At 46.1% G+C, this 70,926-nt stretch overlaps 3 protein-coding genes and 1 long non-coding RNA gene across 7 annotated transcripts in view; 2 read left to right on the top strand and 2 right to left on the bottom strand.

Moving 5' to 3' along the window:
• Window positions 1–4,774, top strand: part of LOC144159537 (uncharacterized) — a 9,360-nt gene extending 4,586 nt beyond the window's left edge. Inside the window, exons 2-3 of the mRNA XM_077691102.1 lie at window positions 471–930; window positions 3,804–4,774. Coding sequence (XP_077547228.1) covers window positions 526–930; window positions 3,804–4,136 — 738 coding nt within the window. The 5' untranslated portion in view covers window positions 471–525 and the 3' untranslated portion in view covers window positions 4,137–4,774. The remainder of the gene's footprint in view (window positions 1–470; window positions 931–3,803) is intronic.
• A 1-nt stretch (window position 4,775) lies between these two features.
• On the bottom strand, window positions 4,776–10,529 carry LOC144159538 (uncharacterized). The gene is made up of 5 exons (XR_013320324.1): window positions 10,358–10,529; window positions 8,855–9,023; window positions 8,514–8,659; window positions 8,299–8,421; window positions 4,776–7,249 (listed from the first exon to the last, which is right to left on the bottom strand). It is a non-coding gene; the product is annotated as an uncharacterized LOC144159538 (long non-coding RNA).
• Window positions 10,530–17,452: 6,923 nt separating this feature from the next.
• Window positions 17,453–27,523, bottom strand: LOC144159536 (uncharacterized). The gene is made up of 3 exons (XM_077691100.1): window positions 27,388–27,523; window positions 21,887–27,019; window positions 17,453–19,815 (listed from the first exon to the last, which is right to left on the bottom strand). The coding sequence occupies exons 2-3, from the start codon at window positions 27,009–27,011 to the stop codon at window positions 19,724–19,726; spliced, it is 5,217 nt and encodes a 1,738-aa protein (XP_077547226.1). The 5' UTR covers window positions 27,012–27,019; window positions 27,388–27,523; the 3' UTR covers window positions 17,453–19,723.
• Window positions 27,524–27,725: 202 nt separating this feature from the next.
• LOC144159534 (CYFIP-related Rac1 interactor B) lies at window positions 27,726–69,267 on the top strand. Of its 4 annotated transcripts, none has more exons than XM_077691098.1 (10): window positions 27,726–27,865; window positions 31,840–31,916; window positions 34,185–34,306; window positions 36,988–37,093; window positions 38,969–39,105; window positions 46,718–46,792; window positions 47,536–47,738; window positions 56,974–57,100; window positions 57,994–58,064; window positions 62,913–69,267. In XM_077691098.1, exons 2-10 carry the CDS (start codon window positions 31,847–31,849, stop codon window positions 62,974–62,976), a joined length of 975 nt encoding a protein of 324 aa, XP_077547224.1. In that variant the 5' UTR covers window positions 27,726–27,865; window positions 31,840–31,846; the 3' UTR covers window positions 62,977–69,267. The 4 variants fall into 4 exon arrangements, with proteins under 4 accessions (XP_077547224.1, XP_077547223.1, XP_077547225.1 ...); XM_077691097.1 differs by lacking the exon at window positions 27,726–27,865 and adding an exon at window positions 28,404–29,062; XM_077691099.1 differs by lacking the exon at window positions 27,726–27,865 and adding an exon at window positions 29,099–29,300.
• Window positions 69,268–70,926: the final 1,659 nt, after the last annotated feature.

Genomic DNA, 70,926 nt, shown 5'->3' with positions numbered 1-70,926 from the left:
GACCTGTTTTTATCCATCACTTTAGTTCCCTACTTTCACTTGACCAAAGCTTTTTGCTTCCCACGCGTACTTGTACTCTTTGTGCGCATTCCCTCGGCGTTGTTTTGATAAAATTCAACTACCACTCAGGGGTCCTAACTCCAGGCGCTAAACTCGAAACAATACATTTGGTTCGTCACAATCACCAACATGTAGTCCACTTTTCGTCGTCATAATTGCATCCAGACAAACCTATCTGGCTGTTATACTCACCACTGTCAAACTGAAATTTCCGCTTAAGACGGCAGAACTCTAATGAAAGAAGGCAGTTTGCCCAGTAGCCGGCGAGTTCATGATAACGTAAATGGGCTGCACTGTAATACCGTCACTGTGCGAAACAATTTGGTGGAGTTCAAGTCGCAGTTCTCTGTATGCGCCGTTCTGTATAGTAAATCCCCTCGACTTTAGCAGTGTCACGGTTCTTCATGCAGGTCTCAAAGGGCGTTCTCGGCCCCAACACTATACCTTCTTTGTCCACATCGAACCATGGCGAGAAGGCGCCGTCTCCCTCACGATGCCTCCTCTTCCAACGTGCGAAGACGAAACGGAGGGTTCATCGCTGGATCGGGCCACACCGACTCGGAGTCCCGCCAAGAAGATGGCACGGTGGGGAGACTCAAGCCTCGACCGCTGCAGAGGAACGCGGCCAACGCGCGCGAGCGTGCGCGCATGCGCGTCCTGAGCCGGGCCTTCACGCGCCTCAAGACCTCGCTGCCCTGGGTGCCCGAGGACACCAAACTGTCCAAGCTGGACACCCTGAGGCTCGCAGCGGGCTACATCGGCCACCTGCGGCAGGTGCTGCTGGCCGATGACGAGTCTTCGACGGCCACGTCTCCCTCGGGCACGGACGGAGAGTGCAGTCCGCCCCGATCCCTGCACCCGCTAACGCTCGTGAGTGATTTGTTCATTTCTCGCTAAATGTATATTTTGAGTGCATGTTCTTGATATTCGTGGTTGACTTCTCATTTTCCATCGTATGCGCTCCGGTTATCATCAGGATCTTAGAAACGGCAAGACTGACCTGTAACCGCGTATGGAAGTGCTTCGGCGCAGCAACCACAATACTCTCCCCTTATCCTCCAACACTGTCACCCATTTCCATAACTTTCCATACTTATTTTTTTCTCAATATTCCAGTTCATGCGACTTACGGCCGCATTAAGTTAGCGATGTTACGTGTTTAAACAGGCAAGGATAATTTTATTCCTCGCGATAAACTTTTGTGCCATCGTTTAGTCGAGCTGCCAATTTGTGCACAGTCACGCTCTCGTCAGTGAGGTCTGATCCCTCAAAAGCGCGGGAGCAACTTCCTTTTTTTAACTTACTTTTGCTGGTTATTATTCCGTGTGTGTCCATATTCATACACGTGCAAACGGGGCCATGTTGTCTAACCCGTCAGCTCTTCGATATTTGGCTATTTCAAAGTATACGGTGTGCTTCTGAAAATTGTAATGGGACAAAAATTGCTTTCAAAACACAAAGAGGAGAAAATGGGGTCAACATTTTGCCAAAAAACGGCTGTTTTTCCATCCCGACGCATCCAAAATGTTTCAAGCTTGTACGCGGCACCGCCGGAAATAACAGCCTCAAGAGCAGCGTTCCGATAGAACGGCTTTCGATACGAAAATTTCGGTATTTCGGCTTTCGATACGAAAATTTCGAAAGGTCGCACCCCTGCGAAGAGCTTTGCACGTCTCAACACCGAATGATAGAACGTTTAAAGGGACTCTGCCAGACTCTTTCCTTCGCGCCTGGAAGCATTGACAATGCTATAGTCATCAACAGCACGGAGTGGCACTGCGTCATTTGCTCACCCGCCGCTGTGGCTCAGTGGCTAAGGCATTGCGCTGCTGAGCACGAGGTCGCGGGTTCGATTCCCGGCCGCGGCGGTCGCTTTTCCGATGGAGGCGAAAAGCAGAAACGCCCGTGTGTACGAGATTTGGGCGCACGATAAAGATCGCCAGGTGGTCAAAATTTAATCCGGAGCCCTCCACTACGGCGCGCCTCATCGCCTCCGTTGCGTCGGCGCGATAAACCCTACAATCAATCAATCAATCAATCAAATCAAGCGTCATTTGTTCGTCGCAGCAGAACTATCCGCCTTCCGTTTCTGCTTTGCTTTATGGCTTTTTGCTAAAGTGGCTATCGAATGTGTTATTGCTGCAACAGAAAGAAAAGGCCAATAGCCGCTACATTGCTGTAATGACATAATTCGTACTGTCAAAGAACGCCAAGACTCGGGTAAGAGAGAAAGATCTTTTGAGCAGGTTTTCAAGTTGTCCGATGGGTCTAGAGCAGTAATTTTTGGCAGAGGTACTTTGTGACCCCCATTCTAAGTACTGGATGTGTTTGTGGACTACGTTCTGAAAGCATTTAAGGTTTACAACGAAGTTGAAAAAAGTGTTGCAGGGTCTCTTAAACGTCACCGCTGACGTTTTTGAGTCCTATTTGGCGTGTTTCCACAAAACGTTTTTTTTTTTTTCATTACGGATTATCTTAGGCGTACGCGTAATGTATACTTCCTAGCTTTCTTCTAGTACGGGCACTTCGCTCCACTCTTTTTTTTTTCCTACCAGTGCAGAAATCCTGCTCGTAACACTGTATACCGCCTCCAAGCTTCTTCTGCATCCTCCTACCAAGGCGACCGGGCTGTTATGATGCCTAAGACCCTACCCATTGATGGGACGAAATGCAGGCTTCGTTAGACACTATCCTAGCTGTTCTTCACTTTCTGAGACCCAAGGTCCATCCAAGGTCTGTGGAAAATCCGATAGTGGTTTCGAGTTCGTGCGTGCTGAGCTCTTCGACGTCCTTCGTTACTTTTTTCTGCTCCCAGGGCAAGAAAAAGTAACAAAAAGCTTTACCATTCCTTCCCAAAGAAAGTTTAGAGAAGCGCGAACGCTTTCTGGCATCAAAACTACGTCAAAATTGCATCAAAACCTTCGCTGAAATGGCCTCCAATCGATCATTAAACCATCAAAGACTAAAATCGCAAACGAAGAGCGAGCCCGTGCGACGATTTTTGGCGCACTAAGTAAACGCATCTACGAACAATCTAACTGTATAGCAATAAGATAAAGACAACCGCTCCTTTTTTGCGATTTTCAAGTAGCCGTTTTGACACAAAGGAAGTCTAGTTTCACGCACTCACAGTGTGTGTAGAGATCATAGAGCTTTTCGGTCGATAAACCGGTCTATGGGAAAATGCATCAGTTTTTTTGACAGGACGCATCGGTACTACTAAGGAGGCTTTCGCGTTAAAAAACGTCGCTACCACTTCCTCGCCCCCCTCCCGCATGAATAGGGGGGCCAACAACACTTAATTTATCTGGTTGTACTCGATGCCTTGTATAGCTTTGCTATGTGATCTTGCCTCGCGGTGTATGAAGGAACATATAAAGAAAAAAACGAGAAGAGGTCAGAAAAGAAAGGAGATGAAAGAGAAGGTGACGAAAATTAGAGATACTAAGGAAAGCAAGCAGAGTTCTATAGTTCCGTAAGTTGAAGCTACTTGAAGATAGATAAGCGTATTGTCAAGCCTGCTATTCACAAGCAGTCGTTTAACAAAAAAAATAATATTATTTTGAAGCCGATTCTTGTTAGTTCTCATACAGCTCGGATATAAGGACAAGCGGGACATTTGCTTCAGAAGATCGTTCAACAGGTGCACCACCCGATTTATACAGCACTTAAGGTTAAAGCTCGCAGCACATGTAATGGCGCCTGTTACGAAAGGGCTGAATGTGTTCTGTCTTCTCTTTCAGACCTGGCCTTTCTCATTCCACCAGCGGCTGACCAGTCCTCCCGGAAACGATGCAGAAAGCAAAGGACGGCTCCTCAACACTTCATGCCGAATAGCGGGCGGAGTCGCTTCGTCGACGCCACATCGGTCGCCAGAGCCGCATCAACATCCGCATCAGCCGCAGCACGCACCGCCATCGTCCTGCCCCGCCAATCACCGCTGTGCATCGGGGGTGGCGGACGATGGCTTCGACTCCTTCCTCGACTACCTCAGCAGTCCTTCAGGACCTTCACACCACTCGCAGTCAGGCCGGTTCCTGCCGTTCAATCATCACAGGCCCATATGTTCGTCGTAGCCACGCGACGCTGTAAATCTTTAAACGCCAACAGAGAGCGGAGCGTGGCTAGATGGGTGACGCCTCTTACAATCTATGATGAAATTGGACATGTATATCGAATCCTCGTTATATCTGAGTTGTTATTACAGGAAACTGAATTCGTTATAAGCGGTAATTCGTCAAACCCGAGGATTATTCGCTCTCTTCCCCCTGCTGTGGGGTCTGTGAAAAATGTCAAGAGAAGCACGAATTCGAATAAAGCGATTTCGTCACAACTGGAACGTTCCGTATATACGGGAATACGGAGTAGGTACTTTCCTAGAATGGCACACAGCCGCCACAAAACAAGGAATATTTTTTTATAAACACACGAAAATAACATGCTGCATACTTTTCGAAAAATTTGACACCGGTTTTATATCTGTAAGCTTATTAGAACTGCCAAATTATTGTCCGTATGAAATCCGTATATATGGAGCATACGGAAAACATGCGGAACTAGATTTTTCTTAATATTGAAGATAAAAACACGAAAACTGTGCCAAACGTTCTTCTTCTCGAACAGATATAATTCCCGGTTTATTAAACTAATATCTACTTTAGCTGCGCTTGAGGGCGTCATACTCCGTATGAACTCCGTATTCCCATAATTCCGTATATACACTCTTAATCTGGTTCCACGTAAGATCCACTTAGTAACTGGAACTTTTTTGCAAAAAAGTTCCAGTTATATAATTGGAACCGTGTTCCACATATCCTGAAAATTAAGTGGAACAGTGCACCACATATTTTTGCAACTAAATTATGTGGATCGGTGTTCCAAATAAAAGTATGCGGATCACTGTTCCAAATAAAAGGGTAGTTTAAGTTACTGGAACATTGATCCATGTAAAATGATTATGGAATTTATCCGGTGCACCGTTCCAGGTACCTTCAGACCAGCTGTTTATATAAAACGGTGTTCCTATAGGCATTCGGAAGCTGTCTATGGGACTCCACTTTTCCAATATTTCTGCTTTCCTGTCGGTATACACCGAGGTCATATGCCAGGCTGGCGGATGCATTGGTATCAGCAGGAAACCGCAAGCACCATTTTAACACAGCCTTGATATATGACCAGCAGTGATACCAACAATTGGAAAGCAGAAACCATCGCAGCAGTGTGGTCCCTGACAGTTCCCAACAGTTGCCTATCGGAGCACAGTTCTATATAAAAGTTGGTCTGAGGCACCTAGAGCGGCACACAGTCTTTGGCTTCACCCGCAGAATCCTGTTCTGGGTTTCAGCTGCATGTAAAAGAAACAATATACTTGCATTAAAATCCGCACGAAACAAACTATTATGACTCATACACTGCTTTTCAACATACTATACAACTTTATTGGATGTTAGTATTCATACATTTCAGATTTGAATAGCTGTCTATTTTAAATTGCGCAGAAAATGACCAACGTACAAGCAATCAATACCATAACGATAACACTAGGCTCCAAGTGGAATTTTCACATATTCACTTGTACTCAAAAACATGGTTAATAAAGACGGTATTAAGGTCAACTGCTTTACAAATAAATAGACGTGTGCGTCTACCGCGGCACTGACACCGACATTATACAACAGTGAGCATCAAATATGCTTTCTTATCAGATAAACCAAGGTAATTCAAAGGCGGAATTACTCATTGTGCTTGTCATACTATGTTTACGCATAACTGTTTGGGAAAATGCAGTTTGCTATTAAATTGTAGGGAAATGCCTAAAAACAAGCCATACACGGTTGTATTATCACAAACCTACAACAATGCACTGCAAGAGTTTAGGAAAACAACGCTCGAGCCAACATCAACGATAAAACATTTCGACACGAGTGGTCACATGCGGCAGTATGCCACAAATTAAAACATGAATATTAAAGATAGTACAGTTTCCTGACACCAGACGTAAGTGTAACATTAAGTTATTTGTAGCCAAAACAGAATTTATGAGCGTCCTAAAAAGGCCTTTGACTTAAGGCACGTTACTTGCCCAAACAATTTGTAGTTAACATAATTCATCCAAAGAAATCTCATAAAAGCCAGCGTGAATCTTATATAATTTGCAAACCAGCAGCTGGGAGCATTTTACACATATTAAAATTTAACACGTAGACTAATTTTATACACGTAATGAATTCAAGCGGGACCAAGTCAGACATCCTTAAGAAGCAAACAAGCCAGCGTTGAATCATACAGGGGACCAGTTTTACAAAGCAGACTTGAAAGCATTTTTTCCAGCTTCAACGTTTTACCTTAGGTAAAATTCACAGTTGCGTGCTATAAAAACCCTCCCGTCTTGCTGTCAGTGTAACTGTGACCAAAGCCCTGCTTCTGCCAAGCAAGAAATGCAACTTTGTTCAAAGGAGAAGACTTGTTCAAGCCAAATACGCACATTTTAAATTCTTCTACGGCATGGGTGTCAGCTCACTTACAGTACTAAAATTTATCAATGAAGCCGGAAGCCATCTCCGTAAATAAGCACTGTCACTTTTGCATCACCAGCAGCATTGCCACGAAAAAAAATCTCATGAGCTACACTTGAATAATAGGACGTTACAATGCGGTGCCATGAACTACATTAACACCCACTATAGATTCAAAGACAGCCTGCGCATTGTGCCAATGATGAAAAATAAGGCACGACTTCAGTGTTCAGTTGACATGAAACTTGCATGTTCCAGTAACTTAAACCTCTTCATCTGATTTCACCCCCTTCATGCCTTTCACCTGACCTCCTTCATGCCTTTCAAGAGATACTTTAACCTCTACCAATTATTTAAAATCCCAAGTAGAGCTGAACACTTCAAGTATTTCAACAGAGACTCCAACTTAAATGACACCAGGCCACTGTCAAATTTCTCATGCTTTCCAAGAACTCCTTGCAAAAGTCCCAAGAACTCTTCAAAGGCACACAACCATAAGAACATGATGACACGATGAAAAAGATGACATATGCGGCGAAGAGGATGACCACATCCTGAAGTGACTATGCAGGCGGCGAATCCGTGATGTGTTTCTTGCGAGCAATATTGATGGCGCCAGTCCCTTCTCTCAGAATAACCGGGCCTCGAGAAGACTTACTGCTCACCCCATGTACCTTCAAGGAAACAAGAATATTTTGTTACATGGTTGCTTTAAATGAGTGAGTTGCTTGGGCCCTTTTATAACACAGCAATTGATTTAAAATCAGTGATTTCTTGGGTTTTTTCTGGAAGTGCTGCTAAAGGTGAAAGTGCGCTAAACAATATCACTACAGACAATCAATGAAATTGCCCTGATTCTGGAAAGTATACCACCTTGCTGCCTCGGTATTCTGAATATAAGGTTTTTTATCCTTGAGAGATTTCGTTTATTAATCAAATAATAATTACTATAATCACCTTTTGGCATTATATTTTACACACCTTCTCTCTGCAAAAAATGTTCTCTGTACTGTATAATGTGCTCCCTAGAATGCTGTAGTGAGGCTGGCTTAATATAACTTAAAGCTAAACGATGTGTCTACCGCAAAGAAATAAATGGCCAGTCACAGGAAATCATAAATATCGCACTGTGGCAGAAATTTTTGGGGGAATTAATTCTACCTAAAATATTTGCCTCTCGATATGTATTACCTCCATGGTTCGTAGTGGTATGAGGCAGAAGTTGAGCTGACTAATGCTGAAATAGGCTGTTGCACAATTTTCTTATAAATCACAACTATAGCACATTTTCTTGCAGACGACACTTTCTGTGCTCTAAACAATTCCCTTAAAAAACAATTACCCCTTATTTAACCACCTGTCAAAATCCAATGCAAGCATTACTCATGCTACGGCTGTATTTGGGAGTATTATTGGTGCTACGGGCGTATTAAAAGCGGGAAATTTAAATCGTCAGTTGCCACCATATTGTTGTAGCAGCAACCACGTTGGGCGTGTCCGTGGTGCTAGCAAATCACAGCAACAACTCTCAAGGCGTAAAAGCTGAATATTTACAAAACTTAAATACAAAATAGTTTTATTTTGGCCAGTGTTGGAGCGTCCGTAATAGGCATGTGAACACAATGGCCAATATTGGCGTTCACGATAACTTGTTAACAGTGAGATTATATTAGGATGAACAGCCCCAGAAATTGAGTCCCGCAAAAACAAAATACCAGCTTACCCAACCAAAATTAAGACCCGGGTGTTTCTGCCAGGGACGTCTCAAAGTGCACTTGCAGGAAAGTTTCGCTAAAGTGTTCCGAAAAGCTCCTACTGTCACCTTGAGCCACAGGCCAAGCTGTCACTGAAAAGAAGTTCAATTTTCAAACCATTACTTACAAAGAAAGTACCTAAAAACGCGCCATGAAAGACCAAAAAATGGGAGTGCGTACTTACTTGTAGAATGAAATGATTTCATCCCGTGCAAGAGCTTTAATGTGTTGCCTTCTGATGATACACTTCCAAGAAGGGGTCCAAATACAATTAAAATGGCCATATGCATTCCTTGTACAGCTGTTTTAGGTCTATCTTCGCCCTATTGCCTAGAAAATAAACAGTACAAAAATATCAGAGAATAAATTTATACCTTGCTTTACCCAGGGAGCACGAGATAATATTGAACAATGTCTGATTCGTTCCACGAAAGTAGAATGTCTTTTTTACAGCGGAAGCCCTGGTAATCTTTTCTTGCTAAACAATTTGAGATATAAAAATATTTGAACATACTTTGAGCTCACCTGTCCTTGGTCTATGCGAACTGGTGAATATCTGCACAATATGCACGACTCAAAAGGTTCTCTTTTGTGGCTTATGATCTCCACAGGGCATTCATAATCCGCCACTCTCTCCCCGACAACCCTTCAGCATGCCGAAGATGTCTTCAGCCAGTAAATGCCACAGCCATGACTTCGCAGGAGCATGTAAAGAATGGAAATAATTTGTTTTCATTTTTTTTGCAGAGGAACAAAAACATTTGTCACAACCTATCAGTGGAGGGCCAAATGTCTCCACAGTCAGCCACAGACTCTTTCTGAACAGGTCATAGAGTATGAATACAGAATGTAGCAATCTGCTTTTTCAGTATAATTTCTACGTTCAAAGGAGAACAAAAATGGATTAATGTTTGGTGCACATCATGATTCAACAACTTTGCACCTGAGCGTTTCGAAAATTATTCCAACTCTCTAGCTGCCACTGACATTGATAGCATAAAATGGCAGGAATGAATTATTTTTAAACTTACTTTGTGACGTTAAAACTTCTAATAGTCCACACGTGAGCTTTATGGATAATTATTCTCAGGTCTCAGGTTACCACTGACATTGACACCATAGAAACGGCACCACACTTTCTGCGTGTTCCCACTTGCCTTCCCCTCCACAAAAGGAACGTTTTGTCACTACGCTACTGCTCAGACAACCACTTTCCCTTGCATTTCACTACACGTCAGGGAGCCAACTAAAGTTGACTAGTGTAAATAGAACATCTGAATTCATCGAAGGCATTGGAAGAAACCGGGAACAACTACACACAGCACAGATAACGTAAGCAGTGCTGCCGCTAACGCCTTGAACGCATATTAGAGAGTTTTAGCAGTCCGTCCGTTCCGTTCGTTACGTTGCTACCGGGTTTACCGCGCCAAGTCTGCGCTTGCGCGCGCGGACGGGCGAAGAGGAAAGGCGAGGAGGCGTGGAAATGGCGAAGGCCAGCCAGCGGAACCTGGCGGAACTAGTAATCCCGCTACCGTGACGAATGCCCAAGTGCTCAGACGGGTCCCGGTCAACACGCTAGCTACGTACGCGACGGAACGTACGGACTGCTAAATCTCTCTATTAACATTAGGCGGAGTAGCGCGATTAGCACAATAAATTTATGGCTCTCAGAAGACCAACACAACGCAATTAACACGAAAGTTTGAATATGCCGATAAGTCTAAAGACAGACGCTACAAGTTGTTCAGAGCGTGCGCGCGAGACAATAGCGAGCAACCGTCAATATACAACTAAGCAACACCACACCGTAAGGGGACATGCAGACTCGAGAAATGCGCACAGCAGCAACTTTCTAAATAGCACTAGCCAACGTACGCAGTCAATAATGCAAGCCGACTCGGACCCACAAACACGCAGCAAACGTTTCTTGAACACGAATAGACAGCGGAGCGGCATGTTTATCGGACGCAGTGATGAACAAGTCAATGAACAACAACCGTTACCAGAACATAAATAAGCAGCACTGACCTTTTTTGAGCCTCCTGGCAAAACTACATTTCGTCGAACAGTAAATACAGCCCGAGGATATGAAGAAGTCCGCAGTTTCACGCCACAACCAAACTGCCATAACGGTTCCCGCCACTGTGATTGCAATGCCTCTAGTACATCAGGCGCATAACGCGAGCGATCGAGAAAACCGCTGTAGAACGCCACTTGTGGCGCTGCATGCATAAGAACGTAAAACTGGCGCAGTAAAGGCTGAGAGAGAGGGGCGCTGCTGTCGTTTAAATGGTTGACGCAGTCCTGTTTTTCACTCATCGTCGTTGTACCCGTTGCCTTCCCACTATACCATGCATCAACGCAAACGGCGTGGTGGCGTGGCCTTGCGGCTGCCGACGCATGCGCACGGCATGCCGCACTGAAGTGGCGGTCGTTTCGTAATGGTTTCGGCCAACTTTTCCTTCCTCCATGGCTTGGGCGATGCACGCCGTGGCCAGTGACCAGTACGCGGAAGAGATCACAAACTCGGCACCCTTGCTCGCTTTTATTTGCTTAGGAAAATGGGAGTAGGCCTCTAAGCGGACGTCTACGCGGCTCTGAGGCTGGAACAAAGAGCTCAGATATTAGCCAATTTAACAGGTTAGTTGGGCTGAAGTTGTTTCTCGCCGCGGGCCGTGAGTGCGTGCGGTATGTGGGCATAAACTTTGATGACAGCATTACTTCGTTGTTTGCAGTGAAAACAAAACGACGCTTCTTTATTGACTGCGTTCTCCTGACAACAAGCATTTCCAATACCAATAATATATACTGCGACGCTCTTTGTACCCACGTTATAGAAAACTACTTCCGTATAGTGAATTCAGTGTGACATAGCTAATTAGCGAGTAATAATACATCTGCCCGTTTTCCAGCAGTTTTTCTTCATGAACACCAATAGTGCAGGAAAACAGAAACGGGGGGACCAGCAGGAGACGGCAGGTCATTTGGTGAACTTGAATTACTGTGGCAAGTAACAACATTAGGGTAACACTGCGGATTTCCCGATACTGCAATGAATAATTTGAAATAAGAATGCCATTTAAGTATAAATATATAGAATGTAAGGCAGATGCCGCGGGGTAGATTTAGTTCTCCAGGTTTTGAGTCGTTCTCCTTCTGCAAAGAGGCTTTCGTTTTTGCTTGTGAAAATTAACAGCTGAGACGAGACAAAATACAAAAACGAACTTCTAAGCATATAACTGCATGCGTAGCATGATGTGTGCGGTGTAAAATGTAACGCAGTCGGTTACCATTATGTATGCACCCCATCACAACATAAGTAACGTGGACTGAGTACCATTGAGCGCGTACTACACCACAGCGATATTATGACTGAGCGTTGAACAAAAACTGCCGTTTCTGCGAAGCTTTGTAAACCAGATGCATAACATGTAATAGCCTGAACAAGTATTTCGTTATAAAGGTGCTCACAAAAGCACCACGAATTCTTCAGCGCTATAGCAGCTATGGCTTTGCCCGAACGGCAGACGGGGAAAGGGAAGACGTTTAGTCCTTCTCAAATTGAAGTCACTGGTGATTTTGTACTTGACGCCTCAAATTAGAAAGATACGATGTTCACGAAAGCGGTTTGGGTGCCGCAGAACATCTGGAAATGGGTTCCTGCAATTTCTTCTTTTGCCTAAGATATCCTCCTCTCGACATTTTTAATGCTTTGTACGGCGTTGACTAAAAAGTGGGATTTCGTTTTCTGTCGAAGGACATCACTAAAACTACAGCTTAGCCGTATTATGAAAGTTAACTGCTGCAAGGCAGTTTCATAGATGTCGGTGAAGTTCATTAAATTTTATGTGCGATGTGCGCGTGTATATTAAACGCACGCGCACGTGTATCTTGGGTCAAGAAGCACCTAATATATATGCGGGTCATTGTTCTAGTTGATGCATGAAAGAGTGCATACTTCACTGCCATGCACGAGTTATGTGGAACAAGACACGAGCAAAAAATACACAAACGCACTCTCTCCAACCGTTTACTGGGACATAAGTGGAACAGTAACCGGAACCGCCGACATCGCATGACCCCATTTCTTCGGTTCCAGATAAAAACCGCGAACATAAAGAAAACAAGCTGACGGTTCCAGATAAGATCCACCTATATGCTTCGTTCCAGTTATTCTTTCGTTTGGATCCACATAAAATATATGGATCACCCTTTTTAACTGGAACTTATATGGAACCAGATTAAGAGTGTACGGAACGTTTCAGAAAGGGTGGTCTACTCTATACGGACACTAATAAAGTATAGCTGCGCCCAGTGTCATTCATGATGGTAGGTATAGCTGCGCCCAGTGTCATTCACCATGAATTTAGTGAGCAACGAAGGCCCTAATTAGCACCAAGCAGTAAATTCGTGTAACGACCGGCCCGCGGGGGGAAAAATGATACAACAGAGTTTTTTTTTTTTTTTTTTCCATTTCTAGCCCTTTAGAAGTTAGGGAATCGTTCAAGCTTGTATCCGGCGAGATTATATGTCGGCTGTAAAAAATTAAAATGATACGTCTACCACTTTCGAATGCGTTGTACGCGCTCCCCTTATGACCTTTCTGTAGCTCTTTCCTGGGCTCCCAGCTGAAAATATGTGTCACCTCCTCCCCAACCATGGGTCTCCTTCGCGTGGTCTTAAAGGGAAAATAGGGTATGGGGTGCTGACTCTGTTCCGGAGAAATGGAAACTATAATCTTTAAATCTATGGGCGATAACATTTGACGATCATTTATTTACGCAAAATCTGTTCATAGTTCTGTTAAGTATTTTATTGTGTTCATATCCAATGGACTCCTCGCTCTATGCTAAATGTCAGTTTTCTGCAATGATTTTACTATGTTGCAGAGCGGTCTATTTAGAACGAGAAAGCTGGCGGCAGTGAAACAGCGGAGAGTTACTAAGACAGTGCCAAGCAGCAGACCACTGTCATTCAGCTTTCCGTTAGTGTCAGAATTCGTGTTTTTCGTTATACCAATTCCTGTTGCAATATTTCATACCCTGTACTGAATGTTAAAATCTACAGCTTTTTCAGTTTACTGTCAATATGTATTTATTTCAATGATAATGCTGGACGAGTGCAATAAATGTCATTATTTATTACGTCTTCTTGTTAGCTGTCATTTATAAATCACGAGAGGTCGTAGTACCTTTATTTGCTCTCTTTCGCCTGCCGGTGACGCTGGTCCGATGAAAATTTTCGACTTGGAGGGATAGGGAATTGAACAAAAAAAAATAGCTACGCCTATCATCGAGTGAAGAGTACTGATGACAATCTTTCTCCCTGTCACCCCCTTCCTTCTACCAGTTTGGGCTCAAATAAAGTTCCTTCTCTCTCTTTACTAACTACACACTAACCTTCCGCGGCTTCCGTGTCTGCGCTCGCACTGACATCCATACATTTTCTTTCCAGTGCCACTGAAAAAAAACGAAAATGAATGAAACAAGCAGATGGTCGCATAGTGAACCCTCACGGTGTCTCTAATTTTATTTTAATTTTTAATTCATTCCTCGTTTAAACTTTTCCTGTTTCCGTCAATTTTTGTTCTTCCGCCTTATGTCCTCCTAACTTTCTTTCGCGGTCCACCCTTTTCGAAATGAAATCCTGCGTACGCCACTCTGATGGCTTACTTTTTTACATAATTAAATCGGTATGGTGAACATATTTGCTTTACAAGACAAGAGATACAAAAACTAACTGCACCCGGGAAGCAGGAGAATTTTTTTCTGTCTGTCTGTCTGTCTGTCTGTCTGTCTGTCTGTCTGTCTGTCTGTCTGTCTGTCTGTCTGTCTGTCTGTCTGTCTGTCTGTCTGTCTGTCGTAAGGCACCCGCCACGTCATCATGTTTTTCTTCCACAACTTTCTGTGCACTGGTTACGCTACGTGATTCCGCATCTCAGCCAAGCATTACAAATTCGTGTTTTATTTTCGCCTCCTAAAGTAAGGAATGATGGTTATTCTTCTCCTTTCTTTCTCTCTTTTCTTTTCTTATTTGTAAAACTAGAACAGAATTTTTTTTAAGTTCGGCTTCACCCTTTGCATTACTGTACTAAGACAGAACCAACTTGCGCTAACACGTTACATTATTTTTGTTTATTTGTATCCAGGGGCGCTTTTATGTCACTAAGGTTACGCTAAATCGTTTTGTACGTAAATGAAGCCTTGCTTGACAACTAGCTTGTACAATAAAAGAAACGGAGAAATCAAACCGCTTCGTCTAATGACAACGATGGTTGAAACGCGAAGCTTTATTCCGCCGCAAACCGAGTCGAATCAAAGTTCAGTCTCGTGAGGGGTTAGTTCAGTTGTGTTTGCACTTTAATGATGATGATGCCATTGAGGTGTTTGGCCCGTACCGACTCAGGTTGATTGGCCCGGAATAAAGTGCTGACAGTGCTCCTGCGCTTGACATGCCATCGTGGAAACCCATTGTGTGAGTTAGCTTTCCTGCAGAGCATTTCGGCCGTAACAATTTGGACTTGGGACTTTCATTGTGGACTTTGGCTTTTCGACCAGACAATTCTTCGCGTTTCACCCATCTTTCCCTTCACCCACGATCATCATCGTCGTCAGTCAAAGTTGGCTTTTCTGCGGGGTCGCCATCAGTGATGCAAAGAAAGCTCAGCTTTAAAATCCAAACTGCTTCGACCGTGTCGGAATGACCCAATCTGATGGACGTCGGCGTCACAACGCGAGGAATCCAGATTCAATTGCGATCACGGGAGGCGTTTTTTTTTTTTTTTTCTTGAGGCGCTTGTGTAAAGTTGGCTTTCTTGTAGTGCGTTCTGCTGTGTACAGGACGCCATCAGTGAAACATAGAAAGCTTCAGTAGAACACACTGTTGGGCAAGTTGGTGCATATTTGCTTAATATTTGGCAAGAGAAAGCTTCTCTTTAAAAAATTAGCAGTGACTTAGCTCGGCTATGCCAGGGTATACGTAGCGTGAGCTAAGGTTCAGCTGGTTATTCTTAGGTTTCCTGGTTGTCTAGGATTAGCTGATTATGCTTACTGCTGCTAAAACGATTTCAAATTCAATTCAATCCAGTCCAGTCCAGTCCAGTCCAGTCACTGCTCCTCGCGCATGCGCAGCATGGCTCTCCAGGAGCCACGCGAAACGGCTATCAAGCGGCTCCTGCGCAGCGTCAGGCTTAGCTACTGCGCAACGGAGGCGCACAGCTAGGCACGCGCCGGCGCCAATGCGTCTGCCGCGGCTATGACGTCACTCCTCTGGAATGCGCAGACCAGTGAATGTGCAGACCCGATTCTATACACACCCGTACTCCAATTGGATTGGATTTCAATCCAACCCAATCCAATTTAATGCAATCCAATCCAGTCCAATCCAAGCCAATCCGATCCGATCCGACCCAAACCAATCCAATGCTCCTCGCGCTTGCGCAGAAAGGCCCTTCACGGCCCACGCGAAACTGCTCAACCTCGACCAGTTTACGCTACAAAAGTCTTCACTAAACTGGCTCCCGTAAGCCGGCTTCACCCTGTGGCGTAGTTGCCACCCTGTGGCGTACTTGCAGCTTGCCAGAAAGTGCGCCGACACCATTCCAGAAGCGATGAGTTTGAGTACGACCTTGCGTACAGAAAGTATAATAGGAAATAAACAACTTTCGCGTACCAAAGTATTTCTTTGAATAAAAACGCTGAAAATTGCCGCGTATTCCTTGCAAAGTTGTTTCTACTTTGCCTGTGCGCGCCGGTATAATGCCTTAATAGGAAAACGGTGTCCGTATTTTGCAGGCAGATGGCGCATAGACAAAATGCACTGAAAGTGCTTGAAAAGTTCAGTCTAGTAATTTGGTTTTGCCGCGTCTTGCCACGGAAAAAAAAAAGCCATGCACATTACGTTCATCATGCCATGATGCTTAAAAAACGAGCATGTCGTGCGGCAGAGCTAACTTTAATTCTCTTATTTTTCGCAAATTTCCAATGTTCGAATAACGCGAGCACTTAGGAAGGTAAAGCTGCATTATAAATCAAACCATATAGCAAGAATTCACGAAATACTCCAAGTATACTCGCGCACCTCTGATTAAAACGTGGCTTGGAAATACAATGTACTCGGTACTGGTGTAACATTAACCGCGTACCTCTCTCCAATCTCAATAACCTCCGGCAGCGCGAAAGCGTAGTAGCCGTTCTGCTATCCAGTCCCGTACATACAAGTCGACGCGTGCATCGCCGCTTCACCGCACTACACCGCTGCACCACAAAGAAGCTGAACACTGTCAGGAGCGCCAGCATCGGGTATCGGAGGTGGTGCTTTTTCTAATTGTTGGAATTGGACTCAGTTTTGGTGGCTTCGCTAGCAAGGGACCTGCTTTCTCCTTTTGTTACACATACGAGCTGAAAAATAACTGATTTAGAAGTTCGGTTGATCCAGTCAAAGAGTCGGTAAAAAAAAAGAAACCAATCACGTTCAGAGTCCTAAGGGGAAACTCGTGCTCTGGGACCTGTCTCTTTTCACCCAGTTCGGCTCAGTGACAATGGAGACCCCTCAATAGTGAAACGACGACTGCGTCTAAGGCTGGAAACATTGAAGATCCCGGGGGTAGCTGGAGTGCTGTCTTGAAAGCCAATCCACTCTACTTTTTGAGGATAAGAGCGACGCCATAAAAACCGGCCAATGGCCGACAGCTACAATCCCGATAACAACTAGAGAGCTAAAAGCAACTCAATTCTGTCAACCTATACTCAGTGTGGTTACCTCTCTCACATCTGAAAGTAATTATTTTTTATTATAGAAATGTAATTTTCATCGCCATATAACGTTCATAGGAAGTCAACACCTTATACACTTTCAATATTTCCGCGTTGTAACAGAGAGAGAGAGAGAGAAAGCCTTTAATGAAAGCTGAAGAGGTCAGCCCCACTAACGGTAGGGCTTGCTACTCCAGATGGGGTCTAGAATGGAAACATGATGTTGCACCTGAAAGTGATTAGCTCGCCATGAACGAATTGGAAAAAGGACACTCCCGTGTTTATTTACAACTCTTTATTTACAAGTAGTTACAATTTTATTGAACAAGAACACTGAAAAGATGAACAATAAAACACATGCCCTGCCCCAACGGCAGTGGTTAACATTTTTTTCTTCAGGTACAGTAAATTCCGCGTTACCACGGTTCTTACATAGCGAGATCGATATCGGACACCTCCTGTTATGGCGCATCTTTCGAGCTATAAGTGGAACACCGAGATGAGCAAGCCTTGGAAGGAAACAATAAAGAGTTGAACATTTACGGCAATGAAACAGCCGGTACAAGTTAATGGTTGCTTTCAATTGTGAAAATATTAACTTCCCCGCTACACTACTTGGGAAGCTGATCCTATCCACCTTCCTTCTTGAAACTTTCTTGGGACCATTAGTTGAGCCCACAAATTAACATACCAAGAAGGAAAATAATAAATATGTGAACACCGGTAACTTCCTTGGGACCGCAAGTGGAGCCCGTAAAACTGCATTTAACATGAAGGAAAGCAGTAATTAGTAAACATTGAGCACTTTCTTGGGAACACAAATGGGTTCTATTACTAAACGTATTATGGAATAAAACAATAAATAGTTGAACTCAAAACGTTTTCTTGAAACAAGAAGTGGAACCCGCAAAACTAAACATATTGCGAAAGAAAACCATAAATAGTTGAACATTGAACATTTTCTTGTGACCACAAGTGGAACCCATGAAACTAAACATATTGCGAAAGAGAACAATAAATAGTTACACACTGAACACGTTCTTCGCAGCACAAATGCAGCCCGTAACTGAACGTGGCGTCAAGAAAAAGAATAAATAGTTGAACATTGAACGCTTTCTTGGAACCACAAGTGGAACCATAAAACTAAACATATTAGGAAGGAATACAATAACAATAAATAGTTGAACACTGAACACTTTCTCGGGACCATAAGTGGAACCCATAACACCAAACATATCACGAAATAAAACAACAAATAGTTCAGCACTGAACACTTTCTTGGGACCGCAAGCATAACCCATAAAACTAAACATATTATGAAAGAAAACAATAAATAGTTGAACACTGAACACTTTCTCGGGACCACAAGTGGAACCCATTACACCAATCATATCACGAAAAAAAAAAACAATAAATAGTTGCCACTAAATACTTTCTTGGGACCACAAGTGCAACCCATAAAACATGACATATTACGAAAGAAACCAATAAATAGTTGAACACTGAACACTTTCTTCGCACCACAAGTGGAGCCCACGACTGAACATAATATTGAAGGAAAACAAAAAAATATTTGAACACTTCCTTAGGACAACAGGTGGAAGCACTAACACTGAACATGTTACGAAAGAAAACAATAAATAGTTGAGCATTGAACACTTTGTTGGGACCACAAGTAGACCCCATGACTGAACATAACATGAAGTAAAACAATGAAGAGTTGAGCACTGAACAATTTCTTGGGGCCATAAGTGGACCCCATAAAACTAAACATATTACGAAAGAAAAACATAAATAATTGAACACTGATAATTTTCTCGAAACCACAAATTAAGTCCATAGACCTAAACATATTACGAAAGAAAATAATTAATAGCTAAACACCGAACACTTTCTTCGGACCACAATTGCAGCCCATAACTGAACGTGGCGTCAAGAAAAACAATAAATAGGTAAACGTAAATGAATGAGACAACCCCCGTACCAGAGGATAATCGTTTCTTTTTGGTTGAAAAAAAACTACGCGAGAAGTCAAGTCCTCTCCGCCAACTGTCAGAACTCTCTCGGAACTAAAACTTCAATTAAAACACAGAACGGAATACATCTTGAACAAGATATAGATACACCATGCAAGGCGGTCAAGAATGGCTATCTAGTAACAGTTGACATTTGCCCTTTACTTGGAAAAGAATTCGCTTTACTAGTGCACACACTTGAGGATATAATCCTGCCCATCACCCCTGTAGGAACTTCCTTGAATGTCTAACTGGAACACAGAACTGAAGATTTTAAACTAAATACCGGAAAGTCAGTGTTACTTTACGTATGCTTTCAACTTCCGATGACATGTGCTTTCCACTTGAGAAAGAACATACTAAAGTTGGCGGGGCTTATCTTGACTATCTCCCCTCTAGGAAATTTCTTGGAACCGTAACAGGAACACTGAAGTAAATGTACACTGAACGAAAACAATAACATTAACAAAAACGACCGCACGGCATCAACTGACATTTGCTTTGCACTTGGGAAGCCGGTACTCCCTTGGAACGTCCTCGGAACTGTAACAGGAACAACAGTACTGAACACTTCTTGAACGAACGCGCAAGAAAGTGGAATCAACGGCGGAAACAGTCGATCCAGATCAGTTGTTGCCGTCCCCTTTCCAGCTAAGGTGCAGTCCGCGTCCCCGGCATGACTTGGACAGACCAATCCTTCGTGCCTTCTTCCTCGGTACTGGCCACACACAAAGAAAATGAAAAAACATACAAAGCATTAGTATAGTGCAAAACGTTTCCTAATATCACACCACATAAAAGTGGCAGTTTTTTAAATGTGAAAAACTCGCATTTCGTGGCATCAAAACATTCACGAAGGTTTAATTTGGCAGCTTAACGTTTACTCAGTGTGCCGAACTCAATCATCCCATAAATAGCATTAGAGTGATCAGTTGTTTGATAGCTAATTAGCAAGAGGAATTAGTTCTTTGCCAGTCAACCACCTAGTGCTTACTTGGTGAGTTGTTAACTTTTATCTAAGTTGAAACTATATATTGTAGCTATAGTTAACCATCTAGTTAGTTAGAGATAGCCAAAAAGCTACCGAATAGGTAATACAACGTTGTTATCACGCCTCTTTAAGCATCGAACGTCCCAATGTTGTTTTACCAATGTAATTACCATAATTAATTAGCAAGCTGACTAATTAACCAACGATGTATAGTTAGTGTATAGGAAGTTGCCTGTTACCCTTGCTCAGTTCCTATGAATGTAGAATTAAAGTACGCCGAGCCGCCTTTCTATAATGACTAATTAATAAAGCATCCCAGCACGATGACAAGGGCAATTTTGGGTCTGGTCGGACCCACGCCAGGCCGTACGGGCTACCAAAGCTCTGTTCGTGCTTTTGCAGAGCACGGGCTTGGATGAAATATTGTGACTAACTTCATTTGCAAACTCTGTGAATGTGTTAGAAAATTCGTATGCATCACCTCGCATTTTTTAAATACACAAACATTTTAATGCGTAGCATTCTTTTCCGAGTACCACCACAGCTAGGACCGTGTAACGCCCTGCATTTCCACAAAAATGCAGATATCGCGGAAGTTCCACCTGTAATCGCTATAACGGCGTAAACGAAGATAACTGGTCCTACGAAATTTTGAAAAACAAGAAAATAACAAAAATGTTAAAAAATACGGAAAATGGCGAAACGTGCAAGGCCCTGTATTTCCACAATAATGCCGATTTTGCGAATGTTCCACCTGCACTCGTTATACAGCGTAAATGGAAATAATTGGTCGAACGAAATTCTGAAAAACTAAGAAAATAAGAGAAATATAAAATAAATACGGAAAATAGCTAACCGTGTAACGACCTGCATTTCCACAACAATGCAGATTTCGTAAAAGTTTTAATTTTAATCGTTGTAATAATTAACGTAAACGGAGATAATTGGCCGGACGAAATTTCGAAAAACTAATAAATAAGAAAAATAATAAAAAATTACAGAAAAAGTCAAAACGTATACCGCATGCCATTTCCACAAAGATTTCGCGAAAGTTCCACCTATAATCGTTATAATAGCGTAAATGGGCATAGTTGGTCGAATGAAATTTTGAAAAACTAAAAAAAAATAAGAAAAATATGAAGTAATTACGGAAAATGGCGAATTGTGTAACGCCCTGCATTTCCCCAATAATGCAGATTTCGGGGAAGTTCCAAATGTAATCGTAGTATAACAACGTAAATGGAGATAATTGGTCGGACAGGATTTAGAACAAACAAAAAATTTGGCTGAAAAAAACTCACACTTAAGAAAGGCGGCATAAGAATGCTCCGCATTAGTAGATAATTCTCTGAATTTCTGCGGAATTTTTTTCTCGTGTGGCGTAGCAAGCTAAGCGAAATGGCTCGGCTAACCTCCCCTCTACCATTTAGACGCATCCCTCCGTCACAGCGTTCCTGGGGTGTGTAGAACACTAGGTTTTCTTGTTTATTTGTTCGCTTGCGTGTTAATCTGTTTGTTCACGCTGCAAAATTTTCGAGAACGATACTAAGACATAAAGCTAATAAAAATAAGACAAATATTAAAAAATACGACAATGGCAAAATGGCATTTCCACAAAAAAGCAGATTTCGCGAAAGTTTCACCTCTAATCGTTGTAATAGCGTAAATAGAGACAATCTGTCGAACAAAATTTTGAAGAACTAAGAAAATAAGAAAAATGTAAATTAATTACGGAGAATTGCAAACCGTGTGATACGACCATGCCAAAATAATACGACCGTGCCGTTTCAATGCTTACCCTCGTATTCAGCGCCTTGGGGCTCCACGGTCTCTTCCGACTTGTAGGGAACGCTCACGGCACTTCTTTCCGAAGCGACTTGCTCGTTCAAGGCCTCAAACTTGCACAACTCGGCCGGCACTGGGCGATCCGTTGTGGACGTGGTTGCCGGAGCAACCGGACATCCTGAGCCTCCCGGTAGTTCCCTGGCTCTGACGCCTTCGGGGACGACGCAGTCGGAAGTTGTTGGAAGAACCATGAAACTCTTCGATTCCTCGTTGAAATAAACCTCCATCACCTTCTTGTAAGATTCCGGGTGAACTTGGGTGCTAGACGAGACTTCCCTGGTGTCTTCCGTTTTCTCTGGGAGAGACCGTTGTGAGTCATCGTGCGAGCAGTGCGCAGTTGAATCGCTGTCCTCGGCGTCATTACACTCCTCAGAGGTACATTGGGAGTAGTCCACTAGTCCCCGCGATGCCGTGCCTAATAGCTGATGATCGGTATCGGAGGCGGACGACGCTTCGGCGCCTGGCAGGTCAGGATCCTCGTTGCAACTGGCCGAGTGACTACCGTCGTCATCGCGTTTTTTCGCGCTTTCGTTAAGTCGGCTTTTCTGTACAGTCAGCGTGCCTGGTGTAGCAACATCGCGCTGGCAGTAGGCCGACAACTCGCTTCCTGTCGAAGCGCCGCCCTCAGAATCACTTTCCTGAGTTCTATCACCGGTCCTATATTGGGAGCGCGGGCTTGTTCCCAAATGTTGCGTCACCTTTTCCCTGTTTTGCTGAACTGAGCGCTGTGTCGGCGGGCTCGGGTGTTTAGCTGAAGCCGCAGTTACGGTGCTTCTCGCAGAAGAAGCTGCGACGGAGTCAGTGAAGGTGAATAGTTCTTCTTCGTCATTCACCTCCTCACTCTCTACACCAGCTCTTCTTCCGTTGTTCTCTTCAGCTTGCTTGCCGAAGGGGTTCACAGACAAAATGTAATCATCCATTGACGAGGAATCTGAATCGGAGAGCGAGGATGTCTGCGACTCTTCGCTGTCAAAAGAATCCGACTCCATGATGTCTTCAGTGCTCGTTGTGTGCAGGGTGCACGACTCATCATCTTCGCTCTCATCACTACTTTCACGCGGCACTAAGCTCATCGGCGGACTGATCGCTCTGTTATCCCACCCATTTACAAGCAGTTCGGGTGCATCCGCGCGCAGTTCGTGGCCCATTGGTGCCAGCACGAGTCGCTCCAAGTATGCGGGCGTAAGTTCGGCACCCGATCGTACGTCGTAGATGTCGTCTATCTCGTTCGGGCGTTGTGATTCGCTCGAGGAGGACCTTCCGCGAGAGCTCGCTGCTACTTGCATGGGACCTGAGCCAGACACGGCGTTGTCATCGTAGAAAACCTCGGCGGCATCATCACGAGCTCGCTGTGAGCAAGAAGGCCAGGCGCTGTCATCGCTGCCCCGAGCTTCCAAGCTGGAAGATGGACTTATACGTCTTGCTTTCGCGAGGGAACGCACCAGTAAATCTTCCTCTGTGTCTGCAGTCGAGTCTGACGGTTCATCGCAGAACAACACGCAGGGAGACTGGTCGCGCTGGCCGCGTGGTTGGTCCTGCTGTTCAAAGTCAGAAGCTTGAATCGACACTTCCGGCAACGGTGGGGCTTGTACGGCTGGTTCGTTGCTCTGGTGCTCGTGCCTAGAGAGAATCAATGAGTCTTGCGTATTGGCGCCGCTTGTACCTTCCAGGGCCGCTGTGTCAGTAACGGTGAGGGCGCTGCCACGAGTTAGCTCCTCGCTTACGTCTACCTTGGGAGGCAGCTCTGAGCTTCCGCGCTCGGTTGAGAATGCATCGTGGCTGGAAGAGGCACCCATCAAGCCGAAGTCGAAGTGAACTTCATTGTTGACAGTCATCCGCGCTCCAGCTGGAACGCCGTCGACAATTAGAAGTTCCTCAGTCACGACACTGCGCGTTCGTTTGATTACCGTGTAGGTGTCTGCCGAATCATGAGGCCGTTTGGCCTTTCTGTTCACACGCTCGGGCTCCGAACGACGCTGGCAGAAGGTTTGTGACTGGCCTTCTGGAAGTGTCTGAAAACGAAGGCCCCGAGCTTTGGAGACGATTCCCAGCTCGCTATTCTCAGTGGACGAAATGTCTGGCCTTGCGATTTGCAGCTCTGGTACTTCGGCAGCCTCCCCCATTGGTAAGGGAATGACCTCCGTAGTTTTCGAGAGACTGTTAGAGCCGACTTCGGTCAGGCAACTGCTGCCTGAAGCATCTTCGTACTTTGGTCTGGCGGGAATTAGACTGCTGGAAACATCTTCCGTTTGATCATCTTGCGTGAAGATTGGCGATCCAGCGATAATGTCTTGTTTTATTGGGGCAGGGGCCTCGGCTTGTGGCAAATCATTATCCATCTGCTTCAACAGCAAAGCGCAATTTTCATCGACTTTGACAGGGCTTCCTGTGCTCGACGAGCTGCTGGCTTCGACGCTATCAGCCACTGAGGCTGATGCGACTGGACGGCTCGAAATACCTGATGATCCGTTGTCTGCGTTTTCAGCAGATCTTCCTGCATCTCCACTTGGGTTTACTCCTTCGGCATCCTTGGTTAGATGAAGTTCCTCTTCACTGACGTCCTCGGCCACTGAATCAATGATGAGAGGAGCGCTCGAGGATTGCGACCCACTAGTGTCACTTGCCACGTCATCTCTCCAGTCCTTGTCTACGTCTCCTATTCGGGCTTCGGGAGGAAGTTGCTTTGGACTGGCATCTTCGTCCGATTCTTCTGCTCTCTTTTCGGCCATCCCGCATGATTCTGTCTTACTCAACGGACTGCAGCCAGCGGAGTCACCAGGCATAGGGGTAGGAAAGACTGGCGTGCTGAAACAGTCTTGTCTTTCACTGCCTGTAATGTTGTCTTCTGGGTCTGTCTTTATCCCAGCTGAGCCAGCATACTTGGGTTCTCGCAGTTCTTCTTCAGCAACCGGTTCCAACTGCGAAACAGCACTTTCGTCTACAGCATCCCGTGGTCTACAGCGTGTTTCAGTTTTAACTTCTGATGTGGCCACGACCACAAAACCGGAAACAACTCCATTGTCCTGACTCAGAACGAAGTTTCTGGGGTCCTCCGTTTCTTCGGTATGCCCTGTTTCCAGGACATCTTGAAGTTCCCTGGCGTGGACTGTGACAGGCTCGTGCTCTCCGCAGTTGACAGTTTCAGTCCCTTTGGATGATTCGGTGGTTTGAGCAGTGGTAACCAGAGTGTTGGCTACTAGGGAATCGTTGTCTGCTGTTAAGGTAGAGCCGTCAAAGATGGTTTTCGGCTCTCCCAGTCCGGCCACACGGACCTGCTGCAGATCATTTATGACGGGTTCATTTGTGGCCAAAACTTCTTGAAGTTCACTGGCCTGAACTGTGACAGTGTTACTCCCGTGCTCTCCGCAGTTGACAGCTTCACTGACAAGACTATGCCCTTTGGATGTTTCAGCCGTGGTAACCAAAGTGTCGGCTACTAGGGGTTCGTTGTCTGCTGTTAAGGCAGAGCCGTCAAAGTCGGTTTCCGGTTCCACCGGTCCGGCCCCACGGGCCTGCCGCAGCTCATTTATGACTGGCTCAAGCTGAGGAACAAAGTTCTCCTCGACTTCTTGAACGCCTGCTTTGACGGGTTCACTGTCATTTTCAATATCTGCCATCGTAGAAACGGTGGTGACAGAGCTGTCTGAAGTGGACCTCGCTACGCCGCTTTCAGTCACCACGGAGCTTTCCTCGTCAATTTTGAGCTCCAATTCTCCGCCATCGTAGGTTCGCTGCTGGTCATAAAACTTGAATTTCAAGACGCATCGGTCACTGATCTCACAAATTCCCGCGTTCTCTGGCAGACTGTCACTTGTGACGTCATCAATGGCGGGGTCGTCGACGGCCGCGAGGTTGGAAATAACTCGCAATCCACCCTCATCCGGTACGCCTGAGCGTTTCGTGTGAGCGGTCGATTCTTCTGTTTCAGGTCGCTGAGTTTGTTTCACGTCGTCAACTTCGTGCTTTGTTTCCAAGCTGGGACTGCAGCCCACTTCGCGAACGCCCGCCGCGTTTTCTGCGAGTGAAGAGGCATTAACAGGGCTCGTGGAGATGCCATGGAGTTCGCTCTCGTGAGTTGTGATCAATACTTCAGAGTCAGTTTTTACCTGAGCTGCTTCGGCATTCAGTATTTGTCGCAGACCGAGGGTCACTGGTTTAAATTTCAGTGGACAGCCCACACCAGCCTCTTCAGCGTTTTCTTTGCCCCGGCCAGTGACGCTTTCAGTGACGAGATCATCTGTGGGTGGACGTCCGCTGTGTGTTTGAAACACGAGTCTCCCTGGATATTTGTAACGGCTTGAAGCAGGGTCCAGTACCACAGCCTTCGTAATGCTGGCCTCTCGCACATTCTCGCTAAGAGCAGACAGGGGCAGCCGTAGCGAGAGTTTTCTAGCAGCGTCGGTCCAAGAGAGTTTCCCTGTGTTCGTTTGGTCGAGGGAACTGGAAACAGTACTGCCCTGAGCTATGGGAGGTATTCCCGGGCTTGATTTTGGTACCACTACTCCAGTACCACTTGCGTCATCCGACCCGTCCACTTGATCTTTTAGCAGCCGAAGGTTACAGTCGTCGACAACGAACCGCCTGCCCGTATTCGTAAAACTGCGGACTAAGATGCCTCCTGCTTCTGTAGCAGCCGTGACTGAATTGCTGGCGTCTTCGTGATGATACAGATCAAGCTCATCCCTGCCTGCGTAGAGCCGAGACTCTGAGTCATCTGGCATTCGCTCTGTGGCCGCAGCTGAGGGGTCGGAAACGGCGCTGCTGGGTACGGCGTTCTCGCCGCGCGCAGCCGCCGACACGCCAGACGGGAAGCTCCCAGAAGCGTTTGTTAAGAATGGCTCTGCCGTCTTTGTGATACGCCCAGCCGGAACGAAGAACTTCGCACACGGACGAGAGGGCAACGAAGTGCAATTGCTTTCTCCAATTGTACGCTTGGCGGCGAGCGACGAGGCATTTTCGACGACGCGCTGTTGGCCTTGGCATACCGCATCGGTCTCTTGCGCCGTTTTGAAAAGGGCGCTTCGGTCGAGAACCGAGGAGGTTTCGGTTTCGGGTTTATCGTTCATGTCGTCGTCCATCTGAGAGCCTGCACCAGGAGGAATTTCTATTTAACCAGTTTCCCCGCAACGCAGAGGCGCGCTTAGTAGCTTAACCCTAACGTAAAATTAGGTACAGGCCAGTTGAAACCTAGATTGAAAGCCTGCAGGTATTAAATTTAGCGTAAACCGGCACAGAATGCGCTCCACAACACATGTATGATGAACAGGAAATGGCAAGATAATATAAAGTAGCTTTAAAACTGAGTTTGCGTGAAAAACAAATGATTTACCATCGCGTACTTCTGTCTGCAGCGGAGAGAGTATCGTGAGCGATTGGGAACGGTCGTTGATTACAAAAAACACGCCACGCGGAGCTAGCATGAATGTTTTGAAAAACCGAACAAGATAAACTCACCTTTTAGATGTCTTGGAGGACATTCATGAACTTCTCTGAAATTCTGGCACTTTTAAAAACAATGTCTTGCGTGCCGCAGGTGTGAAAACGATGCGAGAGCACACGCAAGTCACGCAAGTCGAGGCATACAGAATCGTCTGCTCAAACAAAGCGTTGGAGACGTAAGTTTGAAAGAGCATTCACAATGCAAATAAATGTTGCTATAATAATAAATAAAACCGTTTAAAGCACTTTTATGCTTCAAAAAGTGTGCAAAAAAAGAACGTTTACAATACGCTGCTGCGCCTGCAACCGTTTTATAAACCGGAAACTGGCGTTGACGTCACGTCGCCTTCACTGCTTCCGCCCCAATGGCAGCGGTCGGTGGGTGTCGGCGGGGATTCTCGGGTGGTCGTTGATAATGTTCGCCCAGTTTCCTTCTAGTCGTGCAACGATTGCTCAAGCCTTCGCAGCTCATAGGGAGAGTCGACTACGAATTGTGAGTACAAGATCTGCGTTCAATTCAGGGCCGTTGGCTTGAAAACAGTGCGTGCAGCTCCATTCGACCACTGTGGAGATGCGGCCGTGTGCGCTCTGATTTGACACTTTTTTTGTGTGTGTGCTCTTTCGTAGACTTCCTTGTGCTACCGGATGGCATCGAGCGCTGCCGTGAATGTCCGGAACGCTCCACTAGCCAAGTAGAGCTCCTGAAATTGTCTGCTCCAGAAGAAAAAAATTAAAAAGGATGCGCCGACCTATATTTTGAGCTAAACAGCGTCCGTCACTAAATGAGAGCAGCGAACCTCACTTCACCGTCTGTGTAGCACTTCTTAGTCGGCCAAGAAAAACATCGCGTTGCCAGCGTTTACGTCTGAACCGATTTAGCAGGCCGAAGAGGCGTCTCGGAAACAACCGGAGCCACCTTTTCCCGTTCGACGAACGGGTTTCGTTATCTCTCTCGCGCGCGCCGTCTTAGTTTTGTTTTCAAGAGATCCACACCGACAGGGGAAAAGAACACATCACCGGGATTTGCGCGCACGCTGGTATATTTTCTCGCTCGGCCAGACGGATCGCGATCTCGTCCTTCGCGTCAGGGTCACGTGTGCATTTTGCCCCGTTGCGCGACATTCCGAAACAAGTTTCTTTTTCGTTTTCTTTTTTTTCTACGTCTGTATTCAGCTCACGTAACTGGGCTGCGCTTTCGGTCTCTGTGCCGCGAGACTTCGATAAACCTCCCCGCGCGAAAAACTAGTCGGACAGCGCCGGGTGTTCGAGGGGCGCCGACGGGGGGCACCTCGTGGAGTGTGTGTTTCTCTCTTTTTGTGCTTTTTTCGTCTTGCTCGCTCCCTCCGGCCAGCAGGTGTTTCCGGTCGAAGTAGAACCGTCGGCGGCGACGGCGTGCTGGGCAAAGTTGCCGCGACTTCGCACTCATTTACACACCGCTTTGTTCTGCGGGCGGCGCGTGCTTTGTCCCGTTTTACGTCAGACCTGTTTCAGTTTCGTGGCCCTTCCTGTACCGCCAGATATGCGACTCCAAAAGCTCGACTCCTGAAAAAAAAGAGGAAGGCGGTCGCTCCAGTGCGGGCGCTTTTGTTGCTACCTCCCGCATCTTCCTATTGTGCTGTGCGGTTTGTTTTCGTCTCATCGAGACCTCCACGTCGTCTGGCCTGGTTGGTCACTCTTGGGCTGACATGCGGTGAGTCGCTATTTTCGTTCCGTGCGTGCTCGTCGTCGTCTCGTTGCATGCGCGACCGACAGCGCCGGCGTTCGACCATGCGGTTCTAAGGGTCCCCCGTACCACCAGTGTGTAGTCGCCCCATTGCCATACAAGCACGACCACCTCCTGGCACTTGAGTGCGTCGTCGTCGTCGGCTGAGTCGTCGTTTCGGCTCAAATCTGCCTGCTCAGTGGTTTCCTCAGCGGCACGCAACAACGTGAGCGGACGCGATCTTATTTTTCTTTTTTTGGCCACCTTTATTTGTGGAAGACCCTCCAGGTCTTGGCGTCGAGTTCCTAAACAGTTTCCACGCTGACGTCTGCGCGTTACTCAGGAGCGCGATATTTTTGTTTAGGGTGACTGGCTTTTGAGACGCCGACGTCGTCATACGAGCAAGTTTAGACGCGACTGGGACGCGCACGAACAGAAATTTACGTGTGCATTTTGAGACCTCGTAAGGGGTGGGTCAATGCCCACTCCGCTACGTGTCCTGTTTGACCAGAAAATGAGTTCTAATGGGACAACTTGCACGGCGTAGCGACTATCTTAGCGCCCCTGCTCCAGATTGCCGTCTCGCCCAGCTGTGACGCCCACCCCCCGCCGAAGGTTATTTTCTTTGCTGTCGCAGCGGCACCACCGCCCCGGCATTATCCAGCGCGGAATCGCGCCACGACCTTGCACGCGCAGAACCGCGGTGACCACCGGCGGCGACGCCGCACCGCTGTTTTCACGCGCGCGCGCCTACTGAGGTGAACGACATCGGGCCCGAAACTGGCGCGGTGCCACCGGCTTCCGGGCGGAGGGAGCGCAAATAGCAGGAAGGGATATGCCTTTTATGCCTCTGTTAATTTTCGGCCGGTCCCTTTGTACGAGCGCGACGCGATCTTGGGAGACGCGAAGGCTCGCGCCGCCGTCGGTCGCCCCCCCTCCGCCTGTCGTCGCGCAGTCCGCGACCTGGCGCAGCGGAATCGGCGCCCGCGGTGGTTTTTCCCCCCTGTAGGGCGCCGCCCTATGTGGTCCGAGAAGTCGCCGATCAATCCTCGCGGTAAGGTGGTCCGGTCGTGCTGAATCACCTGCCGTAGTAGTCGTCGTCTTGTGGCCCCTAGGTTGTCGTCCCCTGCTCTTTTGCTGTGAGCCGAGTCCCGTGTGTGTGTGTGCGTTTCGCCTGACGCGTGTTTTGTGCGGCCTCGCCGAAACGTCGTTTTGAAGTGAAGGGTGCAAGTACTTCTGGTCCAAGCGCCGTCCGGGAATATGTTTTTGTGCAGGTGGGTGTTCTGGCCATTGGCCTGCCTCTCCAGCTGCTGTGTGTGGTTGGGACTTGTTGCAGTGGGGATTATTCATCGTTTCAAAAAGGCTCTACAGAATCATCGCCGAGAAATTAGTAGAATGGGGGTGGTGAGAAACGCGTACTGGTTTTTCCTGTAGCACAGGTCGTCTATCCACATCGTGTCAGTCGCATTCATCACTCAAAGTGGTGACTCTATCCTCCAGCGATGATCGTGCAATATTTCAATCAAACGTCGTGTCTCACCTGCCAGCTACAAGAACTGCTTGTCCTGTATATTAATCACCCACGTGTCGTTACAGTTTATCACTTTGCTTTCACTCTGTCTTGTTTGTTCCTCACTTGAGCGCACGCTCAGACGTCAACACCTCTATCGGCCGGCGGGGCGGCAAAAGTTTGCAGCCTTGACTCTGGCTGCACGCCAAGGCTTCATTTGCAAGGGAGATGAGGCGACCCCCCTCCTTGGAAAGGCTGCCTCCTTCCCCTTGTTCCGTCAAATGATGCGCGACCTTCTGAGCAGCTAGAGCAGAACCGACGGCGCAGGGGGGTGCGACAATCTTTGCGTCTTCTTGCAGCGTGCGATGTCATGCTGGGTGTCCTCGTTTTGGGGTCGTGACGTCGTCCTGTCTTCCCTCTCGTCGTGATCGCTGCGTTGCAGGCTTCCCCAGAGAGGAATGGATATACGTTGCTCTGTAACTGTCACATTTTCAGTCGTGTTGGAAACCAACTTTGTTAACAATGTCTGCTAACACTTCGTTTAGTCTTGGAGTGAGCACTGAGTTGGTCCCGTTTCTTTGCATGCACACTGTGCCATTCAGTGACCTCAATGTAATGTTGATGCCTTTGAAGGCTATGTGGAAGGGAAACATCTGCCCCCTCCCCTTTTTTTTTCTTTTTTGCAGAACTTTTGTTTTTGTGATGTCATGGTTTACGTTTGAGGCATAAATCTTTTATTTTTTGTCTATTGTTTCAATAGCGGCACTGTAGGATGTAGTCTTGTATTGCAGTCTTGATAGAAATTTCCATGACTGCTTGCTGGTTACCATCTGCGATGCTGTTGTAAAAGAACTTTGGCTAGCCGTCGCTGAACCTTGAGAGTTTTCGAGAATTCTTTTTGTGCATTTCAGGTTTTTTTGGCTTGAATATCAGTTTGTAAAGTTAGGTGAAGGACGTTCTCTGTAAATTTTCGTCGTGAATTGTCTTTCATCTCAGAGACATTTCTGATTTCTGGACATGGGCTTATCGATCCAGCATATTTAATTGCCCCCTCTCTACGGTGATAATCTCCCGGTGTATGTGATGCAAGCAGTGATCTCTGGGAGTTGTTGGTCTCAGCAAGAGCATTGCATTTTCTGGTTTCCTGTCATTGTCCTTCAAAGTGCATGTCTGCTATGTGTCAGCGTGTGTATGTATGTACGGAAAGCTGTAAAACATTTGCTAAGGCTTATGTGTTTCATTTGGATTGCTGCAGATGTGAAATGGGCAACCTCCTGCGTTTGCTGTCAAGGGATGATACCCCGAAATACGATGTTTTCGTCGATTTCGAAAGTAAGTTGCACTCCATAAGTGTTGATTATGTCTCGTGATTTACGCTGTTATGGCAGCTACGAATCATGCTTACCCTTCTGATGCATGCGGGAAGTCCCAACATATTACCAGCCGCGATGTAGTACTCAGTTGCTTTTCTCTAAGACAAAAATTGTTTCAGTATACCAGCCTGTGTTTGGCTACCTCATTGCATCGAAACAGCTTACACTGTGCTTGCTCCATTAAAGGGGCTGTGAAGAGAGCATGTAATTTTGCTTCTGGCCAACAAGTGCACAGGGCAATAAGATTTACAACATTTCATGGAAAGTGCGCCTAATTAGATTAAATAGACAAGGCATGGGAACATTCTTCACATTTCCTGACGGTCATTGTACGTTTTCCACTAGCCCATATGGATTGGCTGATGCTGTTAAAAGTAGGTATGTCTGTGTAGCCCTTCTAGCAGACCAATGCAAAAGCATATACGTGGCTGAATTCGAAAGAAATGTCAAGAACTGTAGTCCCATTCTCTCGTTGCAACATTGGGAGTTCAGTTTGGCTTTGTTGTCCGATTCCGGTGAACTTAAGCTTGATTTTTCTAGCCTGAAACGAGCACGGTACCACGGTCTCACTCTTAGATAGAAAAGTATGAGGTTTTACTCTGCAAGTTTTTACTGGGTGGGACACCTGTGGGCCAATTCCAGTTCTTGCCAGACAGTGTCCCTTGGCATGTGGTCATCGTACTGACTGTTCATTAGTCTGTGCCCCCAACCACATCACAAGGGAACTTCGGTACACTAGGGGGGTTAGGAACCGAGCTGGTAGTTTAAAGTTTTGTTTGGCAGGAAATGACGCTGGCAATGCGTCCCACCAAACGAAATTGTAGCGAGGTATGAATTGCCCAATTTTTCGAATCAAGAAAACTTGCTGGTTGTCTTCATGGTCCTTGTTAGAGATTTGAAGTTTGTCTCTATTTCATTTTCACCTAATACATGCATGAGTGTCTGGACCCTTAGCCCTAAAAACAGAACACAAAGGTAATCAGGGGTTAGGCTATGTACAGTCACATGTTTGAAGGAAATACAGTATGTACGTTGTCAACAAAAAGCGTGGGGAGGAATAGATTGCAGTGCTAAGAATGAAGGCTCGGTTCTATACAGACAAATGAAACTATGAGTAAGACAGCTGTGTCTAGTTCACATAACAGTAACACACACACAACAGACCATACATCAGGAATAAAGTACATCGTCAGTGGTAAAGAGCTAAAGGTATAATTGCTGCCAAGACAGCAGCAATGGAAATCGTGGACATGTGTGTTTGATGGATGTGTGATAGGGGAATCCCCAACACTCGATCCAATAAGTTAACTGGGATTGGAACAGAGAGAAGTAGAGGGTGCGCAAGATAGCAGTTGCATAGGACATGATCCAAGCATGTGCAGGTGTCTGCAGCGATGCGAGTGGGATATGAAATGAGATTTTGGAACCCATTAAGATTAATGTTTTGATAGTCATCACAGCTTTCACCCAAGACATCGATGTTCACATCGGCTACAACTGCAGTATTGCAATTTTCAATATTTCAATTCAGTTTAATTTTGCAGGTTCAATTTGTGGCCACAGGTGCAGTATTTCTGCAGAGAGAAAACTTGACATCTGCCTGAAATGCAGCTGTATGCCTAGAAAAAAAAAAAAGCAGTTAAACGGCTTGCTCAGAAACTTTGCAGCTTAAAAATGAACGCTGGGCGACTGTCCAGTGCTTGATTCCAGGACCACTTGCCTTTCAAGGGCTGTCGCGTCACATCTGTGCTAGTCACTTCTATCGTGAAAGTGAAATAAACTGAGAACCCAAAGTAAGAACCAAAAGTTGAGCTAGTAGCAGGTTTTCTGACCAACAGTGCAAAAATGCCTGCGTTTGGGTGTGGGAACTTCAAGGTATTTCGATTTCAGAATATGTAAATTAGTCCACAGCTTCCTCCTCTGCACTGTGACTTGTCTTGTCAATGGGTAGATAAGCACCCACTGGATGCATCGCGATGAAGAAGGTTTTGAGTGGTTTTAGGGCATAATGGGGTTATTTTGATTGCAATTTATAGTTCAATGCCCCCAATCGTCAGCATTTAAACGTTTGTAGTGAACTTGTATCTCCTGGGGGTTTTAAGGTCGTTACTTGTGTTTCGTTTTTTTATTATTATTATTATCATCATCATCATCATCATCCTTGTGCTGGTTTATCGGGTTACCTTTGAAGTGTTGTGACAGTTCGCTTCCTTCTCATATCAACCAGATGCGGAGCCGTCAGAGTCGGAAGAGGAGACGTACTACATAGTGCAAGATGTGCTGCAACACTCTAGGGACATACTCTTGGAACTGCAGACGTACAAGGGCGCAGGCAGTGAGATTAGAGAGGTGAGTGGGGTGATGGGGGAAGGTGTAATTGCATCTATGTCGCAATCACAGTCAGCTTGTTGCTGTCGCTGCAACACCAGTGGCTTCAAATCTGTTGCTTCTGAACAGTCCAACAGCATCAGCCTACGATGTGCCTAGCTTCTAATTCCTCCCCTTGGTAGGCAGAATTATGCAACTTATCCTATGTCTCCCTTTGCATTATGTGCCAGCCAAACCCAATTTTTTTCCCCTTAATTTGAGCTGCAGTGTCTCCAGTGCAAGTGCGTTTTGAAGAATGGTACTGGCTTCATATCCCCTAATTTGTCGTCCATGCGTTCTGTCAAGGTGCTTTGTAAAGCACCATGTTTCTGCACTACAAGTTAGAACTGGAAATGGGTATTTGATTGTCCAAGTTTCTTTTAGTGACTGAGGCAAGAAAGGGTGAACTATTTGTCATGAGGGGTTCCAGCTTAAGTGCCTCTTTTGGTGAATTTTTATCTGGTTTCTGATTGTAGGCTTCAATGTTTACCCAAGGCTCGCTCCATTTAAGTTTCTTCAGTAGTGAATTCTTCTAGAGCAGTCGGTTTGCAGAATAGTTTCTTGTAATGTCACCTGTTTTCATCTCGCTGTATCCTCAATTCTCGAATGGGAAATTTGTGAACTGAGTGGAAGTTTTGTTTTTTTTCTCCCCTACGTGACATAAGTTTGACAGTGCTGTCTCCAACTTACCTCTATTGCATTCGCCAAAAACGAGGGAAAAATTTGGTGGTTTTGGTTGAACCTTTCGGGAGACTGGCTGTGGAGCAGACTGAATATTGTTCGTGCACGGTTTTATCTGCTATAGTAACTAAAGAATTCAGCATCGCAGTTCTGTTCTCCTCTGGAGGAAGTCACAAAACAAACAACAAAATGTATCGAAATATTATTATTATTATTATTATTATTATTATTATTATTATTATTATTATTATTATTATTATTATTATTATTATTATTATTATTATTATTATTATTATTATTTATTACACTTTATTATTGTTTATTCCTCCACCTTCTTAGGGGCACTGAATCGCAAATTTAACCCTTTTTGCTCGATTTTTTGTTTTGTCATAAAAATTTTTCTCGTGTGTTTTTTTATTAATTACACCCTGCAAGCTTAAAAACACAAATTTTAAAGTTTGTTTATTTCCGTCATATTACATGCAGAGTTCATATGACACTTGAAGCACGAGGAAAAAGTTGTCTCAAGGACAACTTGACAAAGCCTCACGTTTCCACAGGTGGCATCAGGCAGCAAGGTCAGAAATAGCTCAGCAAAAAAAGAGACAGTCAACATAATAAATACAGCAACCAATGCAGTGGTGCGAAAAGTAATCAATACAGCAGTAATGCATTCGAAAAGTACAGGTCAGCCAATGGTGTAACACAGTCAAACGTAAAAAATGAGACAAACCAGGTCTAATAACTGGAAATACACCAATGAATTTACAGAAAATCCACATAACACGGCCCAAAAACACTAAAAACGAAGAATACAGCATATGGTCTTAAATCTCATGGTAGCAGGAGTTTATGATGGCACGTATTTTTTTTAAGCTAACCGTGTTAAGGTGAATGTTCTGGTTATAATGCCAATTGAGTAACCTTGGCAGACTATTTTCAATCATTTGTAGTCCATATGTTGTTTTATATGTTCTAACTCGCCACGGTTCGTTATGTCGAGTTCTGTAAATAGGGGCAGTTAATTGCAAGTTGGCCAAGGTTGCCAAAAAAACATACTCAATATTAAAATTCTGTTTGAGGGTTCTACAAATCCGGTATTTATATAGCTTTGCCACTGGCATAACATCATATTTAATGAACAGTTCTTGAGTGTGAAAGGTGGCTGGCACGTTTTCTACAATTCCTAAAAACCTTTTGTGTAGCAGCAAAATTTTCTGAAGGTTTGCTTGAGTTGTGTACCCTCTAACTGAATGACAATAATGAATTCTAAGGAATAATATAGTATTATAAATCAGCATCATGATCTTTTGCGGCAGTATATACCGGTGACGATAAATGAGTGCTATTATCTGGGATAACTTAGCGGCAACCGTGTCTACGTGCACGTCCAAGGAAAGATTTCCTTGAAAGACAACACCTAGTGCCTTAAACATAGGTACGAGTTCAATTGGCCTTGAGTTTAACATGATGGGTTAATCAACTATAACCGTGTTATTCTTACTTCGGAATAACATTTGAGCTTGTGATGCGAGTAATTAGCAATTTACAAGCATTACATCTAATCAAGTCATCAGGGAATTAAAATTTATCTTTACTGCAGAAAATTTTTTGCACGTTTTCCTAAAGTTGGGAAAGCAATAAGCCCATTGACTTATTAAGAAATAAAGCTGGTAGTGCAAATATTTTTAGTTTTACAGCCATTGTCCTCAAACTAGAACTTTGATCGTCGGGGTCACCCTGACGTCAGTTTGGCGTTCACTTAATTGCCTTCCTCTTTGTAGCGTTCAGCTGTAGCGAAAAACGAACACTGGTGATAGCTATCGGAAAAGGCATCCTTACACAACTATTTCCTAGAAAACTAGCTGTTTTGTTCTCAAATTGCTAGAAGTCTTTTGGTTCATGTCCTCAATATGGGATGCCAGAGCCAAAAGGGTTAATATGCTCGGAGCCAGTGACCGTTGCGGTGGTTCGTCTTGCAGGCTATAGCGAACCCCCGAAGTGAAGCGCGCCAGATGAAGGCCTGGGAAGCCGTGCTGCCCCTGGTCTCCAAGTTGAAGCAGTTCTACATCTTCTCACAGAGTCTCGGTGAGTGGTGGGAACAAGGGGGGAGCAAGCAAAGTTTTGGCGTCTTCGACTCAGTTCGCCTCACTAATCATTCATCCACGCTTCATGCCTAAAAAATGATTAATTAACCCTAGACATGAAAGGTTTGTTGGCGTTTCCCTCATTCTGAACAATGAGGTTACAGATTGCTGTAAACGTGACATGCGCGCTAGATATTCTGTGACAAGCACAATACATGTGGTAAAAGGTTAATACAGTCAGGACCACAAGTGTGCCCTTTGGTCTTAGGCAATTCAGATGCAACTGCGCCGTTACTCTTAGGCCCAAATGGGCAGCGTCTGTATCGTACATTTGAATCAAAATGGTTGAATCCTTTAGGTGCTAGGGGAATGTCTTGCATCCTAAAGCCACTTGAATGTGACTGTCTCTACAGCTTTACCCGCCGCAGTGGCTCAGTGGCTAAGGCGTTGCGCTGCTGAGCACGAGGTCACAGGTTCGATTCCCGGCCGCCGCGGAGGCCGGGAATCTGATGGAGGCGAGAAGCAAAAAACGCGCGTGAATTCGAGACTTCGGCGCACGTTAAAGATCCCCAAGTGGTCAAAATTAATCTGGAGCCATCCACTACGGTGCGCCTCATCGCCTGCGTTGCGTCGGCGCGTCAAGCCCTACAATCAATATCAGTCTCTACAGCTTCAAAGCCTGGCACTCTAAGCTTTTTCTCTTGTTTGCTCTGTTGTTGGTACAGCTGAACCTCGTTATAAGAGACACTGATGTAAGAGACAAATGGGTATAAGAGACACTATTGACCCACATGGTTGGCTGCCCTATCTTTTCCATTAAATCGACCTCTTTTATAACAGACATCGGATGTAGAAGATTGGTTATAAGGGACAAGTCATCCTTGAACTTTAATCAATAATCTCGCTTGTAATAGACATTTTAACTTCAGACGCAGTGCCACCAGTCACTAATTGCAGTTGCTTCCATCCTGGAAGCACAGGTGGACGACAGACGCCTGCAGTCGCTATTTATTATAACTTCAGCAAACACACAGTGGTTCAGTCAGCTATGAAATGACGATGAGAAGCCCTGCCAATGGAAATGCAACTTACAGAAGTGGTTGAAGCTCACTGCCATCCATTGGATGGAGCGCGATCGCACATGCGGGTTCTCCCACTGGCATAGCGCCCAATCAAAAAGCATCGCAGATGTTGAGTCCTGCAAGCATAATGAATAGCCTGAGCACACAGCGGAAGAAGCTGTGCACTCCGCCTATTCATCAGGCTTGTGAACTCAACATGTACGATTCATCTTTCACAAATGGGGAAAGAAAAAAAAGCTTGCAGAATCGGTTGTAAAATATACAGTGTAAATACAGTCATGAAGCAAACAAAGATTCAGAACTGTTTCATAAATTCTGGGGGCCAAACATAAATTAGAATGAATCTTTTGAAACATGCTGTAGCATTCTTTTGAGCTTGTTTTAGTCATAAGGTGCCCACATTGAACTAGGGTCTGATTAGTAAGTGAAAACATGGTACCCTGCTTATAAGAGACATCTCATATAAGAGACAGAAACTGCTCCCCGGTACGTGTCTCTTATAAAGGGGTTCAACTGTAATTGCTTCTCTGTTGCTTGCATCATGGGAAGCATGGTCATAAGTACGGCAGATTTGGTTGCCATGTTTTGTGGTGGGCAAAGTTTTAGTTAGCTCCCGTTAAGCATACTTGTTTCGGCTGGTATCGCACATTTTATTGGGAAGGTGTTTTGATGCACATTTTATTGGGAAGGTGTTTTGTTCCGACATAATTTTTTTCCCTCCTATCGAAGACTAAATTGCAGCATTCTGTAAAGAGCTGCTGTTTCTGTTCTTTCTCCCCCTTTGCCTTCCCCAGAGGAAGTGGTGCCGCGCATCCTGTGGGAGCTGTGCTCGGGTCCCCGCACCCCTCGGGAACACCTCGAGATGCAGCAGGCCCTGGTGAAGCAGTTTGCTGAGATCCTGGACTTTGTACTCAAGTTCGACGACCTCAAGGTGAGGGCTACGGCCTTTCTTCCACACCGTCGCCCAGAGTTCTTTAATATATGAGGCTTTTTTTTTTCTTTCCCGAAAAGAGCCAGATCCACCTAACACAAATTAGGGAAACAAATGAAAATTTGTTACCGGACCTAAATACAACGCCGTCAAAGCTATTTTATGACATGTTTTACATGTCATCTAGGGGGAGTTTATGACCACAAGTAAATAAAAATTATGCCGTGAATTTCGGCAATTTTTATTGGGGTGACAAGTTTGTATTTGGCTCATACTGTATTGAAACACTCAAGTTTATGCGGCATTCATTCTTATGAAAACTTCATTTAAATTGACTTTCGAGCATGGTGCGATTGAGTTTTGGTGGAAAAGCCATTAAAAATGTGCAACAGGGCTTCAAGAACAGTTCAACTGTACATGGAGAGCAGGTGAATCCTCTTGGCACCATTAGCAGCTCTTTGCGAGTTCTTCCCTGGGATAATTTTCTTGGGCACGCCTGAAGGCACTTACGAAGTAAGGAAGCTCTTCATTGCTTTGCCATGAATTTCCAAAACGCTTCACAGGAAGGCTGCTCATACCTTCTTCTTCGCCTTAAAGGGACACTGAAGTGATTTGTAAACATTGCGGGATTACTAGCGCAAATTGTAGTTCGGAGTCCGTAGGCATTGTTTCGACCACTCTGGCCGCGTTTACGCGAATTTATTTAGTAGAAAAATCAATTCGAAAATGCTGTCCTCCTCTCTTTACGCTCGCCCATTTTCTGTGGCGTTTTCATGTGACGTCAGCAGGAGATGAGCTGGAAAATGGCTGCGCTACTGCACGGTTTGCCGACCAGCCGACCTACCGATCGAGTCAGTCGGCCCAGCGTTTCGTCCGCCGGCCGCCGACGGGTCGTCGCTATTCGCTCGCTCAATTGAAACTAAGCCACAACACCTTTGTGAATGAAAGAATGTGCCTTTCCTTACTTTGTTAGTTTGTACACTGTGTCAAACTCAGAGTCCGGGTCGCTCCACACAAGCGCTGCACAAGTGCACATGCGACGCTTCGCTGACTTTACGCTAGTAGGAAAATCTAAGTCCAATTTAAGGCGGGAGAAGAGTCAGTGAGGTCAATATAGGTACTAAGAAAATAAAATCACCTGAAACTTTTACCGTACAGCGCAAAACTAGGGAGCAGGAAGCACTTTTTGCGCTGGGTAAACAAGCACAGCGGTCAGCAGCACGACCGCACATCTGCGAACGCTTTTTTCCGTCAAAGAAATGCAATTGCTAGACGTGAGATATTGTGGAAGTTTGGGGGACACTTACTGCAGGAGTGATGTACAACAAATAGTCACATAAAGTACTTAAAATGCTTAAAATAAATAAAAGTGTAAACTGGTCATACATTATAAACCTTATATATCCGAACCGGCCAGCGCCGGCTCGTGGCCTAGCGGTCTGAGGCACTGGAATTTGTTTTGAAAGTCGCAAGTTCGAATCCCCGAGAGTACATGTTTTTTTTTTTTTTTTTGTAAGTTGATTTTTTCGTATGCGGCCGATGTTTTCTGAACGGAGTTCACCATTTTTGGGCCGTAACGTTCACTGCTCCACGAGCGAGATCGCAGAACGCGCGCATACTGACAATGACGCGCTAGCGAGTTCTCGTTGGCGTGCTGTTGCCACAAGCACCGACTGCTTGCGGGCAGTGGGCCCAGGCCTGAATCAGCACACCCTTGGCCTGGTGCGAACTAGCTTTTTACGAACAGACATGAGTGAGGCAAGCTCCGAATATGCGGGAAAAGCGCATGGCGTTCATCCACTGCGTAGGCCTCGTCTAGTGATTTCTACGATTCCAAGCCGCCCTGGGAGGTTTATCTTAGACATTTGACAGCCGACAACATGGCAGAAGCGCGGTACGGCGATAATTGAGAAATCGAGAATGCCCATCCAACAACGCCATCAGATGTCAAGCATGTTGTTTTACAGAACCGAAACCGAAACTTTTGATTGCTAACCTTGGGCATCATCCAATCACGGTGCCCCCCTCTCCTGACGTCACAGCCTTTAGTTGATGCGGCCGCCGCAAACAGCGCATAGTAGTTTTTCTTCTTTCGCGCTTTGTAAAATAATTACCGATTTGTCAACCGGATAAACGATGAATAGTGTGTTAATTTGAGCCAGTCTACACAGTGCAAGCAAAAACGGGAGCTTGACAAATTCACTTCAGTGTCCCTTTAATGAAGTGGTTCGTACTCTCAGAGGAGGGGGCGGGTTGCCAGGTCTTGGGAGCGGCAGCTATTTAGTTAAGTAGTAAACTGGTAAATATGGGAGTAAAAAAGAAATACAACCAGACTTATTTCATAGGGACGGGTGAGACGAAATGAAATCACTGTTTGACCTCTCTGTTTTATTACGTTCACTTCTTCTGTTCACTTCGTCATTGACATCTGAGGACAGATCTTTCGCCGATCTCCTAATTGCCGTCTGAATTCATAATAAGCCAGCTCCGAAAAAAATTTTAAAAAACTTCCGAAATCACCTTTTTCAGAGCCGCACCCAGAAATCAGGGCTGTACCCAGATCGTGTAATTAGGCAACGTTTTCAATTAACTGCAGTGTTCCTTGAAAGGTAGTAGTCCATGCGCGCGCCACTTCCTCTCAAAGTTTGCTTGATATTGTAAGCATCTTGTGATACCCTTTGACTCGCTTGCTGATTCTTATCTACAGACGGGGATGCATGTCGTGGTGAGTCATAACAGCTGATTGCATTGTCCTCGTGAAAGAGAATGACCCCATTTACCTATCACTGCTGGTCTGGGCAGGAACTTTTGCAGTTTATTTTTATCCACATTTCTGAATCGGCATTAGTAAGAGGGGGGTCGCCATGAAAGCGCAGCAATACACATCCGTTGTAAATCCTGCTTTATCACGTTTACTCGCAATGAGTCACGACAAGGTGATAAAGCAACACAGTGGTCGCTGCTCTGTGTATCAAAACCCAAACGGTTGACTCATCTGGCCACACACATGTAAGCAGCTTTTTCTGACACAGTGCTGTTGGAACTGCTGAAACATTTTCATGTTTTGCATTTATGCTGAAGCTCGATATAGAGCACATGGTGGAGGTACGGATGTAGCGAAGAAATGCTTGGATCCCAGTTTACTTGCTATGAGCATTTATTCCTTTCTGCTTTATAGTGAAGATGGTTATAGCAAAGAAAAATAACCTGAAATTCACGTAATTTTCACCTGATTTCTTACACTTTGACATTTAGTCTAGCCGCTCGTATTGTGTCGGGAAATTGCCCAGTCCATTGGCGTTCTTTGTAAATTAGATTCCAAGCACCAATTTACCGGTTGGAAAGTACTGTTGCTGCTGGATCAGTGTGCCTTGCACTGCCTGATCACATCTCCTAAAGCAGCAGCATGATTCAAATTCAGGACCGCAAATTCAGAAAGTGACATTGGGTCAAATAGTCATTCCATCAGGTTAACTGTAAAAAGCAAAAGAAAAATTTCTTGGTGCATTGAAGTCTACTTATGTGACTTGACTGCGAAAGCATTATGGCTTTTGCTGGTGTCGCTTGTTTAAAGCTACATTGTGTCTGCGTCTCTGTTTAATTTCCGTCCTTTGTCTTGGTTGGTTACCTGAACGCAGACCATTCTGATCTCCATACTGAGAAGCTGTAAATCTGTATAATGGTAGTTTAATGAGTCCAGCGTGGCACACATGCACAGTATTGGCTTGAACAAACTTTGCGGCATTCTTCACCTCCTGTGCTTTGGCTTCATCGGCATATTTGCTCGGTTGACTGCACTTCGCCAGTATAGAAACTGGCAGTACATCCAACGCACAAGCACTTTTGAAGAAACACAAGACAATCTGACAGGCACAATGACTCCATGATAGAGGCACGCCCATTTTTTATTTTATTCTCCTTCTGGAACCCTTCTGTTCATATGTAAAGGACTTCAAAAGCCGTGTTCCATGTGGTGGGGGCTAGAGTACCATATTCACGTATAACCTACCCCTGCATACAATCCACACCCCCACTTTCAGCCCGCTGGGAAAAAAAAAGAAAATCCTTGCATATTGCCCGCACATTTGATACAGGAAAGGCTGCACCAAACCTACTGCTCAAGCAACACATCACATACTATGGAGACAGAAAAAGCGCACATTTAGCAAGTAGAATACACTGACTGCAAGGCGAAAGTCACAATTCACTAATAATATTCAGTTGTTAGAGTGTACTCGTCCTTCTTCCTAGTCCTTGTATGTTTTGCACAATCGCTGCCTTGGAAGGCTTAGTCAGTGTTATTGCTTGGGAGCTTCGCGGCACAACGTGCATTGCCATGAGGCTGCACTAAAGGAAAAACCCCGAGTATTATCTACACCCCTACTTTGCCACTGAAATTTTTGCATTTTTGGGGTGGGTTATAAGCTCAAAAATACAGTAGTTGCATGTCACCACTGGCTTCGTCACTGGCTTCGATTTCCGACCTTGTTCTAAGAATGGTGGTGTTTTTTTTTTTTTAAGTGTCATTGTACAGCACCAGATTTCTCACTTCACAGGGCACATAATGTATTCACATTAAATAGTTCAGTGCCTCCTGATCAGCCCAGAGCTTGTAGCTTACACACCACAATTTGCAACTGCTAACGTGTCCTTGGTACTCCTGCCGCTAGTGACATTTAAAATGCACAAAATAAGCAGTCAATTTGGTCTTCTAATCAAAATGTTATCCTTGTGGTTTGAAATGATTGCACATCTGGGAATGCGGAAAAGAAAAACAGGTTGCATACTGGCATCGTGAATCTTCTTAAATTGTGCTTTTTTTAAATGGTCAGGACGACTTTGTATATCGCGGTTACTACAATTTGATGTGACATAATTTCTGAGTGGGCAACAATCCCATTTATATCGGCATTGTGCAAAGTACTTATTTGGGAAACGGAACTGTCTGCCCCCTCTTTTAGATGCGACTGCATCTCATTCACTCTCCTTGACCCTCCATACGGCGTTGTTGTCCGTCCACACCCCTCTTCCTACACTATAAAAAAAAAATAAGTTAGCAGCGCCCTGTTTCTATCCCACGACCCTGTGGGCGGAACGCGAGGTACATGGTGCTCTTCCCACTGCGCCCCAAAACCGAGACAGAATCAAATGCTATGAACGCGCCTTATATCCTTGACTCATTCAAACTACGTCAAGATGCTACTGATACAACGCACAGTGATGCCAATTTAGCGGATTTTCCGCTAAATCTGGCGGATTTCACTTTGTTCTGGCGGGGAAAAAATTAGTCTAGTGGCTAGTGGATTTTTTGGCGGGCCATTTTCATACATAGCGGATTTCTGGCGGATACCTCACGCAGTGCACCGATTCAAAATCGCCCTGCAAGAAAGACCTTATGACTTTGCTTTCAAGCTTGGTTAAAAAAGTCGTAATTCCGACAGAGCAGATTGACGTTCTGACGTGCAGACTTGAGGACCACTTGAACCCCAAGCCATATCTGGGCTACGTGTTTGAGACGTACGTTAACAACGTGAAAGCTCAGAAGACCGACGGGTTCTCTCTCGCAGATGAAGCTGTGATGCGAGAAAGCTGCATAAGGTTTATTACCACGCTAGTAGATCAAATAAGACAGCGATTTCCCTACAAGATCACAGTTCTCCAGGAAACATCACTCTTATCGATCGAAAACGCTTTGTGCATCGTAAAGGAGCCATTGATTCCTCTGCTGGAAGCAATGGCAGTGGCCCCTGAAACAATAGAAAAAATTTAAAACCAGTGGAGCAAAATAACCCTCCTGAATGGAGGCAAATATCATCCACGCAGTCGTTCTGGTGTGAAGTTCACTCCTGTAAGGACGCCTGCGGTGAAAACCTGTTCGCCGAGCTGTCCAGATTTGGCATGTCGATGCTCGTGCTGCCGTATTCAAATGCCGAAGTAGAGAGGACGTTTAGTCAGCTTAAAATACTAAAATCCAAGCTGCGGAACAAGATGAAGCCTGAAACAAAAAACGCCATCTTCGTCGTAAGAGCGGGGCTGAAGCGACACCAGAAACGTTGTTTTGGTTAGGAACTTCCCGCGGCAGTTCTTAGTGCCATCGGGACATCTGCAACGTATGTGCAACCAAGTCTCCTTTCTGGTCCCTGAACAAGTACCTGAACAAGTTTCTGTAGAGATGATATCAGACGACGACAGCGGCGACGAAGACCTTGGTGTGTTTTTTTGTTGACCTGTGAGTTCTTTTTTTCATCAGTGTGAACATTTATAACTTTTAGCCTCATCTGTGATGAGGTTGACAAATGACAACCACCGCTGCACTGAAGCTTCAAGTGTTCTAGTTAGACTCCTTGGAAGACTCTTTTATATGTTATTTCAGCTCTCGCAGTTTTGGGGAGATTCTAAGAATGATAAAGGTATTTATCATACGAAATTGCACTGTTTTTCTAATAAAATAGGCCCTAGCGGAAAATTTAGCGGATATGTTTTAGAATCTAGCGGAATCTGGCGGATTTTTTATGGCTTTTTAGTGGATATCTGACGCCCAGCGGTGGCAACACTGACAACGCATGATGGGGCAATGATTAACACTTGCAATAAAAGAAAAGAAGCTCCCACTTACAGCAACAATGATGGAGTAAAGGTCGTTGCGACAGCAAAGCCCCAAGCATACCACTTAGAGATATTGACCAAGATTGGCCAATAAAACATAATAATAATCATAAAACATAATAATCATACGCGTTCCCGACACGTTTCACGCGATTTCAGAATCAATCCAACGGAAACACCAAGTGAACCCCACGATGCGTCGCATCTACACAGGGTTCCCCTCCCCGGGAGGTGGGCGCAATTTTTCAACTGGACTTGTAAAAGCAGTTCATGGCATGGTATTAAACCCTGAAAGAAATGAAATACAAAAATTGTCTTGTCTGCAATACTGAAACACACGTTAAAGAAGGCTTCTCAGGAGGTATATAAATTAAATGTATAGCATGCCGCTACGATGCAGATGATAGCTTGGATACAGCAATAGCATTGGCAGATTAAACACTCTATTTTAATGTCGATTGGACCAAATGTTTGGTGTTGTAAATTTCTCGTCAACTTTTGTTGAGGGTGTTTTCAGCGGTATGAACTTCATTGTGAGGTCAATCAGCTGTGGAAGCAGTGTAAGAAAGGAGCTCGGGTTTTGAGTTCAAGGAGTACGTTGCTAAAAGCTGAGCGCAGACACTGAAGGAACGACGACAATACATTTGGATGGAATGCTTACCCATTTCGATGTACATACAGTTAGACTTCGGATTGGTATAAGCCAGCTTAGTCATTATCAGCTCTGCTTTTTTATTTCATCTCTTGTCGACATGTAATGAAACAAACTCGCACGTGTAAGCACAAGTGCCTGCCAAAATACATGATGGCCCCTTCGATATCAATTCTTTCTGTTGGGGGGTGGTGTTATCTTAAGTAGGTTTAAATGCAAATTCAGAGCTCACGTCCTAATTAACTGAGTGGTTACCAACAACCTGCGTCCTTTTGGTATCAGTGAATAGCTTATTTTAGAGTGATCTGTTGAAGGCCTGTTTGGGGGCTCACTGGCCGTGTTCTCTTTTTGCAGATGACGAACCCGGCGATCCAGAACGACTTCAGCTACTACCGCAGGACGGTTAGCAGGTTACGGCTGGCAAACCAGGCAAGTGTGCGCTACGCTGTCCTACATAGATGGAAGGGAGAACGGATATCTGTGCACTATGAGTGAAGCTTAAGCGCAAACAGAGAAAGTGAAACAACACCAGCGCTTACTACCAACTGATAGTAAGCGCTGGTGTCGTTTCCCTTTCTCGTCCCTGTGTCTGTTTGCGCTTAAGTTTCACTCATGGATGTTCACAAACTAGCTCATCTCTCCATTTTGCTTCATCTGTGCTGCACTAATGGTGAAAACGATCACGATCCCCCGGTTTGCAACAAAGCTCGCTAATTCCTCCAGATAATTGTTTTAGCAGTGGGAGGCTGCCATGTGCAGATCAACACCTGCAACTCAAGACAAAATCTTGGGCTGGGCAGAGAAGGTGGCAACGGCGTACGATGTATAGGCTGTTTCTGCCGCTCCCCACGCTACTTTTTGTCTACCTGCAATAAATACGTTCCTACCACCTTCAGCTTTCTCTTGGGGTTAGGGAACACTATGCAGCTATTAATGTTACCCAGCAGCAGAAAAGAAATAGGTGGGTCGGGACTGCATACAGCAGTTCTTTTTTGAGTTAACACAACCCTTTGTGTTTTGAATATAGTCGCTGTTTTTCCACCGTAGTACGGCAGGTCTAAACCTCATTGTGAAAGGAACCCTTTCTCAAGTAGGTTGTAGCCAAGTGCTGGTGTTTTTTTGCTCGGTAGAAGAGTCTTGCTAATTTGAGAACCACACACACGTTTACCTAGGAGAATGTGGAGGACGGCCTGGAGGTGCCCAACGAGCTGGCCAACCACATGTCGCTGTTCTACGCACACGCAACACCCATGCTGAAGGTGCTGAGCGACGCCACCACGCGCTTTGTCTCCGAGAACAAGGAGCTGCCCATCGAGAACACCACCGAGACCCTGGGCACCATGGCCAAGGTTTGCCAGCGCATGGTCGACAACAGGCGAGTGTTGCACCGCAGGGTCTCCTTCTCTCCCCTCTCTTTTTCCTTCTCGGTGCAGACGAACCAAACACCTTGTCCACATTGGCAGCTTTCCTTACTGGGGCAGTTGCTGTGGCAGCAGCGTAGGGGGCTGGCATGTTGCTGTAATTTTGCACAGGCCTACCCCGGGGGCTGTGATTCTGCTGATTGAGATGTAGAAGAATGCCTGTGTTTCAGTCTATGTAAATTTAGTTTTCCACTATGGCATGCCTCGCATTCCAGTTGTGGCTACCTATTTTTTTAAGGCATTTTGCTGCCCTGTGCCATGAGGCTATGAACCCAGTTGTGGCCCAGGTTTAGATAATGGAATTGGAATTCTTTTGGTACTCTGGGTTTCGCAGTCGAAAACACATTGGTAATAGGTCAAGAATTCAACGTTAAAGCCACGAGCAGATTGGGAGCTTGCAGCTGGAGTGACTGCAAGAGCAGAACTTCACTGTGTGCCCAACAGATGTTGCCGCTGCAATATTTATCAACACGTTTAATCTTAACTCGTTCACTAAAGTGTGCAAAATCAAGCCTGCCTATGCCAAATGCTAGAGGCACAGAAAGAGCACTTTTTCAATGCACGATAACTCTGCTAATAATAATCACGTTAGCAAAATGCTTGCTGGAGGTCCTTAAAAGCCTTTTAATGAGAAGTTCTGTTTTCAAGGCCTTTGAAAATTCATGAGTTCTTAGCATAGTACGTGTAAGTGGCTACCAATTATAAAACATGGGTGGTTGTATTTTCTTTTTTGTTGCATTTTTCAATATCTACATTCCAGGCGTAGGAAAACCTGTTAGTTGCTGACAAAGATTTTGGAGTGCTTGGTTTTGCCGTTGGCAAGAGGAGTCCCTAGCCTGATGAGTGTGTACGTTGAAAGCAGAGAACCATATGGCACTCAAAAGGCCACTGAACACACTTGCTAGGAATGCTAAAGCAAGCCATGGGAACGAATTTGAGTTGAGTCGCGCATAGAATGCACACTTGATCAGTCTGGCAAAGAATGTGCCTGAAAGACGTTTACTGAGGTTCCCAATCGTTAAAGGGGCCACGAAGATAAGATACGACAACGTTCGAGTTTCGTGCTACAGTGGCGTATGGTGCAATAGCAGCCAGCACCAAAAACATAGCTGTTAGTGTGTGTGTCAGGTGCACAATAGCATTCAAGTGATACAATGAAACTCAACTAGAGGCTCCACTACCGTCACCCAGTCATGGTTATTGGAGGTGCCTGGCCAGTTTCAGCAGAGTGTTAGGTGCCCTCAGTGGGCAGGATGTCTGAGCTCCAGAGACACTCTACCAGAAGGAGCGTAACAAGGTCCTGCTCAAAAAGACGCATAGCGTGCGAATGTTTGAGAAGAATATAAGCAGGTTAGGTAAGCTATTGTATGAGCTGAAGTTTAATTCATCTGTCGCTTGTGCTCAGCCGTATAAGGTTTTGCGTGACTTGCCAGGTCACCGTGGAAAACCTGAAGGGCCCGGTCGTATGTTTCATAGCATATATCGGATGTGATGCTATGGACGAGGTAGGGGGCACTCCTAAAGGGACCATAAAGACAAACTACAGTAGCCGACCGATTTTTCGGACCGGAAGAGAACGAAAAATAGTCCGAATAAAAGAGCAGTCTGAAAAACCCGAGAGTGGCAAAAAAAAACTTTATTTCATTGAAATAGGACTGAAAAAAATTCCCCGCATTTCCCCGAGGGGAAGAATGTGAAAATGCGAATGCACGAGTTGAATTTGCGCGGTTCGGTAATGTTCGCGAAAGAGAGATCACACACACACACACAACTACAAAGAAAGAAAGATGCATTTATTCACAGACACCTATTTGTGTTGTCGTTGTACTTGATTGCTAGAGCGGATCTCAGCTTTGAAATTTCGTGTCAGTACTCCTTTAAGCGGGTGCATTAGCCCTTCTCACGCCCGATTCCTGGCCAATCCCCCACGTGGGTATGTGCCATGTCAGCGGCCAGGCAGCGCGCGCCCATCTCCCCCCGTTGCCAAGGAAGACGAGGAGATTCCTGGCCAATCCCCCACGTGGGTATGTGATGCGGACATCGCCGGTGGACGCAGGTTCAGGGTCGCTTAAGAAGTACATTGCACTTAAAAGTCACAAATGGTTCCTGGCCTTAAATTTCTCCTTCATGTGAGAACGTCTGCTTCCATCTCCACAAGCATCAGGTTTTCTTCGTAAACATTGGCTTTCAAGATTGCTTCCGCTGCAGACTACAGTTTCCAGGATCAAAGTTGGTTTACCCCAGCAGGAGTCAAGCCAATCCCCATCCAATCCGAAGCTATACTCGGGGACAACTTTCTGTGGCAATGCAGTCAAGGCTACGGAGCCGGACCACGCCTTTTCACTGCGCACCTGGAAGCAGTTCAACAAAAATAATTGGCTGGCGGTAACCTCAGCAATTCAAGAATATTTAGTTCTGAAGTTTTAGACTTGCAGTGATAATGCTACTAAATTGCTAGCCAGAGTATATGAAACAGAGAGCATTTTTTTACATTTTCGGATATTTTTGGTTGCGGCTGTCGCCGCTGGCGTCGCAATGGTTCCCTCCCGAAAAAAAACAAAACAAAACACGGCGTTCTTGTCGACTGCTTTCGGCATCTCGCCACTTCATTCTCCGCATAGGGTTTGTAAAGCTTTGCTGTCTAAACAAACGAAGCGAGTGGTTTGCAAAGTGTACGCCCAAGTAAGACTGATGCAACCGGGACTCTCCGCTGTTTTCGCAATCCGTTCGGTTAGCCAGTTTCCCGGCGTAAGCGAGCGTGTGCGTAAGCATGTGTGCATGCTGCTCTTTACCGCGACCGCGCTAGGTAAGTACGCCGCACATGCCGGTGCTGCTGCCCAGTAGAAGAGTTTACAGATCGGTGCATTCAGTCAAAACTGCAGTGCTTACAAAAGTCACTTCTTTTCTGAACGATACAGAGTCCACAGTCGGTCTGAGTTCTCCACTTCACGGACGCTCGGGCCGTGTTGTGGGGATCCGCTGGATCCCCTTTCCTCCTCCCGCGAGCGCGATGTTCGAACGAGCGCGCTTTCCCGCGCACGTGACGTCAACCTCGCGGGCCGACGCGCCGGCGGGCACTGACTGTCCCGCCGCCGCTTCCGCTCCTCCTCGCCCGGGAACCTGCCTCCTCTCCTTCGCGCCTTAAAACCGGACGCGCCCGTTTCGCGGGCTCTCGGGTCTCGGTCGGTCTCTCTCGCGAGCTCTCTGGATGCCTCTCTGGCTCCAGGGACTCAGAGAGGAGATGGAGGATAGGGTATAGGGAGCGCGAGGGGTCGCGGCTCGTATCGCACCCTCGCCGCCCACGTCCAGGAGAAGGGAGTCGGATACCGGGGCGCTCCATGCCCCCGGCTGGCTCGTCTCCTCCCCGCCGCGCCGGCCGGTCGGGCGCTGTTTGGCCCTGACCGGACGCGCGTCGGTACAGTGTAGTTCTTAACCCGGTCTTGGCGTTATTATGCACTGTACGACTCGGCCAATAAACCCCATGGTTCGTCCTGGCCCTTTGGAGCCTGTCGTCGCCTGTGTCGGTGAGTCGAACCCGTCGCGGCGTCTCCCTTGTGGACGCCGCGTACCTCTCTGGGGCATTTTGGATGGGTCATTTCCGGGCGTCGAGCTGACATCGTCGCTCAACGTCTCTAACGAGGCTAGCCGGGGTCGTTTGTTGTCCCGTAGCCAGACCCAGTAAGCCCACATTGGCGCCCAACACGGTATCGACACTGCGCGACGGAGCAGGCCCCTGGCCTTAGTCCCTGTGCGATTTACTGTGAGGTGAGCGGTTCGGCTTCCGAGCACGACGCTTCGGCGTAACGTGCTCCCGCCGCTCACCGCTGTCCGCGGATCGAGGCAGTTATCGCCCGACCCGCGCCAGCATCTCCTGTGTTCTGTACGACTCAACGTAGTGGCGATCCCGAGCCTGCGAACTTGACGTACGATATGAACCTGGAGCAGAGCCATACGCTCGCTACGTCGGAAACGAGAACACCTTTTGCTCGGACGACGTTAGCCTGCGGCCAATGTATCTCCACGTGCAGACGACAAACGGCTTTTGTGGCCAAGTTTGCGTTTCGCCAAGGAGCCCCTTGCGCCTCGTCGGGGAGCATCCTGCTCCGACGACGATAACGCGCATTCGTCCTACCGAGTGCATCATCGCACGCGCGGACGCCAAGGCCCTGTCGCAAAAGAGCGCATTTTGCCTCCACGACACGGCCGGGACCGCATAGCACATCCCCGCGCAGGCATTGTACGACGCTTTGTTGTCGATCTTGCCCGGCGCGCGTGAGATGCACTGCGCTGAGTCCACAGCTAGGCCCACTGGGGAGCACTGTTTCCCAGGCATAGCTCGCTTTACGATCTCGTGTTTCCAAAGCACGGCGGCCCGCTCGCCGCGTAGTGCTACGGACTACTTAGAGATCGGGCCACACGTTCTGAACGAGTTTGACCGTTCCGTCGACAAAAGTTCGTTCGTAGTGGAGACGGACCACGTGGCATTCAGCTGGCTTAAGCGGATACGCGAACCACGCGTGCTGGCCATACAAGCTGCGCCCGTGAAAACGTCACCCTGCGCAATGGGAGCGGTAGCACCACGTGGTGGCGGACACATTACGTGAGCCCCCGTGGCCGCTTGAACGTTCCTAACGCGCCTAGCACCCGACTGGCCCCGTAGCCACGTGCTGAACGTCGGCCAGTTGGTGCGAGCCCCGAAGGGAATGCATTAAGCGTGCAAACGTTGCAATTCCCGGGCGATATCGCATACCGAGCAGACCCATTGTCAGCCGGTATTGCATCCAGCAGAGACGAGCAGGTGCCCGGTGATCAGAACGATCCGTGTTGTAAATATGATTTTAACTGGCTCTGTGTGAGTCGTGCTCTGTGTGAGCGGGCGACGCGGTCGCCGGAGGCTACTAACCGCTTGTATTGTGGTCAGCCTCGAGCGCTTTGCAGCTCGTATACTGCTGCAGGCGCGTTTTTTTTTATTTCTCGGATTCGTATCTGCTACATGTTCAATGTCTCTCGCTGAAGTTTATCCCACCGAAGGAAATTCCCCTGAGAGTTTCACGGTGGTGAGCACCCGCAGTTTGAGGAAGGTGTACGATACTTCCGTGACTCGCGGGCGGCTGGGCGAGTGGCCGCAAGACTTTACGAAGTTGTGCCGCTCCACGACCTGGCCAAGCATGTAGCGAGTTGATCTCCACTATCCTCGCTCTTGCCGTTGCGCTAAAGGAAGGGAAACGCGAACGTGGCGGCGGATATTAGCCCCCGTCGCTAACCCGGAGTTCCTGACGCGCGCCGCACTTGACGGAACATACGACCACGTGCTCGAATGTGTTCGTCGGTGCGATCGTCGAAGGGAACACAGCCACGAATTTGGCAATCCCCAGACGAGAGGCGCACCCGGGGACCACATGTTGTCCGCCGGCATCGCCTTTGGCAGAACAAACCTCCTCCGAACGCAGCAGTAAGGTCCGTTTGTAAATATGTAAATAGTACGTCGTTTGGCTCTGTGTGAGTCGCGCTCCGAGATGGAGCGGGCGACGCTGTCGCCGGAGGCTGATGACCGCTGGTGTTGCGGTAGGTCCCGTGCGCTATGCAGCCAGGCTGCTGCAAGCGCGTTTTTTATTTTTTGCCTCGGACCCGTGCTTGCAAGGAGCGGATGGGAGTTCTGCCGATAAAATCTCACCCGATAATGCCCCGCGAGGCGCATCTAGGGTGACGATTTGCCGCAGTCTAGGGAGGCCGCGTTGGGCTTCCCCGACTCGCGACAGGCCGGATAAGCGAGCGACCGTAAGACTTTTGCGAAGTTGAGTCACTCTGCGAAATAGTCCGGCCGCGCTCACAGCGATGAGGCTTTTCTCTTCTCGCTCGTGCCGCGCATGCCACAGCGCGAAGTCCGGATCACGCAAGTTATCCCACTTCATGCACCCAATCGAGAGGCGCAACCACGGCAAAATGCGGCGTACACTTGGGAACTCCATCCCGGTGGCCGTAGTCGTCGGTTCCTTTCGGGCTGCCGCTGTTTGCTTCGCTGACGTGCGACATTTTCGCCCTGCGGAAGCGCTAGGCATGCGCGATGAGGACAAAGGACCGCGATATTCACCCGTTTGGCTTTTTCCGCGGGCCTGATCATGCGTCCTCACGTCGGAGCGGAGCGTTGGCGCGGGGCGACGTTTCCGCCCCATGTCCAACCCTACCGAGCGCCAGCGAGCGCCAACGCCGCAGCCACGGAGACGTTGCTTCGCGACGCCCGGCTGGGCAGCGAGTTTGCCCCTTCTCCTCAGTGGCGGGCGGAAGCGCGTCACGTCAGGCGACGGCCCACCAACTGGCCCAATAAGCCCACGTGACACGGCAGGTAGACCCTCTCTCATGGCGGATGTCGGAGAGACACCGCGGGAGAAGGGCACGCCACTCAATCGGCGGCCTAGGGAACGGCGCGGGCCTCACGCCCTTCGTTCCAGTATTCTTCCCTCCATGCCTTCGTCGCCGATAGCGACGCTTTGGAAGGGGGGGAGGATGGCCGCCGACGAAGCGAAACGGGGAATGCCGGCTACCTTCCGTGCGACCGCTGTTACGCACCACGCAGCCGTTAGCTCTCCCCAGTTTCTCGCGGCACCGGCGTTACGGCCGCTTTTTCGGCCCGAGCCTTTGCACGCCCCTATCGCTGTTCCCGGCAGGTAGTTTTGGGTTTCGCCTTTCGTCTCCCTTTTGCAGCACTGTACCTTGGCTCGGTCCCCAGCCCGGTTTTCTTCAGCGGTGCGGTTGCCGCACCACACACGGCCCTTGCCACACGCCATCCTGCATCGACCAGCGGCTTCAACGTCGCCACTCGCCAGGGCCATGGCACACCCAAGCAACTCGGGCGCTCCGGCGCTTTCTCGGGGCACTCCCTCACGATGCCTCGTGCGGCGTCGCTCGCCGCGGCTCCCCTCCTTGGCGCCTTCGACGAGCGCGCCCTGGGTGCTTCTTCGGGACCTTCAGCCGGTACGGCACCCTGCAGCTGCGGCTACCTTCCACCTCCGGTGGCCCTCTCCTGCTGCAGCTGGTCGAGCTACGCCTGGCAGCTTCAACCCTTGAGCCGAGCCTGTTGCTCGAGCGTCCGGCGTGAACCTGCCCCGCGGTCTGGCGGTCTTGGGCCTGGCTCCCTGGTGTCCCGGCGAGTCATCTAGACGGCCCCTGCTCGTGCCGACCACTCTGGCGTCGTGTCGAACTTTGGAACGGCGTGTCTTCGAAGTGTGGGCGTGTGTGTGTCGGCGTGGACTCGAACGTGCGGACATTCGCGGACTTCTTGGGCTGGGGACCCGTTGTAAGCCCGTAGGGTATGTGCTGTGCCTGCAGTCGTCGAGCCGGTCCTTCAGACCGGGCTCGGGTCTTGAGGAGGGGGGGGATGTGGGGATCCGCTGGATCCCCTTTCCTCCTCCCGCGAGCGCGATGTTCGAACGAGCGCGCTTTCCCGCGCACGTGACGTCAACCTCGCGGGCCGACGCGCCGGCGGGCACTGACTGTCCCGCCGCCGCTTCCGCTCCTCCTCGCCCGGGAACCTGCCTCCTCTCCTTCGCGCCTTAAAACCGGACGCGCCCGTTTCGCGGGCTCTCTCTGCTCTCGGGTCTCGGTCGGTCTCTCTCGCGAGCTCTCTGGATGCCTCTCTGGCTCCAGGGACTCAGAGAGGAGATGGAGGATAGGGTATAGGGAGCGCGAGGGGTCGCGGCTCGTATCGCACCCTCGCCGCCCACGTCCAGGAGAAGGGAGTCGGATACCGGGGCGCTCCATGCCCCCGGCTGGCTCGTCTCCTCCCCGCCGCGCCGGCCGGTCGGGCGCTGTTTGGCCCTGACCGGACGCGCGTCGGTACAGTGTAGTTCTTAACCCGGTCTTGGCGTTATTATGCACTGTACGACTCGGCCAATAAACCCCATGGTTCGTCCTGGCCCTTTGGAGCCTGTCGTCGCCTGTGTCGGTGAGTCGAACCCGTCGCGGCGTCTCCCTTGTGGACGCCGCGTACCTCTCTGGGGCATTTTGGATGGGTCATTTCCGGGCGTCGAGCTGACATCGTCGCTCAACGTCTCTAACGAGGCTAGCCGGGGTCGTTTGTTGTCCCGTAGCCAGACCCAGTAAGCCCACAGTGTCCAGTCAAAACATTGGCCTATGTTTACAAACAAATGAAGCGTGTGGAAGGAGACGCCAATATGCCTGCATGCTTGGTGATCGTGATTCAGTGCACTCAACTATGGAGCTTATGCGAAGAAATGAACTGTATCAAATGCGTATCGGTCATGCCGAAACTGAAACCGAAACCAGTTTATTGGGAACTACTTCGCGCAGTAACACAGAGCAGTTAGCTTCCCCCTCCGCCTCCCTCCGTAGCTTTCGCTCCATTGCCACAGAAAGTTGTCCCCGAGTATAGCCAGGTGGCTTAGGATTCAAAATGGCGTCATCCTGGTGTTGCACCGTGTGGTGTCTGTCGCGAAAAATTTTGTCCGGGAAATAGAACATTTGGCTTTGCTTTGTCTGAAATATCCATTGTTTGTATACATTATTTCTATGGGACAACTGGCGGTTCCTCGGGAAAGTCCGGAATATCCAGCAAATCCGAATTTTTTGAGTCCGAAAAAATGGTCGGCTACTGTACAAGTTTTGTTCATTATGAATACTGCTTTGTCCCGACAGCGATGATACCAGTTTTATCGCTAACTTTAAATGATTAATCAGGATAATTCGGAAAACAGATGAAGCAGTGTCAAGTCACCAGCCACTTTTCGGCGGTTTCTCTATGATGTTACAGAATCTTATTTGTGCGATTGGCATCCACCAGTCAAAGCCACCACAAAAAAACATGACTGTGTTTGATTGTAGGGATACCTCCAGTTGAGTTTTGTCTATGATGCTTGAATGCTAGCTTGAAGTTAGCATCCATAACTCTGTTTTTAGTGCTCCTTTATTGCGTTGCTGCTGACGCCATGTTGCAGAAAATTTGAGTTTTATGTTCTTTTTGGGGTTCAAAGACAGTCCTCTGGGGCTGCAATGGAGTTGAGTTTACCAAAGGGTAGTCCTTGCGAAATAAACAAAGTTCTATTTTGTCTTCATGGCCCTGTAACTCAGCTCTTCTCTCAGAAGAGCTGAGTATTGCGGAGTTTTTTTAGCTAAAGCAACTCGTTAAAAAAAGGTGATTGTGCTTGTCAAGATCGTCTCGTTTCCGGCGTGCAGGGAGATCTGTTCGAGATTTAAGAACGAGGAGACCATCCTATTTGTGTTGCGGGTGATGGTTGGTGTGATCATCTTGTACGACCATGTTCACCCCCAGGGGGCCTTCACCAAGACATCGCACATTGACGTGAGTCAGGCTTCAATTTCTGTTTCTTTTTCCTTCATTCCCTTACACATCCAAGAAATCCTGTCAACAGGCATTAATTTTATGGTGTGCACGATATCTCACCCCTTCGCAAAGAATCGAAGGGGTAAAAACCAAAGAAAGATTGTTGTTTTGTAGGTAGTTTGCTTAAGATGGAGAAAGTGCAAAGTTTGAGCGGCAGAAAATGTGCGCAGTCTCACCCGTTCTTGTTCGTACTTCCGTTTATTTGAACGGACTTGTGGTTTTGTTAAACACTGTAATGATGGCGGTATGCCAAAGGCCTTGGTAATTCGAATTTGAATGGGAACACATTGGTAATTCAGATATCACACTCCTGACCATGCTCTCAGCGGCAGGCAAATCTATGGATCGAGGGGAGGGCAAAGAGGCAGCACAAATCTCATTAATGAGCTTAACAAAATAAACAAGCTTAATTGAGCTGTATGCATTTTGTTTGTCGTGCCTGCTAGGATTGGTGTACATTTGACTTATGTGAGCGCACTGATTGCAAGCTGTTTGGAATGTAGCTGTGAGCTTGTAAATGTTTGTGACTGACATTTTGCTCTTTACCTTTAATTTCCAATGCAGTAGTTTTGCTTCTTCTGTGAAACATTGTGCAGTTTTTCCTACACCCTGTACTGGCATACATTTACACGTGTACTATTATAACACTGTGCTAACGACATTACTACAGCACTGTTTAGGTTAGTGAAAATGCATTAGTCTGATGAAAAAATCTTCCTGAGCTAAAGTTTCATCTTTTTTGGTAAATGAAGCTGTTGCACAGAAATTTAGTCTGGATGCTCTGTTCCTTTAAAAACAGGTTCTAATATTCAGCACTCAGAATTTGCCCCCTTTTCTGTTCATCAAAACAGGTCAAGCGGTCCATAAGGGTCCTCAAGGAGCAGCCTCCAAATGTCGTCGAAGGGCTCCTCAATGCACTAAGGTAAGATTTTGATTCATCTTTATTGGCACCCGCCACTTTGACTCAGTGGCTATGGTGTTTTGCTGCTAAGCCCAAGGACGTGGGTTCGATCTTGGCCGCGATGGTGGCTTTTCTGATGGAAGCGAAAAGTGAAAGCACCTATGTGTTCAAGATTTCGGCGCACCCTAAAGATCCCCAGGTGGTCAAAATAAATCTGGAGCCCTACACTACGGTGAACCTCATAAGTTAGGTGTAGCTTTGGTGCATTAAACCTCAAAAATCAATCATTATTGGCACTGACTTTGTATAGGGACGATGGCCCATGCATTCTCGCCACAAGTTGCAATAAGTCTACTGTACATGTTTGTAGAGAAAGACAAGCTGCAGAGCAACATTATTGGTATCAACTTTGTCTCTTTCTCTCTCTCTTTTTTTTTTTTTTTTTTTTGTAATGGAAGGCAAGCAAAATTTTGTTAGATTCTTACCCGTTGGTCATTAGCAACCAAAAAAACCTCTACGCCCAAGATTGCTTGTGTTAGTGAGACTGACACCTATGTAGGGAAAGACTATTTGGGAAAGACTATTTTTACTTTTGGTTTTAAGTTACTAATGCCACTCTGTCAGACAAACCAGATTTTCTGCAGCTTCTGTGCTAAATGGCAGGTTGTAGCACTGGGGGGGGGGGGGTGAAATTTAAAATGGGAGACGGCAACTTGTAGAGTTAACGCAAGTGCGGAGCCAAATAAATGTTAGCAAGCACAGATGAATGCCACAGGCTTTGGAACTCCTCGCCCTTCAAAGACGCGCAGAAATGCCTCAGGCTATGGAATGCCTCGTGCTTTTGGATCAAATTCAGTAACCGAGCTTTTGCATGTGCAGATTGGTCAATGGACACAAAAAAATCCACAGATCCATAGCCCTAATCAGCTTTGCTGTAATAAATTGATGTTGGTGAGCATACCTGATTTCACACTTCCAAAAGCTGTATTGAATGTGGAAGGCTCGTGAAACAATGTAACCTATTATTTTTGAGCAAATGGTACAGCAACTCGCATGGGGTATTTTCGTCAAAACACTATTCTCAACGCTTTAAAAAGCTACTAGGCCACATTTCTCGCTGCGCCAGCTGCGTTGCCTCAATAAAGGAAAGTTGGCGAATCAGGCAAATGGAGATCCCACAAGAAAAAAGCTTTTGACAAAACGTTGAGCAAGCGGCACCATTGTTCGCTAAAAGCTACTTGCAGCAACACTGCGCATGTTATTTACAGGAGGCAAGACTTCTTTCTTGCGTCCTTTGCCTTTTCACTAATGCAATTCCCCTCTGTAATAAATATGGTATAAATTAATTGCACATCCATTGTCAGGTAGAATTTTATGATTGTAAGGGTGAACTGCTTGGAGTGCAGGGTACGATCTCAAACAAGCATTAGTTTGAAGAGATGGTCACTAACGGTACCCACTCCTGTGGCGCTGTTGCTAAGGTGTTGTGCTGCAGAGCCCAAGGGCGTGGGTTCGATCCTGGCTGCGGTGGCCGCTTTTTAGATGAAAGCGAAAAGCAAAAACGCCCGTGTGTCGAGATTCCAGTGCACTTTAATTTAAAGAGTCCATGCAGACAAAATACAAGTTGGTTTTATTCGAAAAATTTTGTGTTTTATACTGCCCTCAGCGCTTGTCCAGCAGCAAACGATGCTTTATTCACTGTGAAATAAACATTTTAAGCCACAGTTTTAATTCTCCCACCAAACCGTGTGTTTTCGTGACATCAACAATGATGTATCCAGAGGCAGGGCCTTAAAACTAAAGATACCGTATTTGCACAATTGTAAGTCGACTCGAATGTAGGTCGACCCTCAAAAGTTGCATCTCTCAAAAAAAAAAAAAAAAATGCGAGCACCGCCTAGAAAATTATATCACAAAGAGAAGCTCTTCCATCAACCCACACGGCGGCTTTACCATCAATAATCGATGCTCCCACAAGAGCCCGCGCGCTTGCGGTATGCGCGGTAGTTGCTAAAAAATAAAAGCTTTTGTATAAGCACCCGGAATAACCATGCGCTGTGGGTTAAGTGGGAACAACACATTCGCTGCGAGATGACCACCATCGAAGCAACCGGCAGCGGCCACTGCTGCGCGATACCAAAACAAACAACATGGCGGCTGACGGAAGCGGCCACGTGCTTTTGAGCGACTAACCTACCACCAGCGCATTCGGAAGTGTACTGAACAATGCGATATGATTTGGGCTACGTTAGCGCCGTGCAATGAATCAAGGGATTCGCTAATACTCATTTTGTTTATTAGAGACAAATAAAACGCTTCTTGACACGTTTTTGGACGCGATTCGTGCGCGTCGGCGTTGTGCGGGCGGCTTTTTCACGCCCGGCAGCTTCCAAGTTCTACATCGCTATGAGGCGTGATGAGCGCGGCAGTGGGAGGAGCCTGACGTCTTGCCCCAATGGGGAGGCGCGCTCTTCATCGCTCTTCAGTTTGAAAGCGCTCAGGACATCCGGCTGGCGCCGCCGAAGATGTTAGGCTTACCATGGTGACGAATATTTGATTGGCGCTTTCCTTAGCGGCGCGGATGATGCTTTGTAGTGTCGTTTTCAACCACATTATCAGCTCCTTTCCTGAACAAACGCCTTCGTTTGTGCCTTCAGTGATATCTTAAAGAGCGGTTAGAAGCGGTCGCTAGAGCTACGTGCACCTCTTCGCGGCTGGTGATGCCGCCATGTTGCCGCCGCCGATCGCGTAGCGCACAGCATGTGGGGGTGGTATTCGCAGCAGCGTCAGCGCGGCGCATTTTCGCGAGCAGAAAACGCCCCATGCGTTTCACACTCTAGACCACAACCATGGGAACGAGGGTGCAAAGCTGTCCACACCTCGTAACACCCCCGATTTCTCGTTTCTCTTGTATTAAGGTCCACACTAACCGTTTTCTCAAACGTAAGCTACGACTCGAGAAACATGGTCGTTTAAGTGGCCGTGCCACTTATGTCAGTTGGTCAGTGTTGTCAGACAAGTCCAGCGCATCCGACAGGTGTGTTAGGCAGTGGAAGGCAGTGTCAGCCGCCAAAGTCACACACTAAATGCTTCGGTGTTCACGTGTTCGTTGGTAACGTTAATTGTTCACCCCACAATTCTTACTGCTATAAAAGGAATGTGCTCTACATTTAGGCGCTAATAGCGCATTCGGCAAGCTTATAAGCTCTGCCTAATTTGCGTTTGCTGTTGCCGGCCTCAGCCAATCGCACTGCAGGGCTTATGACATCATAGGTTCTGTTGTGGGAAATGAGCTAGTGGGTCGCATGGCCATTCCCTTTTTTCCTAATTATATAGATTATTTGAGCGAAGTTTACGTTAGAAGAGGTGTCAGTATGATTCTAACTAGGCAGTCTTCTGGATGAACCAAACTTGTATTTTGTCTGCATGGCCTTTTTAAAGGTCCCCACGTGGTCAAAATTAATCTGGAGCACTCCACTACAGTGCGCCTCATTGCCCAGGTATGGCTCCAGTGCATTAAACCCCAAAAATTCGAGCTTTATTTTAGGTCAATAACAGACCAAAGAATGTTTCACTTTTAAATTTTTTTCATCTCCTTCTCTACAACTGACTCAACACCAGCCAAGTTTGGGTAGGTGAGACTGAGTGGGAGATACTTCTGGGCCTCCTCTCCTGTTAAAACATCTCCCAGTTTAGCAACTGACTTTGATTGTATAAACGTTGCATTGCACCCCAGAAAAAACTAATAATCGTTGGGCATAGAAGCTTGTAGGAGTGCTTGCATTTTTTAAAATAGAAAATTCCAGTGTATCATTACAAATTTGGTGCAATAGAACTAGTACGTGGTTTTTAAAAGTATAACTGCATTTGCTAGAACATACAATTTTGTAATTTTGCCATTCTGCATGAATCAGCGAGCTAATCACTCAATGATATACAGTTTTTTGTATTGCTTTACGACATTATCTGTGACCGCATTGAATGGCATTACTGTGGAGGAGCTCCAGGAAATGGTGTATAGTGACTGATAGGGGAAATTGCTGTAGGAAGCACACAGTGGATTTTAACCAAAGGAGCTTGTTTGTAAATGAGTATCGAAGGTGGCTGAAACGATTAAAAAAGGCCGATAAGAGTGATTCACTCATAGAGGTTACGTTTCAATGTTAAACACGAAAAATTCTGTAGTTAAGCTTTACATGATCCAGGGGAGAAAGCACGAGTGGTTTCAGGAAGCAAACTTCAATGTTACCCGAGAGTACAGAGAGCTCTCCCTCAAATGTTTAACTTGACACTTCACATGCCAGAAAAATATCATGTACTGCAAGACTTACAATACGGTATTCACCTTTCATTGGCTGCGGTCGAACTGCCTTGGAATCGTACAGCACGTCTTTGAACATATGAATATTCTCTAAAAAAAAAAGACTGATGTTTACCATTAGTTTTCAAGAGAAAAATATAGCTTCGTAGTATTTACAGCCAGATAGCAAGGCCAGTAATTTTGGAATGTCTGTTACTATGACAAATTTTGATGGCCCATTCCCATTTTTGTGGTTGTCCGCACCAGTAACATCATACAGTAAAACCTCGTTACAAGAGACACCTGGCTATAAGAGACACTTGAATGGAAGTGATTTGATTGGTTTTCCTATGTTTACCATGTTAGTAACATCGCATAAAAGAGACCTTGGTTACAAGAGACATGTTTCTTGGGTCCCTTGAGTGTCTCTTGTAACGAGCTTTTACTGTATATAGCAGCCAGAAATTTGTTGAATCTGACTTAAAATATATCTGAAACAAGTTGAGATAATGTAGAAAATGAGATGTAGTTGGTAATCAACTGCATGATTCTCTTGTTCCCTTGCGCAGGTACACAACGCGTCACCTCAACGACGAGACAACACCTCGGCACATCAAAGGTTTGCTAGCCTGACCTGAGCTGCGCTACGGTAGTCATTCCCGACCGGCGGTCGACCGGCCCACGCTGCGGTCAAACTGTCATTGGCGTCGACGACGACGACTTTCGGGCAACGACTTTCGTTTACCGACTGCACTCTGCAATGCTACCTTCTCCGGTTTGTGGCACCTGTGATTTTTTTTTCTCCCCACATTACGAGACGAGCGCACATGTGCAAAAATGCATTGGACCACCCCTTTTCCTCTATTTGAGCCACTGGTCACATCTCCTCCTGACACCTCGCACCCGAATCTCGGTCGTTGAACTTCCGACGTATGTTTGTCCCGACGAGAGACCGTCTAATTCTGGGTCGCTTGGTGACTTTGCACTCGCGGTCTCTTGTCGGCATTAGCGGAAGTGCTGTGGTTTTTCTTGCGCCCCTTGGTGACGCTTCCGGCAAATCTCATCGCATGCGGTACACATGCCTGTTGCTTGGTCATCATCGTCGCCAAACAACTGCTGGCATTTGATTCGCCCGTATTTTGGCGGAAGGTGGGTGGGACAGGCTGTTACGGGTTTCGCATGTCAACGATCCTGCTTTTGCATCCCGAGATCCTCTTTTTGTTGCTCGCACTTGCACTGATGTACGTTTGCACGGCTGACCTGCAAGTTTTTGTGACGTCATGTGAACCGTCATCTTGCACCGTGAAGTGTGTTATGGCTTGTGTGATCGCTTTCTCTTTTAACCGATCGTGGGCTTTGACTGCGCATTGTTTGACTGCAGTGACAGTGTCATTTTGCTCTTTGACAGCCTTGTGTATGACTGTGTCATGCGAAGCGTAATTGTTGAACTTTTTTTGTAATCTTGATGGCTCTTTTGTGGCTTGCGCACAAAAGAAAAGCTAAAATGAAAGAATTTACGACAACACGACAGCCATTCCTACTATAAGAATTGCAATGCTATATAGACATTCGTTTTGTGGCATGCGACCAGATACAGCTAACCCCTGAAATACGCAGACATTTTTCCTTTTGCAGAAAGGGGGAAAATGGCGTATAGTATTGAGCGGAATAATTTCTTTGTACTCAGCCCTTTGATTAGGGTTTCTAAAAAGTACAGAATGTCTTTTGTAAAGGGAACAGAAACTGAGTGAGTGCTTCATCTTCATTGACAAGGCAAGTCTATCTGTGTGTGTTCTGACTGCCACAGTTTCTAATCCTCCCCCGAAAAAATCTGTACCCTGTGCTTTCCGAGTCCGCTGTCTTTTGTAGGCCGTGTGGCTTTGAAACAAATGTAGCTTAGTAGGCGATGGCCTTTAGCTTTGAAAGGTACCAAGGTGATGCTAGGGCGAGTATTGTCATCAAGATTTTCATGTGTGATGAGACCAGCTTGCCGGTGAAGCAGGGTTAGTGCTTGTGAGATCAAGAAATGCTTCGCTGGTGGATGCGTGAAAGTAGGGCATTGAGAGAATGGTAAACTCTGGTTCAGTCGTAAAGCTAGCAAATACTGCGTTGCATAGAAATTGCTTATCGTTGGAAATCTTCCAAGCTGTGACAGTTTGTTGCATCACTTAGAATTAAACCTAAAAGTGCGTGAAATGTTCGCATGAACAGAGGCAACGCTACATGCTTGCACACAGTTTAGACTATCTTCGGCACAAGAGTGTCAGCTCAGCTTTTGTGCTATGCAGAAAATTTGAAGAAAAAAAAACAAGCATCAAAGGTTTTAGTTCTAGCAATGTCATGTTTATGTGTGACAGGTCGAAGATTAATAATTGTGGAATAACATTAAGCAGTCATGGAGCAGGATGGTTAATAGTGGTGAACATCATTTCGCAGTATTAAGGTTCTTCATTTCCAGTTTTATTGTCATCTTTGAAATTCCTGCGTGCTGAAAATAGGACATCTTGAAAGTTGTTAGTTGGGAAGAAATAGGGGTCCTTATTAACATCTTTCAGAACTTCTGGTTTTATTTACATTGACACGGACTAACTGTTCAAAAGCAGCATTCATTTACGCCATAATAAGTTTATGTGCAGGTAATTACACCAAAGAACTGGGAGCAGCTGAAAGTAGTGTTTTACTTTTTAGAGAGAATTCCCTTTCAGGCCACAGTCTTGCTTTATAGCCGTAAATATTTTTGTTCAATGCAAATTTTTGGCGAGAAATCGGGTCCAACTTGAATTACATAAATGTTGTTTTGTGGAAGTATCGAGCAGTGTTGTAGCTTTACCCTACAACAAAAGAACCCAAGTATTAAGCATTGCAAGCATAGGAATACAAGATAGGCATAATTCCTGATCCTAGGTCTACGTATACAATTCCAATGAAGCACAAAAAAAGAGACAACTCTCGCAAGAGGGTGTTGAGAATTGAATGCAAGTTTTTCTTTTTACGAAGTAGGTGTCTTCCACCGAGTTTTAGCGACAAAGCTTACCACAAAGCGATGTACTGCCAAACCACTGTTTTGCGTCAAGGCGTTGTTCTTTTTGCCTGAACACTAGGCGTGGCTCGTCTGTCCTTTTGCGACAGGGCCGCTCTTGCTACCAGGGTTTCGCACTGACTAGAATTGTATTCAGAGGTGCTATTTTTGGAAGGATCTGCAAAGGCGAAAGAGGTTCGGTGAAATAGAACGGGGATGGAGCTTGTCTGAAGTGGATGTGTGTTGTAAAGGAAAGGCACTACGGTAAATCACTGGCAATTGGAAGTGTGAAGCAGTCTGTGCGCATAACAACCTAGGCAACCCAGTGTCCTCTTGAGTCAGGCTCAGCTTGCAAGCTAGTTTAGAAAGCTTGCTTTTACTTTTCTTCTTGGGGCATTCAAAAGTCAAAAGTATTAAACATTCACGTCATACTGAATAAATGACGCTAAGGCTAGGGCTGGTGGTCGGTTAAAAATTCTAATCCGATTGATCGGTGGGCTTTGATCGGTTAACTGATCAATTAATCAGTTGTGTTTGTTTAAGAGGAAAAATGGCCAAAATACGTTAATGATAAAAGTAATAGTGAATTTTATCACTATCCTCCTAGGCCTGTTCACAGCATTTTATAGTGGTTTGAGGGAAAAGAAAAGGAAAAGAAGTGCACTGGGTTATTATTGAGCGCGGCAGGGAGCTCACCTGCATACAACTCAGTGCAGGGGAAGGGGTGTAGAGGGGGAGTGGAATGATAGAGAAGAAAGAATAGATACGGCTAAGTCAGACTAGAACATCACAGACATCCCAGATTAGCTGAGCAGATCATCATCATGGCGCTGATGCGGGCGGGATGCTTACCAGCGAGTTCGTCACCCGCACTATTTCTAGAATCAGGAACATTGAAGCGCGCCGCAATTGCAAGAGGTGTCGATTAACCATGGTTTACTTACGCCCTAGCTGGTTTATAAAATGTTAAACCAGTGGGAGAAATGCCCGCTCACCTTCTTTTTTTTTTTTTTTTTTTTTTTTTTTTTTTTACAGTAGCAATTTTCCCATTTGCTTGGATATCAGTTTGTGGTTTTAATCACTTTCATCTCTGAACATACTTTCATCGTTTTTTTGTTGTGAAGTAAAGCGGGTTATTTGAACACGAATGCAATTTCGAACACAATTTAACAATGACACCCTTGTTCCATTTCGCTCTCGTGATTTCAGCCAATTAACCGGTTAAACAAATTCGTTGTGACTAAGCCATTAATTGGTTAATCGGAAGGTTAATCGATCAACCGGCCAACCCTACTTAAGGCTTTATGTTACGTTCATTTTGAAAGTTAGAATGACTCAAGAAGATAGTGTTTGGCTTATCGAGATTGAAATATAGCATAATAAATTAGTGCTTAAGAGAGTTCATAGAGAAGCCACTCAGAAAGGCTTATACGTAAAAAAAAAAAAGCATTCGTTGCATGAATGGTCTTATTCATGAAAGCAGTGAAGTCAGGAGTCTTTACAAGCAGAAGTCTAGTTGCATTTTGTGACTTCGCATAGCTGCTTCAACTTGCCAATGATTTACGGTACGTGACTTGTGCGGAGTGTATCTTATCACCAGTATGTTGACACAAATCTACAAATTGTGCTATACTAATCTCATGCAAATGTATGTATGCTGCCTATCTGTGTGTGCTTTATCACTGACTCCATTCACACTAGCTGTGACTTGCTCTTAAGACACTGTCTGTTTGAAGAAGCTGTTATTTCTTCAGCCACGGAAGAATGGCCACAGTAGGGTTTTAGCTTTGTACACTGATGTCAGTCTTCTTCCTCTGTTATTCTAATACATTGAGAAGACGCTCGTTTTTTTTCCTCGGATGAGACATTCTGGTTACAAGAGGCCGAAAGCCGGTCTCCAAGTCATACATGTTCGAAATGTTGGTTTTCTTTTTCGGTGAATAGGGTGTCTTGCATCTTTGTGAAGGTCACCATTTCTATCTTCTTCACATATACAGTTTTTTCTTTTTCGTGTTTTTATTTATAAGATGCTAGTCATTCTGTCTTCTCGAAGTTTGTTTTGTCTGCACACGTATATGCAACTCGCACAAGGTGGACCGTAATATAACGCTCGCAGGTGACGTGACGTGTCTGTCGTGTAACATATCGTGATGTCACATTTACACTGTCTCGCAAAATGTGCAGACTACCGCTAGTGCATTTTTTCGCTGCGAAGTTGCACTGTTGCACGTTTGGAGGTTGGTTCTGTCCTTAATTATCAGTCACAATTTTCTACAGTTTACCGAAACAAGTAACTTTGGGGAAAGGTCACGCGCGGGTTCGGCGTTTCAGCATCGAATGTTTACAAAGCCTGTGCTTCGTAATACAAAAAGCCTTCATGCTTGTACGTTTAATTGCTAAACTACCCCAATTGCCTGCGATATGACAGACCATTTGGCTTGCATCTTGGCTCTCTACTTAAATGAACCTACGGAGGCATTAATATTGACAACAGGGCACATCTCGTCAACGTCTTGTCTAGTGAAGACCTTTCCTGTGGTACCGTCTGCCGGTTACCACAAGTGCGTCGTTTCTTTGTCACTAGCTGGCTGGTTGACCAGTGTTCATACGCACGTGTATTGTATGGACTTTGTATATGCATACTCGGCACTGTGTTTTTTTTTTTTTTTTTTTTTTTTTTTTTTTTCTGTCGTGGGTTTTTTGCCGAGTGAATTGAGTGACAAAGTGCTGATAGTGCTGCAATTTGCGAGTGTGTCTGTTGTGTTTGACGCAACTGTGTTGTCTTCGTTGCAAGCCTTGGCGCCGACGTCGCTGGATGCTCAATTTGTTACGTGCAGTCATCATTTGCACTGCGTTGTGTAGATAACAGCACAGCTCTCTTTACCTGCCTGTGTTTAGAACTTTACCAGGAGGTTGTAGCCGTTGGGCTTTCTCGTGGCTTCTTGGTTGGTCTTTTTTATTTGATGCTCTCATTTTGATGAATGGCTTCATGTGTAGGCAGTGCTTAAGTAGCAACGAAGCTATGTCTCATTGAGGCTCCACTTGAAAGCATTTTCAGAGTCTGAACCATTTGACACTTCTACGGGTTGGTTTTAATTGTCTTAGTTAGCAACGGAAAAACTCTGTTACCATAGAAGTTAAAGTAACGTCGTTTTATTTGTCTCAACACCAAAAATTTACTCAATTTTTACTTCTGCAAGTTTATGAAAAAACGTTTAGGAAACGAGGTTTAAGCTCTCGTGTTAAACTCATTTCATTCAACGAATTTTTGTAGTTTTGTGTAGTGTGAGTTACTGTAGGAATGCTTGTTACTTCTTTTTGTTTTTTAACTTTACCAGAAGCAGTGATCACGGCTGCTATTGCTAGCAACCAAACTCTATTGAAATATAAGTTGTGGATAATGGTGTCAGTGCTTTCAGCGTATAAAACGCACTTTTCTTTTTGTCTCAAAAAACTATTCAGTCTCCACACTTCTATTACCCTTCGCACAAGCTTAGATGGCATCACTATATATGGCGAACCATTTTGTTCTTTGCACTTGTCTTGCACAATCTTGTCTGGCGAACGTTCGCACTGTTTAGGGAATTCTAAGCACGACGTAATGAATGCTTTGACGCAACTGTATGTGTGTGTGTGTATTTCTAGGCCTACGTTGGCATAATGTTGATGACTACTTTCAAGTTTGTTCTGACGCATACTAACTTTTTCGCGCCGTTACGAATTTGTCTAGTTTGTGCGCACAGAGTTAACGTCTTGTGTCGATGGCGGTTGCATGCTCGCATTTAAAGATCTTTTTTGGATGAACTTCAGGTGGCACTTTGTGGCAGATGGCAAGACACAAATGCTGCCGTCTACTGTCGTATTTTCCGTTGTTTTTAATAAAGAGTATTGTTGTTTATACAAACCATGCATTGTTCGTGTTTGTTTACTGACAGCATGCTGTGCTATACAAGCTTTTTTGTTCGAAATTGTAACCATTTAGATTGTTATCCCTTTGCGACATGCATTAGGATGTAGCCATCAGAAAAGTTTCAAACTGCATGTGTATGTTTTTGATAACCAAAATTTCACTTAGAAACCATAAACAACTCGACCTCATAAACAGTTAATAAATTAGTGACTATCGTAAATGTGACCACTGTTTCCTAGCCATTGCTACAATAGAAAACACTTGCTTTAATAAACGTTTTACCTAGATAGAAAACGTAAAACCAAGAACACCTACTTGAAGCGCCCAGCATTCGGCGCCATCAGTAGGTGTTCTTGAATCCCACTTGAACCGCTCAGCCAGCATTCACAATTCCCGCCGTAGAGCGGGAAATGCGAATGCTGGCTGAGAGGTTCAAGTGGGGATGACGACGATTGTAACTCCCAAAATGCTCTTAAAATCCGTGTGTACAATTGTATATGCCGTGTTGCAAAGGGTTATGAAAGGCGAGTACTGCAGGCTCGCGATAATTCAAACTCTGATGATTCAAGCACATTTCAAAATTTGGGTTGGTCCGCTACGTTTTCAATGTAGCCACTTAATTCAAATTGCTCCATTGCATAAATTTGCTTCATTTATAATTTTTTCTTGTCCTTGTCAGAAAATAACTGCTGCATCTGCCGCTTCTAGCGGCACATTTGCATCCTTCAGTCACAAATAAAGCTTATTACCTGCATAATTCACGTGCTCCAGCAACCACAACTGTGCTGAGGAAAAAAGAAAAAAATACCGCAGGCTTTAAGTTGAATAGCACCTCAGTATTGTGTACGAAGGTTGTATTTTTAAATATATGTGAATGTTGCATCACAACACTAGATGGTATGTTGCCCTGAGTCGTGTGTGAGAACTTCTGATAGTTGGAAATTTGGATAATTCAAACAAAATCCTGGGGTCCCTTCGAGCCTCAATTGTTACAAGTCTACAGTGAAAACTTTTCAGTGTCCTTTGTGGAAAACATTGCATACATTTTTAGAAGTAGTAAACTGAATCACAAATTTTGTTTATTTGCTATGGTGCTGGAAAGCAATGGTTGTTGGCTGTTGTCTACAAGAGAATCTGGAATTTACTTCCGTGCCACTTATATACCGTCATACCCGCTTCAAACCACACTGCATGGATTTTCAAGTGGCTGTAAATTGCCTAAAAGTATCACTTTAAACAGATGGCACTGCTTTGATGCGTTCCTACATCATAAGGTGCTGGATATTAAGAAAAGTTTTACATGTTTTTTGCATTATCTACTAAGTAGAGGTTCAAATCTATGTGTAAGTTCATTTCTTGGGGCCCTATTGTTGACTTTGGCAGATCGCCGCCACCTTTAAAAGCTTGTTCTCATTGGCCTTCAGTTCCATCCCGCCCTCTAAAATGTACTGAAAGGCCATACAGGGCTCTCTGAAATGTAACGTGTCCGAAGGTGTTAGTCAACATGTTTTAAGTGGTTCTGATTTCCTGAGGTCCTATGCTTGTTGGCAGGTCACCACCATCTTTCTAAAAGCTTGTTCTGATTGGCTTTCAGTATTTTCTCAACCTCCAGAATGTACTGAAAGCCCATACAGGGCACTTTTTCTGGAACGTG

Source organism: Haemaphysalis longicornis, unplaced genomic scaffold (genome assembly GCF_048455015.1).
Source record: "Haemaphysalis longicornis isolate Haplotype H1 unplaced genomic scaffold, Haemaphysalis longicornis Haplotype H1 scaffold_10, whole genome shotgun sequence".
In the NCBI taxonomy this organism is placed as follows: Eukaryota; Metazoa; Arthropoda; class Arachnida; order Ixodida; family Ixodidae; genus Haemaphysalis; species Haemaphysalis longicornis.
This window is presented reverse-complemented; position numbering and strand designations above follow the sequence as displayed.

Excerpts from the sequence above, each read along its gene's own strand:
- LOC144159536 (XM_077691100.1), bottom strand. The coding sequence starts at position 27,011 with ATGGACGACGACATGAACGATAAACCCGAAACCGAAACCTCCTCGGTT. Across the intron at positions 19,816-21,886 it reads CCAAGGCGCTGAATACGAGG|TACCGAGGAAGAAGGCACGA; the intron begins GTAAGCATTGAA and ends GTGTGTGGCCAG.
- LOC144159534 (XM_077691096.1), top strand. Across the intron at positions 31,917-34,184 it reads TGTTTTCGTCGATTTCGAAA|ATGCGGAGCCGTCAGAGTCG; the intron begins GTAAGTTGCACT and ends CATATCAACCAG. Across the intron at positions 46,793-47,535 it reads GGTTACGGCTGGCAAACCAG|GAGAATGTGGAGGACGGCCT; the intron begins GCAAGTGTGCGC and ends ACGTTTACCTAG.